This window comes from Ambystoma mexicanum, chromosome 2q, assembly GCF_040938575.1.
Source record: "Ambystoma mexicanum isolate Mex_15411 chromosome 2q, UKY_AmexF1_1, whole genome shotgun sequence".
NCBI lineage: Eukaryota > Metazoa > Chordata > Amphibia > Caudata > Ambystomatidae > Ambystoma > Ambystoma mexicanum.
In genome coordinates this window covers 1,118,614,371-1,118,686,459 of record NC_090924.1, presented here as the reverse complement: position 1 = coordinate 1,118,686,459, position 72,089 = coordinate 1,118,614,371, and positions in this window count along the sequence as shown.

Here is a 72,089-nt window from a genome sequence, read left to right as displayed (position 1 = left end):
GGGTTGTTGCGCTGCTCAAAGCCTAAAGGCTCCTTTTAATATAATAATAACATCACTGGTGGTATAATGAGCAAAGGCCATTGTGGAGGCCTTTATTTTAAAGAATATTTCCCTGGTGGTTTAGTGGAGGCTTGTCCCGGTTCGGGCCCCAGCTGACATTGTCAACTGGAGCCTTCCTTCTCTGACAGCTGGTGTATTAGGTTCTGCAGCACCCCTTGCTTTTCTGCAATCCTTTTCCACGTCCTTCTGCGTTAAGTGGCCCGTGTTGTGCAGCTTGCAGTGCCCCTTTATTTTTTTGTTGACCTCTGCTCTGCATCTTCCTCGCTGTGCTGCTTATACTGCCTGGACACAGTCATCACTGCAGCTAAGGAGGGGTTGGGAGGGGGCCTGCCTGCACTCAGGCACCTATGTTAGGCTGGGTGGGCTCCCGCCCACCCCTTTGACAGAGCCACAATGATGGCCCTTTCATGCAAATTATTGCTAAATTCTCGCCACCAATGTTTTGCTCTATGAAATGGACGTGCTCTGTCGCTCCCGAGCTAGGTAAATACTGATAACAATAATGATAATAATGTAATTGGTACATCACTCAGGGTTAATACAGTCTTTGTCTGAGGTACTATTAACATGTGAGTTTGTGCTGGTGTGCAGAACGAGTTGATTGCCTGAGTGATTGACTATCTCCTGCTGCTACTGTACTCCATCTCCTACAGACACTTTGAGAAAAAGTTGCAAGTTTGACAAGGATTTGAACACCACAGAAGCAACTGACCACAGAAGAACAGGAGAGAGAGTGCCCAGCCAAGGTAATTGTCTTGTCGTGAGTTGCGGGTCAGTGGGCCTGGAGTGGCTGGGATTAGTTAGGCTTGTGAGTTGTGGATCAGAGACTGGGAATATTTACTCTTGTGAGTTGTGGGTGAGTGGGATCGGAGTGGCTAGGATTAGTAAGGCAATTCTTATAATACATATAAAAGTTGTGAATTAACACTGTTAATAAGTAAAGAGTGACACACACTCTATCTAGATGGCAAATTATGGTTGTGGGAGGACTGCATTACACTTGAGATCTGCATTGACAAGATAAGCAAAAGAGAAATAAATAAGAAAAACAATGAACAAAGAAAAGGTCACATTTTAACTCAAATTGTAACTATTAAACTAATAGAGCAACATTGCACCTAAACAAAAAATCAGTTGTTATCTTGCAACTTCAGTGCACTCTACAGAGCCATATTAGCACATCGCACAATCAACTATCAAGCTGGAGATGGGTGAGGAGTGATTGGTATTACTAAACAAGAATATTGAGACAGATTGGAATTACTTGAATCAGTCATCCACTTGCATAGAGGAAACGACTATGAGCACAATCCTCATGTCAAATTGTACGTTAATCAATATTCTTCGCTTACCTTAAGATTTGATGATGCCTGGCCCATCATCTGTGACATCCTCCTTCTGAGGGCTAACACATAGTAGCCCACTTGCGTGGCAGGACCTGGAGGGTTCACTTCCAAACCTTCTCTTACTAAGGCAAGGGGCCCCTTACTGTCTTTCCAAAGGGGCCAAAACCAACACCCAATTGAGACACCTCCATATAGGCAAACAACATACATGGTAGGAGGAGATCCCATTTCCTCCTGTGGGGCTTTTCTAAAGTACCCAACATGCCATTGAGACTCTTGTTAAACCTCTCAACCAGAGCATTGAGCTGTGGATGGTAGGAGGTGGAGAATGAGTATGTTTCACCACATTCCATCCACATAGCTTGCATGTAAATGGACATGAAGTTGGTTCTTCTGTCAGAAATCACCTCTTTAGGGAAAACAACTCTGGTGAAAATGCACAGGAGAGCACTGGCAACTACCTTGGCTGGTTTTTATTGTCCAAAGGGGCACAGCCTCAGGGTACCTTGTGGCATGATCTACCAATACCAGAATGCACCTGTGTCCACCTGATGTTTGAGGGTGTAGGGACCAACAATGTTGATGCTCACCCTCTCAAACGGTGTGTCATTCACTGGAAAATGCTGCAGTGGAGCAACAAAACTTCCTCCAGTCTTGCCAATCAACTAACAAGTGGGGCAGGTCTTGCAGTGGGCTTTCACTTCTACTCCCATCCTGAGCCAATACAAGTGGGCGGAAAGCCTTTGCTTGGTCTTCTTAGTGCCAAGATGACCAGCTAAGTGCACCTCAGGTGCCAACTGCAAAAGGAAGGGCCCGTATAACTTGGGTGCAACCAACCTTGGAAGGCACCAAGTTCAGGCTGAGTGAGATTGTTGTTAAGGAGCTCACCATTCCACCAAATCTTAAAAGTCATAGGCACTTCACCTTGTGCCTGGGCCTGGGCCTGTTTCCTTAGAACCTCAAGAGAGTGGCACTATCTTTGACCTGTTCAGAAATCCACCTTAGAGGCCCCACCTTCAGCCAACAAGCACTGGAGGTCTGAGCAATCCTCTGGATTGAGTACCTTGAGGAGAGTCCTCTGGCTCTTCTCCCTCATGAGTCTAGGGTCACCGCTGTGACTAGTCCCTCGAGGGCTGGTACCACAATGGGTGCTGCTGAAGCAGCTGGAAGAGAAGGAGCCCTCTTCACAGAGGTGGTCTTCTTACTCTCCCTCTTTGCTGTGGGTTACCCCTTTGGCTTGGGTAACCAACTGTCATTCAGAGCATGTTTGACCTGTGACCTAGTGACTGCAGCATCAGACAGGGGTAGACCGTCAGGAATCAACCCCATCTCTACTAAATCATTCCCCAACAAAATATTGGCAGGCACATTGTCCTCAACCAGGACAGGAAGCTTTGCAGTCTTGTCACCAATCTGAATGGTCAATCCGAAAAATATGAGGCTTCTGTAAGGCAATGAAGACACAGCAGTCACGAGGAAACAAAGGTGTAAACACAGTTTATTTGCACTCGAGTACGTACCAACTTTACAAATGCACGGCATACAAGCAAGAAAGTGAGCCCCGACTTGTGGGTTAACTAATATTATATACACTTCTGCAATACCATGATGAATCAATGCTAGCTAATCACATGATAATTACTTGTGACCTAAGGCCTATGTACGTGGGTAATTATCCATGGTAATATGTGCTCCAACATTCCATGTCACCCAGCAGACTATTTACTGTCTGGGAAGCAAAGCAGAAAGGGTTTAGGAAGATATTGGGCCTCATTACGAGTCCGGCGGTAACCAAGGCGGTAAAACTGCCTGGTTACCGCTGGACTCGTATTACCATTCCACCTCCGTGACTCCCAGAAATACCAGGGCATTACGACCCTGGTGTCCCGGGAATTCCGGAGGCGGAATTCAGTAAATCCCCATTCCCATTGAGTCCCATAAGACTCAATGGGAATGGGGAAGTGGAAACACCGCCACCATCTCGTGATGGCGCTGGTGTTTCCACATCCGCCTGCAGGTGGGCGGTGTTAAACCTGCCAGGTCAGGCCTGCAGGAGTTAACAGTCGCGGCGGGTTTACCACCGCCACTGTTAACCGCCACCGGGTTTACCGCCACTATAAATTCTGGACCGCCCGAACCTGTAATGAGGCCTGTTCTTCAGTACAAGGTGACATTCTTTGCGCTACTTTATCTATGTTTTACTAAGCTAAAAGGTCAGTCTGCATGTCTACTCAGTAGTTTGTTCATTCGAGCAACAGAATAAGCTGTAATAGTCTGGATGGCACATTCACTATTAACTGCGAAAACAAGACAGTCAGGAAGGACAGGATGGCACCTTATTAACAGATTAGCTATGTTTGTGCCAGTGCTCCAAGGTTCTCTGTTGCAGGGTACAGTGTGCTCAGTAATTATTAGCATTCCTGCGTGGGGGCCGGTTTCAGGGAAGCTTCCGAAGCAGTGACTTTGTGAGCCTCCACCGTGTTCGGAATGAAAGCTCAGAAATTAGAGCAAAGCAGCCAAGATGGCGTTTCTGAACACTGTGATGGCGCGGTTCAGTGGGTATATTCAACGTGTATGTGTATGTGCTTAGGCCAACATCATAAGGCAAAATATATCGGGCCTCATTACACGGTAGGCGGTAAACATGGCGATATTAGCACCATGGTTGCCGCCGGTATTTTACCGTGTCTGCCTTGGTGGATGGCGGAATTACCGCCCTACTCCAAGGTGAGCGGGTGCGGTAATTCCCCATTCACCAAGGCACTTCCCCATTCCCATTTTTGTCCCCATAGGGCATAATGGGAATGGGGAAGGCGCTAATTACGGTACTGCAAATTGCGGTACCGTAATTAGCACCAAGGTCCCTTTGCGGCACCCTACTTTAACGGCTGGTAAAACCAGCCGTTAAGGTCGGGTCCCGCAAAGGGAACTCGTAGTAAGGTGGTAAGGGTTTACCGGTGCCCTTACCGGTACCGGTAAAGCCTTACCACCTACCATGTAATGAGGCCCATCTACTTTTACAAACCCATCTTACAAAAGATTTTCGAACCCCAGGTTTTCAACAGATTTTCAACAGATTCCAAGCCCATGTTCCTATGTCCCAATCCCCTTTAGGAATGTGAACTTCAGTACTAAGTATGTGTAGATGTTTTATCCCTTGGGACACCATGGGGGAGGAGTCAGGTACGTACACACAACACGCAGACCCTACCATTTTGCATACACCACCACGTTCAGTTAACATGACATCTAAGACCATTCTATTCTGAAGAGCCACTAATCTAATAGCTTTCTGCTCCAGTCATGTTGAACAATATGTCAGTAGTCTCATTAATAGTGTCCTCCAATACTCTCGCCAATCTCCTAATATCACGTGAATAAAGGACTTGGCCCCAAAAAGGAATCATGGCTTTTGCTACGTAACCCAGTGCCTGGAGGGGGGGCGTCAGCATCTTTTCCCCTCCTAGGCCTATGTTTCAGTATGTCTGCCGTGGATGTGACATAAACCTCAGGCAAAAATATTCCTAGATAACAAGTCCTCTTCCAATCTTTAGGTAACCATGGATAGGCTTCTCTACCATAAAGAAAATATATGGGTGCCCCAATGTACAAGGGCCTATTTTCATTCACTAAGACAGAAGTATTCACACATTTATCATATATGCCCATTTACCTGGATCCTTCTTTTCTCAAAAAGAATGGGACTGTATCTGGATCATGATTAATGGTGTAAAAGGGAGGGACTGTGTCCTGGGTTCCCTAAAGGGGCCATTTTAAATGCGATCATAGACTGGTAGGGTCTTGAATGTTTATCAGAATTCCTAGTGTAGGCGATATTTGTGGTGCTCTTATTCGCAAAGACAGAGCATCCTAGGGGAAGTAATACCAAATGGTTGAATTCATTAATGTTTGTCCCATCAAAATTACCTGTGGTGCTATCGTTCCACTTCCCAAAGAACAGGGCACTAAAGGATGCATAACATGAAGTTGACAGTGGAAAGGGATAGATATACCATCCCAACCCTTTCTCACCGTGTTGTGGGAGGTGAGAATATACCCAGCAGTTTGTTTTATTCAAAATTGAATGTATGGCATTCATGATATGTATGAGTGTGTTATTGTGGTAACCCTATCGATGTTTCAAATCATGCTGTCGAGGAGTATTAGAATGCACATAAAGGGGAGATAAAGTGGGGTTGGCAGTCGGCATCAGTATACTAAGCAGATGGGAATTTTCCAGGTACCATAATGCATGTATTAAAATCATCATCACATATGCGGTAAGCGTTATCACAATCAATTTTTCTTTCGTTGACCATAGCCCTTTAGATATGGTCTTTTCAGTGGCAATTTTGCATCTGTCCTCATTTACACGTGGCCCAAAGATAGGCTTAGTCTTTTGTTTTTAGTGTCCATTAAGAAGCCTCACTAAACAGGCTTTATAAGTTCATCCGTGGGTGGAACTTGACCATGTGGCATATCTTGCTTGTAGTCTTCTTTTGGATTGATGATTAATTGTCTCAATGTTCTTCTCCCTGCCCCGCTGTTACTCCGAAAAAAAAAACAATGTTCCTGCATCTTTGGGGGAATTGAAGAGAGAGAGAGGTTGGTTCGTTGGTTTCTTGTGGGTGCAGTATACAAACTAAACTCTCCTAATGTAGCAGAAATGTCAATCCCTATCTAGTTCCATGGTCAAAGATTGTGCCTTGTGGCTCCAAGTACAGTGTGATCAGTGAATAAAGGAGCTGATTCTGAAGAAAGCGGCGAATCCTTACGGAGGAATGGTTTAGTCTCAAAATGTAGCCTCTGCTCAGAATGGCTTTTGTCCACGGGCACATTCTTGTGGTCAACGTTGTTAACAACCCCCACCTGATCGCCTTTTTCACACAGTAAAGGCAAAGGTACTCATTTCAGGTATGCTGCATGGATCCAGTGGTGCTTTCCATCGAATCGAACAGTTGTCTGAGTAGCCAGTGCACTTGATATGGACCTTTTCAATGAGCATCAAGGCAAGACTTCCTGTTGAAGTCCTTCACCAGAACAACGTCCCCAGGGTGAATGCAGTGACCAGGTCCTTTGTAATTCTCAGGTAGGGCAGCTTGAACCTGTTGGTGAATGAAATGCAGGTTTTGAGTCAATTGTTCACAGAAGTCAGTTAATAATGGATATTCTATCTCTTTTAACTTCTTTGGTCAAGGTGCATTCCATATATTAGCAGATCTCCCCATGACGATCTCATAAGGAGAAAGTCCCTTTCTGGCTTGTGGTGTGGTTCTCATTGATAGTAAGGCTAAAGGTAAAGCATCGGGCCATTTTAATTTGCTGTTTTTACATATCTTTGCTAGTTTATTCATAAGGATACCATTGTGGCATTCCACAAAACTGGCACTATGAGGATGCCGGGCCGAGTGGAATCTCCTGTCTATCTGTAGCACTTCACATACTTGTAGCATGGTAGCCGCTATAAAATGTGGTCCATTGTCGGAACAAATCACTCTAGGTAGGCCAAACCGTGGAAAGTACTCTTTTAACATTACTTTCGTGGTTGATGTGGCAGTGTTATCCTTGAGAGGGGAGGCTTGAACCCACTTACTAAAGGCACATATCACTACAAACACATATTTGTAGTTTTGGCATCTATCCATTTCCATAAAGTCAAAATGGATTACTTAAAATGACATCTTGGGAGGTCCAAAACTGCGGTTTTCCTTTACCAATATTATGTTGTAAGCAAACCATACAGTTTTGGACTAGTTGCTCAGCAGCTTTGGCAATGTTATCATTGTACCAAACTGCATCTAAGTGTTTACAAATGCTCTTTGCATTAATGTGTGCTGGTCCATGTGCCATAGTAACTATTGAAGTTACGTATGCTTTGGGCAGCATCCATCTTTGTTCTTCCTGGTCTACACAACATCCCTCCTTGTCAGTATCCCAAGTCCCAAAGCCCAATTATCAATCTCCTCTTTCTGGGCCTCAGCCTGTATCTCTTTCACACCACTAATGCCCGCTTCCATCACTCCAGTTTCAGCAACCCATTTTGTGGAATCTAAAACATACATCCATGAGTGGGGATCAGTAGCCGTCTATTTAGCTATCTTGTTTACAAAAGCATTTCCTTTTCCAATATCGTCAGTTACCCTCTGGTGTGCTGCACATTTTAGTATAGTTAGTTGTTTGGGAAGGGCTAATCCAGACAACAGTTGAACTATCAAAGGACCATGCTGAATTTTTGTACCATGAGATGTTAAAAAGGCCCTTTCAGCCCATAATCGGCCAAAGTTGTGAGTGACTCCAAAGGCGTACTGACTATCAGTTTATATGTTAACGCTGAGTCCTTGGGATATCTCACAAGCTCTAGTCAAGACGACCATCTCCGCAACCTGGGCGGCGTTGTGTGGAATTCTTTTGCTCTCGATAATGCTGTCTAAAGTGGTAATAGCATAGGTGACAGTAGAAGTACCATCAGGTAGCTTAATACAAGAGCCATCACAGAACAGCTCTCCTTCTAGCGATAATAATGGTGTATCGCTCAGATCAATTCTGCCTTTCGTATCTTGCTCAGTAGCGTTCAAGCAATCATGGGATGCACTGTCAGTGCAATCTTTGTTTAAAGTGGGCAATAGTTGAGCCGAATTCAAAGAACAGCATCTCTTAATTTTGATATGAGGTGCAAATAAAATCAATTCATGCCTCGTATGTCTGGCAGATGTGAGATACGGAGTCTGTGTTCTAATTAACAGAACATCCACTGAGTGGGGTACCATTACAGTCAAGGAGTGACCCAAGACCATGCCCTCACATTGTTTCACTGAAGCAGCAGCGGCAGCGGCAGCGGCAGCTGCAGCCCTTAGGCATTAAGGCAAAGCGCATGCAACAGGGTCTAACGTGGAGGAGAAATAACTGCACGTTCTGCTTCTTCCCCATGTTCCTGTGTCAATACAGCCAATGCACACCCATCACTCTCATGCACCAACAAGATAAAATCCTTTCTGTAATTTGGTGTGCCCAGAACCGGCGCTGAACACGGGCCTCATTACACGGACGGCGGTGGACCAAGGTGCTATTAGCACCTTGGTCCATGCCGGTAAAATATCGGCACCGCCTTGGCGGTAAGGGGAATTACTGCCCTATTCCAAGGTTGGTGGGGCGGTAATTCCCCCTTCCCCCATTGCCCTTCCCCATTCCCATTTTTGCCCCATAGGGCATAATGGGAATGGGGAAGGTGCTAATTACGGCACCACAAATTGCGGTACCGTAATTAGCTCCCTGGTCCCTTTGCGGGTTGGTTTTTAACGCCCGCAAAGGGACCTTGTAGTAAGGCGGTAAGGTTTTACCGGTACCGGTAAAATACAGGTGCCGGTAGACCCTTACCGCCATCCGTGTAATGAGGCCCACAGTCTTGAGCAGATCAAAAGCTTTTTGACAATCCGTATCCCAAGGTAACGGCATAGTTACATCCTTCCTTGTTAATGCCAACATTGGCCTAATCAAAAGTGAAAAATTCAGAATCCATTACAGTATGAAGCCATGCCGATAAAGGTCCCAACTTTTTTCTGTGTATTTGGAATAGTCATAACAGAAATGCTTCGTATATGTTCAGGTGCAAGCCGTCAACCCTCCTTTGAAAGGCGATAGCCTAAAAGGTGTCATGCCATTCACCTGGGGGTCGGGGTCATCCTGCCAGTTCCACGCTTTCGTCTGGGGGATCCCCGGAATTCTGTGTCCTCTGGTGTTTCCAGGTTTACTGTTCGTGCTGGACTGCGCATGCGCAGGAGGCCGTGTTTCGCCCTCCGTGCATGCGCAGTTCACAGGGCGCTCGGGCTGAGGCGGACTTGCGGTCCAAGCCTCGCTTTGGGTGTTCCAAATCCTGGGAACAGCAAGGCTTGTGTTTCAAGCCTCCCAGGTGTTGGGTGCCCTTTATAAGGGTCTGGGACACTTTAATAAACCGACTCTTAACGCGGTTTCTTTCCAGATATTGTCCTCGCCGGTCCTTGAGCTCTGTTCTCCTTTTGGCCTGATTCCTGTTCCCCTCCTGTCCCGGACGTTTTCCTAGCTATCCTGTTTTGGAACTTGTGGTCTCCTTGTTCCTTGGTGCTGGGAAGGAGTTCCCCCTTGCTTCCTTAGCTCCTTGTCCTGGGGTGGTTCCCGATCTTTTCTATTCTTTTAGTGGGTTGGCCCTGTCCTTCTGTGTCCCGAGTTCCCTGCCTTTTGTTTTGCCTGCCTCTTGCCCTGCCTTGGTACTCTGCCTCCTATTGGACTCATCGGCACTACAGTCTGCATCCTTTGCCTGAAGTCCCACTGTCACCCGGTTCCTGTCTTCTTCAAAGGAACTTCTAACTACATCAGGATATGCTTCCCCTGTCAGTGCTCGCACTGTCCTGACTCCACGATAATCAGGGGAATGCGCACTCGTGGCGTTGGGAGCTGGTTCACCACCAACCCTCGTCCCATTCGGGTGGGTGTCAGACTGGTTTCCCGCATCATTTAATCTTCACTGGACCTTCTGGCAGTCTGGCAGCATCTCTAAGACCATCGCCCGGAAAAACAGGTACTCAGTACCCTCGAGACGCTTTCTTTAACAGTAGGCGACCTCATGTCGACAATATTGGAACTTTTTTAAAGAAGCTTTATGACCATGTGCAGCTAAATGTTTCAACAATAAAACAGTGCCCTCCTTGCAGGCTTCCTCAGAATCAGCAGCTATAAGTAGGTCGTCAATATACTGTGTTAATGTGCAAGTGGAAGGTAATTCAAGCATGTTGAGTTGTTCCATGAGTGCTTTACTGTAAATACTAGGACTCTCAGTGAAACCCTGTGGTATGTGTGTAAATGTAAAAGAGTGTCCTCTAGCAAGAATGCAAACAAGTATCTGCTGTCTGGATTAATGGGTATACTAAAAAATGCATTCTTCAAATCTATAACTGAAAAATGTGTACCTCTGGCATGAATCATAGTTAAAATTGTCGTGATGTCAGGGACAATGGGAAACTGTGGTGCTACTACCTTGTTAATCGCGCGTAAATCAATAACAAAATGGTGTGGTAAAGCATTATCAACTTTCTTATAGACAGGCAGAACTGGACTATTACATATACTGCCTGAATTTTCTTCAATAACGCTCAATGTATTAAATCTGAAATAATACTTTTAAGCGCTTGTTCACCTTCTACAGATATTTTATACTGTGGAATCCATGGCAATCTAATACCAGATTCCAAAACTATTTGTACAGGTTCAACATTCAGTATACCTATGTTATTGTCATTCTCTGCCCATAAATGCATAGGTACTTGCTGTAATTCACTTGGTAACGGCAAAGTCATAAATTGTGAAGTGGGATTTAGCTGGGGTGAAATAGTTAAATATACCCCATCAGGCAAAGAGTAAATCCCTGCATTCAGTTTTTTCAACAGATTTTATCCCAGAAGCTTCTCACCACAATTCGTAGTTAACAAAAATGGACATGAGTCTGTGAATGGACCCAAAGCTATTGGCACTGGTCGAGAAACCGGGCTTACTACTGGTGCACCTGAAAACCCTACAGAAACATTATTTTCCCCTGACAGTGGGATATCTGGAACTTGCAGATGGTCAATGGAACATTTCTTTGCTCCTGTTTCTACTAGAAAAACATGCTCTCTATTCACGATTTTCATTTCAACGTAGTATCCTTTCTGATCTACAGGAATAGGAATAGGTTACAGACTCTGCTTTGGGTGGCCCTAGCGACACAAAACATCATTTGATGTAAAATTGTCAGTAAAATAGGCATGCAAATTGGTGTAAAAAATGTTTGTATTGCAGGTATTATTCAGTTGTTGGCCTCCCTGATGATTTGCATTATTATCTTGTGGCAGGTTCTGTTGATTTTGGGTAAACTGACTTCTGTTCCAACAGGGCATGCCGTTGCGTGGTCTCTGTGCTCTTCTACCAATGGTTCCATTCATTGCTCTTTGCTGGAGGGTCAGACATTTTGCCCTCCGCTGACCGTCTTGCCTACAATAGGCACATTGCTTAGCATGTACTGGTCCTGTTTGTGGCATGAACTGGTTTCTAGATTGCACATTCCCATTATTCCCACCCTGCGCTCCTCTAGCAATTTGTTGCAGTAGTACCCTAGTCTTCAAATCTCCCTTCTTTTTCTCTACTTTCTCTTTCTCATTATTTACCCTATTTCCATAATACTGAGCCATATGCAGAACGTCTGACTGGGATTTTGCTTGCCATGCACTCTCAGAAGCAGTGATCTGTGATTGAATGTCCGGCAATTATCTTGACCACTAAAATATGAAAATACTTGTTCAAATCTATTAAATAACTCAGTTGCCCCTTCAATTTTGTCTTGCATACATGCATGAGTTCATTCCAAATAATTCTCTTCTCAGGTACTAACGTTTTAAGTTTAGCCACTATGTGGTTCGGTAAGATTTATATGCTCTGCAGTAGTTTTTCTCCAGCGTTCCTAGATCTATCAGCTAATATCAGGGCAACCCAAGTATCTCCCATGGCGGCTTGGTTACCAATAGTCCTAATTTGTTTCCATAAATCTGTCAGTAAAATTACAGGGAAATATAGATGAATATCACCTAAGGTGAAGACTGATGAATTCAAAATGGACTCTATTTTTTTGTTGAATCCTGTAGGAAACTTTCTAATATCATGAATCAATTGTTTTAAAGTGTTTACTTCCTGTCTTGAAAAGGGAATGTGAACAAACTGAGAAATAGAATGGGCTGATATCGTTGTGGCAGGATCTCCGCCTATCACAGGTATTTCTACCTTTGGGACAATAGTTGGAGTTACCTCTCTCATAGGTAATTGAATTGTGGGAATGTTCAAACGTTTATTAAGAAGCAAAGCCAAATCGAGTGACATTGAAGTTAGTGTGATGTCAGCAGAAAATGCACATTTATAAATTACCATGATGTCAGCAGGACAGCACAAATTATTTTTCAAACATTCATCTTGTAAATATTCTACCATTACCTGTAATACCTTTCTCTGCAGGGTTGGAGAATATCGGTTGAACGTATCATGTACCTCAATGGGCGTAATGGAGGCGTCTGAAATCCATCTAAGAACATCCCTCGTACATATGCATGTATCTTCACTGACTGTTTTTGCGGTTAGCAAAAATGTCTTCTGCACATACGATGGTAATTGTGAGCCTTCGTCTAACGCTATTTGATGTAGGCGGTCTAGTTCTCATTTATAAACATTCAACCGGAAAAAGATCCCTAATATGGGTGGTTGCGCACTACTAAGATAGTAAGAGTGAAATCTGGATTAGTCCAAGTGGTTAGCTGCAATAGTGAGGCAAAGAAGGGTAATTCTCTCGGTATCCCTTCTAAAAAAGTGTACATATGAATTAGATATGTCTCACAAGTTGCGCTCTCCCTCACGTGTATACTGGAGATGTTATTAACATAGATACATATACATCCAGTTTCTGTTTATAGGTACATGTAAGAAGAAGCAATATAAGCAGATATAGCCTCTGTCCGATAGTTTTTAGAGATTTATTAGTGAATAGTACACGTCACGCCAACACATGTTTCAACCCTCTCTGGGCCGTCCTCAGGGCGTTTAGATAGGTGATACTTAGGCTTCACTGTTAGCAAACATTGTAACAAAGTAAAGTGGCATTAAAATGATTGCCATGTAATAGATTGCAAATCAAGAAAACACCATATCAAGCTGTTAAAATGATCCTTTCATGAGATGTCTTAGTCTGCTGATTGTCTAATTTTGATTTCAAAATAAACAACAGAAACAAGTTAAATGCACACACTGTCGTTTCCGTGCTGCAATTCGATTTTCAATACAAAGTCTATAGCTGCTTCTAAATATCCGCTTCAATGCGAGTCAGAGTGCTGTTTCCAGCACGTCCGTCATATCCTGTAGCCTGTTACACCCACATTCCTTGAGGCTCAGGACATGACGGACGTGCTGGAAACAGCACTCTGACTCGCATTGAAGCGGATATTTAGAAGCAGCTATAGACTTTGTATTGAAAATCGAATTGCAGCACGGAAACGACAGTGTGTGCATTTAACCTGTTTCTGTTGTTTATTTTGAAATCAAAATTAGACAATCAGCAGACTAAGACATCTCATGAAAGGATCATTTTAACAGCTTGATATGGTGTTTTCATGATTTTCAATATATTGCATGGCAATCATGTTAATGCCACTTTACTTTGTTACAATGTTTGCTAACAGTGAAGCCTAAGTATCACCTATCTAAACGCCCTGAGGACGGCCCAGAGAGGGTTGAAACACGTGTTGGCGTGACGTGTACTATTCACTAATAAATCTCTAAAAACTATTGGACAGAGACTATATCTGCTTATATTGCTTCTTGTTACATGTACCTACAAACAGAAACTGGATATATATGTATCTATGTTAATAACATCTCCAGTATACACGTGAGGGAGAGCGCAACTTGTGAGACATATCTAATTCATAGTTCTCATTTATAGACAAATAATTTCAACACATGGTCACGCACCTTTAACGCAGCGTCTCTAGTACGGGATAAAAAATTCAAATCCCACAATTCTTGTGGTATGGTCGAATCAGACAAATCACCCCAAACTTCTGCTGAATACAACCCCATCTGTTCTATCAAAACCTTTTTCTCTGGAATACCCCCATGGTCGAATAGAAAATGCGAAGTCGCTGCCTCATAACCCCCTTCTATATACTTTTCTGCCCAATCCCATAATTCCTTCCTTCATGCAGACGATATCGTGCTACAAGTTACAATTCATGGATCGTCAACAGTATCATCATGCACCAACAGTGGAGTGCTAGAAGTGGTCGGTAATGAAAGCAAGAGTAAATCGCATGCACTGGGAGCTAAAGGAAAACTATCAGACGGTGTAGCTAGTGGAGGCAATGTTGGTTGCACTTGTCGTACTGGCAGCTGTGGTTGTGGTTATGCATATTGAGGCGGTGCAGTAGGAGACGTTCTCCTTTTTTCATGAAATAATGTATTAATTAATTCATCGGCTGCATGCAAATCTTGTGATGGATATATCTTCTGCACTTCTAAATGAAAACCCCTATCAACGTTTCTCATGGCCTCTTCCTCTTTCTGCTGGTCATGTGCTAATGCTTTGCTAGCTTGTGTAATGTTCTTGCGTTCCTGTTTCTTTCTACTTCTAAGCCGTTGCATTGCTTCCTTCCTCCAACCCCTAACAATGTCAAATGCTGCCGGCCTCGCCTTCTTCTGCAACCGTACAGTTTCTAAATACCCAATTCTCGCTTTCTCAAAACTCCCCAATTTCAACCACTGAAGTTCTGGTACATGTCTGGTTTGATGATGCCAAATAGTATTAAACACTACAGCTCCTATACTGTATTTCACAAACATATTGTATGCCAGCAACCTTTGTGGTGGCACCAGCTGCGTATGTTCCAAATCATTTGATTGTCTTCCTCTACAACAAAGCGTTGCCCAACAGGATGACAATTTACTACAGGCTGGCAAGCCTACACAAGTAGTTCCACCAGGCCTATATTTGAATGCGTTCGAATCAAAACAACATTAGACAGAGCAACTGTCGGTTTGAAACAGACTCACCTGATTTCCAAAGAAAGATCTCTCAGTCAACTCGTTGTGGCTGCCCGTCTTACCAAAAAGCCTCAGTACGAGACTCTTGCCGCCAGGACCTCTAGGCGAAGTGTGTGTCCAGAGATCATAAGCAGCAGACTGGAGGAGGAGATGTGCAGGGGGCCCAATACTCCCAATCTCAGTCCGCCCACTCCGTCCTCTTCAAGCAATGGGTCCTGGTCAAAGGAGCCCCACATTGGGCGCCATTCTGTCAATCCGAAAAATAGGAGGCTACTGTAAGGCAATGAAGACACACCGGTCACGAGGAAACAAAGGTGAAAACAACAGTTTATTCGTACTCGAGTACGGACCGACTTTACAAATGCATGGCATTCAAGCATAAAAAAGTGAGCCCTGACTTGTGGGCCCCCAAATATTATACACACTTCTGCAATACCATGACAAATTGACGCTAGCTCATCACATGATAATAACTTGTGACCTAAGGCCTGTATATGTGAGTAATTCTCCATGGTAACATGTGCTCGAACACTCCATGTCACCCTGCAGACTATTTACTGTCTGGGAAGCAAAGGAGAACGGGTTTAGGAAGATATTGTGTTCTTCAGTACAAGGTAACATTCTTTGCGCTACTTTATCTATGTTTTACTAAGCAAAAAGTGCTCCTCTTACTCCTGGCTCTCTCTGCGGCCTTTGACTTGGTTGACCACAGGATCCTGGTAAACATCTCACCGACTGTTAGGCAGACACCTGTGCAGTTCCTTCTGGGAACACTGCAAAAGATTGAGGACTACAGGTGTTTGGCAGTAAACCCACTTGGTAGCAGTCTGTACCACACAGATTCACTTGGTAGCTGTGGCTGAGCAGTCAGACTTCCCTCAAGAAGAGTTAGGCAGTATACAGAGTATTCACAATAGGTCAAGAGAACACCATAGAACAAGTAAACACTGGCCAGGGCTTGGTGTAAAAGAGATATAATTATTTATTTAAAACACATCTAGAAAAACACACAGGCACTAATAGTAAGCAATTCAAAAACACGGTCACTAAAAGATACACACTCCCTTAAAAGAATATTAGACAAGTCTTAAGTAAAGCCCCACTTATTTTCAGACAGCGGTGAGTGCTTAACGTAGATGGCACTCTAATAATTTGTTTTAAAAAGGGAGAGTAAAGCAGAGAATAAATTGAAACAGATCCCAACACTTTTACACGAACACAACAAGAGAGGAAGGCAAAGTAGCACCGTGAATTCAGAGTCAGTAGGCCGGATCCGCCTTAAGAGGATCAAAACGAAATGTGTCCAAGGTCACACGGTTGCAGTGTACAAAAGTCTTGTAACGGTTCAAAAAGGAGTTGGACCAAAGAAAGGGACCAGTTAGAGGGTCAAGGCAGCCAGCCCAGTCCAAAAGGTTAAGGGGTTATTATTACCTTGTAGCAATCTTTAGAAAGGGAGGCCTGGCGGACACGGTACCTTAAAGTGGTGAGAACACTCCAGCGGGGGCAGTTGTTCCTGGCAGCGGATGCAAGTTGGTGCTTCGTCCGGGGGAACAGAGGATCTCATCAGGGGGGAAGACAGGAGTCCGTTGCACTGCCAGGGAAGAAAACAGCCGCGGAGTTTCTCAGGTACAAGGAGCGGTCCGTTGATTCGCGGTTCAGGGTTAAGTGGCTATCCGGCTGCCGGGGTGCTTGGCACGGGCAGTTCGACCACAAACCGGTCTGGGGTGCGAAGAAAAGAAGGTAAAATGGTTGTGCCCACCAGTCAGGGGAAGAAGCCTCTCCAGCCGGGAGATCTTCTCTGTCATCGGGAAGTGGTGAGTCGGTTGCGCAGGGCTCCACCGGTGGTGTCGTCGTGGTAGGTCAGCTCAGCTTCTCCCTCGTCGGATTCGCAGGTCCTGTGGCCACTTCTGAAGTTCCAGTCCCCAAAGCCCTGCTTTTATGCAGCATACCCCCATTCACTCAGCCTAGCTGTCAATCAAACATGCTAAGTGGTGAGCCGGCCGGCTCACCACTTGGGCCAATCACACAAGAGTGCGACTTGAGTTACCAAGGTAACTCAGTCCAGGGTGCCTAAACCCCCTCCCACACCCACTGTGGTACCCAGACAGAGTGGCACCAATTTTGGAGGCTTCTGTGGAGAAGCCCGCCAAAAAGTGGAACAAAGGGCTCGACTTGGGTTGGAGTCACAGAAGAGAACACAAACGCCATTTTAGAATCGAGTCCTGGCAAAAAATACCAACCGGCGAATTAATATGAATTAAATAAACCGGCGGTATGTTCGAGGCTATGAGAATTAAATAATTAAAGTTGGTAGCCTCGAACAATGGGAAAATCCCATAGGGAAATATTCGCAGTCGAATATAAAAAGTAGTATCCACTGCCACCAGCCAAAACTCGATCAGGGGGGACGGAGACGTGCCCCCTCGACTCACAGACCCCGGGTCAATCGAATTGCCCCGACCAGTACATCCACAATATGATGGTTTGTACTGGTTTCTGTTAATAATTTGGGACTAGTAAAGCCAATGGTGACTTTACATGCCCTGGGAGACAGTAGTCAGTCCCAGGGTATGGAGTCTATGGTGGGGTGTCACTATGACACCCCTGGCAGGAGAAAAAAAACAAACTCCAGAAATCCAGCAAAGCTGCTGGGGGACTCACTAGGTTAGGAAATTCAGCCTAAAGAGAGGATTCTCCCTAACACCGACACCGCCCACTTCTCCCAAGAAGCCACAGCCTGGATCACTTCCTTCCTGGAAGGCGGATCCATGAGGGTCTTTTCTGACCAGGCTTCAGCCTCTCCTTCTCCCATTGAATGCAGAGTGCCACAAGGATCGTGCACCTCCCCAACATTATACAACTTATTCACCCTCCCACTCTTCAATGACCTAGAAGACTTCGGCATAGCCTTTACCAACTATGCCGAGGACACCCAAATTCTTCTCCCCCTAACAGGAAACTATGAACAAGACCTCAAAACACTCCAGAAGACGTATGCGCACATCAAAGCCTGGATGGCAACCAATGGTCTCTGTCTAAACGGGGAAAAAACAAAAATCTTATTGATAGGCCCCAATGAATCCCTAAACAATCTAAATGAAAAATACAGCTCCTTCACTATTAAGAACACGGTCATCACAGCCTCCACTGCAGTGAAAACCCTTGCAGTATATCTGGACTCCACCTTATCAATGGCAAGTCAGCACCATATCATCCTCAGCTGCACTTACAACAAAAATCATAAACGCAGTAAATCCCCATCTGTCCTGAACCGCCTTAACATTGCCAGCACCACTATTGGCGCAAAACTTGATTACTGCAACATTCTACTCCTAGGCATCTCCAATAAACACATGAACAGACTACAAACTGCACAGAACAGCACCCTAAGAGCTGCCCTCAGCATCCCCAGGAGAGAGCACATTTCACAGGCAAGAAAAGATGCCCACTGGCTCCCAATCAAGGAACGCATAACATTCAAGGCCCTCACAATCACACACAAATGCCTCACCCAGACTGCTCCTGCCTACCTCTCAGACAGAATACACCAGGCTCCAACTAACAGGCCAAAATGTGAGCAATACTCCATCTACTTTCAGTCCTGGCATTCAACAGAGCTAAAGCAGGTGGCTCTAGCTTCGAAGTACTTGCCCCTAAAGCCTGGAATGCTCTCCCACCCAGCCTAAGAAATGAAAACTCCTTCACTGTATTCCGAAAGGTGATAAAAACAAAACAATTCAATTAGACTATTCATCAACACAGTACATTCGCTGACACAGTTCCTCTGCAGCTCGGAACATCTATCTAACACTGTCATCTAAAACTTTCTGTAATCTGTATATGCCTAAAAAACTACCTGTATTAACTTGCATGCACCTCCTATGAAATGTCTATCATATTTGTATGCACCTCCTATGAAAGGCTATCATAGCCTGTATACTCTGTAAGAAGCAAACACTCTTTAACAGTGCCATGATGCTTCCGGGGCGCTGGGTGCTTTCTAAATCCAAATAAATAAATAAATAAAAGGTCAGTCTGCATGTCTACTCAGAAGATTGTTCTTTCGAGCAACAGTATAAGCTGTAAATTGTGCTTCACTTTAATAGTCTGGATAGCACATTCACAATTAACTGCGAAAACAAGACAGTCGGGAAAGACAGGATGGCACCAATGTACAGATCAGCTATGTTTGTGCCAGTGCTTCAAGGTTCTCTGTTGCAGGGTTCAGCGTGCTCAGTAATATTAGCATTCCTGTGTGGGGGCAGGTTTCAGGGAAGCTTCCGAAGCAGTGACTTTGCGAGCTTTGGAATGAAAGCTCAGAAATGAGAGCAAACCAGCCAAGATGGCATTTCTGAACACTGTGATGGCGAGGTTCAGTGTGTACATTCAATGTGTATTTTTATGTGCTTAGGCCAACATCATAAGACAAAATATATCTACTTTTATAACTAGGGCTAAAAGAGAAAGTTTTGGGAGCCCACCAACTAACCTTGTGGTTCTGAGAGGAGCAAAAACAAGGGGGCTTCTGGGAGTTTCTCTACAACCGGCTTATATCCCGGGTTAGAGTCTCAACCAGAGTCTTTAGCTCACCATCCTTTCACAGAAAAGAAATTTCCACTACATATCAGTCTTTGTCCTGCCCAAGGGCAGCCCAGCACCGAAATGCCTGGCAATTCTCTTCTGAACAAGAGTACCAACAGCAACCCCAGACACGTGTTTCAGTCTGGTTGGGCCTCGTCATTGAGGTGGAGCTGTGCCTCTCTAAGAACAGTGAGCAAGGGTTCCACGTCTGGATTGCCCTAGTAATCTAGGGTGAAAACCCAAATCTACTTAATATGCAAAAGCAAGGGGTGTTCTGGGAGTTTCTCTACTACCAGCCTATATCCCGGGTTAGAGTCTTCTCAACCAGAGTCTTTAGCTCACCATCCTTTCACAGAAGAGACATTTCGACTATATATCAGTATTTGTCCTGCCCATGGGCAGTCCAGCACAGAAATGTCTGGCAATGCTCTTCTGAACAAGAGTACCAATAGCAACCCCAGGCACGTGTTTCGGCCTGGTTGGGCCTCGTCAGTGAGGTGGAGCTGTGCCTCTCTAAGAACAGTGAGTAAGGGTTCCATGTCTGGATTACCCTAGTAATTTAGGGTGAAAACCCAAAGCTACTTAATATGCAAAAACAAGGGGGGTTCTTGGAGTTTCTCTACTACCGGCCTATATCCCAGGTTAGAGTGTCAACCAGAGTCTTCAGCTCACCATCCTTTCACAGAAGAGAAATGTCCACTACATATCAGTCTTTGCCCTGCTCAAGGGCAATCCAGCATCAAAATGCCTGGCAATTTTCTTCTGAACAAGAGTACCAACAGCATCCCCTGACATGTGTTTCGGCCTGGTTGGGCCTCGTCAGTGAGGTGGAGATGTGCCTCTCTAAGAACAGTGAGCAAGGGTTCCACGTCTGGATTACCCTAGTAATTTAGGGTGAAAACCCAAAGCTACTTAATATGCAAAAATGAGGGGGGTTCTGGGAGTTTCTCTACTACCGGCTTGTATCCCGGGTTAGAGTCTCAACCAGAGTCTTTAGCTCACCGTACTTTCACAGAAGAGAAATGTCCACTACATATCAGTCTTTGTCCTGCTCAAGGGCAATCCAGCACCAAAATGTCTGGCAATTTTCTTCTGAACAAGAGTACCAACAGCAACCCCAGACACATGTTTCAGCCTGGTTGGGCCTCGTCAGTGAGGTGGAGCTGTGCCTCTCTAAGAACAGGGAGCAACGGTTCCACATCTGGATTACCCTAGTAACTTAGGGTGAAAACCCAAAGCTACTTACATTTTTGGGAGCCTACCAAGTAACCTGGGGGTTCTGAGAGGAGCACCTACATAGTCCTCTGGTCTGAGCATGGTCATTTTCACCACTCTCTTGCCAGCCCCAGTGTCTCTCAAACCAGTGGAAGGCTGGCCATTTATGAGGACACTTCTCAAAATTCTGCGAGTATTCTGTGGGATTGTACCCAGTACTTCTGAGTACTGATCCAAGGCCCAAAGGGATACTGAGGAAATCTCTGCATGAGCAACAAAGGCGATTCCTATAGAGGAGGGGAGAACAGTGGCCTCCACCTCAGGGATAGGGTAAGGGTAGGTAAGGCTGACAGCCTGGATAACAAGTGCCTTATCTTTACACTTGGGGTCATCCATCCTGTGTTCCAAGGCCCTGCAGTCCCAACAGGTGCCAGGAATGCAGGGAACTGAATTGGATCCACTGATATCCGTCTTTGCAGCAGGAGCACCACTACTCTTACTCTCACCCCCATGGGACTTATCCTCGCTAGATTTTCGACCTTGGAGGGAGAATTTTTAGGTTTATCAGAATGTGGCTGCTTCTTGGACGCCTCCTCCTTCAGAGGGGTCCCTTTTTCTTTTTCCTTGTCCTTCTCACTGGGATCCGTAGACGACACCCTGTGGATGACCACTTGTCAGTCAAATTGACCAAATTAAAGGGGTCCAAAATATTCTGGTCAGCAATGTACTGACACAGCTCTTGTGAACAGGCCTCAGAAAAATGTTCAAAGAATAGGAGGTGAGACAATGCAACAAAAGACTTCACTGCTGTAATTCTGCTGATTCTGCCGATTTGTCTGTGGTGATTTGGAGGATTTACCTCCAGGATTTACCTGGAGGCAAATACTCCACTCCAGACCAAAACTCTTAATTTGGCATAGTGGTAAAGTTGGCAGTAATGGAGTTACCGCCAACTTTATCACATACCACCAGCCTCGTAGTGAGGCCGATTATCTCTCTTTTTATGATACCTGAACCTCTTCAGGTGTCTTGGCAACCAAAACAGCTTTCATACAGTCATGCTGGCCTCTTTTTTCCATATTCAGTTTCAGAATACTGTCATCACCAGTCTGAGGTACTCTACTTAATAAGCACTTTTCCCAATTTCTATGGTCAACATCATGGGCACACACACCATCTCAAATACTTCTATCCACTGGAGGATATCAGAACCTTCCCCATACACACCAACCAAATCTTTCATAAACTTGGTAGCAGGAGACCTGACACTATCAACTGGTTTGGCTGGAGTCTCCACCATAGCTTTCTCTAGTTGGAGTCTTTGACATTCAGTGTCTCTGTCTTTGAGTTCAAGATCTCTTTCTTTGAGTAGAACTTGTTTTGCCAACTCCTCTTTCTTCAACTCAGCTTCAGGCTCTACATGTTTGTATTCAAAGGCTAGTTGCATCCTCAATAACTCAGGTTCCAGGGCATTCCCCTGAGAAACAATGCTGGGTTTTGGAATCCTCATCAGAGGCAGCCCAAGTGTCATCATGAATATCACAAACTGCCTGGAAATCTACAAAGGCAGCTATGAGCTCTGCCCTAGACCTATCCTCAACATCCATTTCTCTCCTTGCACAAGCACTACCGAGAGCTTCTAAGCTCATCCCAGTCAATTTACCATTTGCAACCATTTTCATTGTTTGTAGTGCAGTTATCAGTATACCATCAAAACCCTAAATTAGGAAAGGTATGGACATTTTGTAGTAGCAAAGTGAAACACTCAGTCTTAAAACCAGTGATCCCACCACTGCCAGAGGAACCAGGTACTTACAGAAAGGCAGCAGTTTCGGTCTTTGCTGTGGTCTAACGTTGGATGGGTGTTACTCCCATTGTGGAAGTCCTGGGAAGGTTAACTTGCTTTAGACTCCGAAATGGCCAGACTGAAGAAGAGAAGACCCCTGGGACCTTGCATGCCTTTCGGTGGCGACAGGTGCAGTGTCAGAAGTAGGTGTCAGGTTCAAGGATTTCACAGTTTGACTTTTGGATCTTCGGGGCTGCAGCCAGCACAGACATCTGGATGGGTTCTGGCGACCTGGACACAACCACTGGACTGGACAATGGTCCCCTATCATGGCTGGACCCTCGGGACATCTTGTTTGGATTCTGGTAGTGGGAAACCCACCAGCAGAGTTTCCTCTGCACTAAGCAAACTGGAGTCTTCTTCACTGGGAAAAAGTGGTCAGTTGTTGTGTCAGAGATGTCCCTTGAAAGATTCTCTGATGAGGTGGAATTTGTGCAGCAGCTCCGGGTGTCAGGCAGCACTATGGCAGTATTAGGCAGAATCATATGCAGTAGCCTTTGGGAACACTACATACAATTAAGACTACAATTGTCAGTACAAATTCACCTTTGGTACAAGCCCGTACTACACAGTAAAGTGGTAGCGATGGCTGAGAAGCCAGACTTATCTCAAGAGTAAAGTGAGCAGTATCAACAGTTACACAAAGGACAGCAATTACTATCGTTCAAACAAACACTGACTCAAGGTTTCTGAGTAAAAGAATATACGTTTATTTACACATCAGTTGTAAAATAATTCACAAAAGTAATGCAGTAGAAAAATCATACTCTCAGTATAGTACACACCACCCAATAGATTCTGGACAAGTTGAGCTCTAAATGAAGTGTGAGCAAAATGGCACTCCAGCAATTTAAAAGGGAGGGAAAGACAAGGTTAGACAAAAATCAAGCAGCACCAACAAGTAAGTAAGCATGGCAATCTAGAAAAGGCGTCTATGGTGAGGAAATCAAATCAAGAGGCCAGGGACAAAGTCAATGGACCAGAGTCTTTGCAGAGGATCACACAGTTCAGAGTAGTTTGAGGTTAAGTCTTTGCCAATCAGAACAAAAGTTACTTTAAAGAATAGAGAAGGACAAGTCCTCGGATTGGCGAAAGATTTCAAACACTTTCACTGCGGTAGGACGGAACAAACAGCCGGGTTTGAACAGTACCTTAAATGAAAAAGAAGGCTGTAGCTGAGGCAGAAGTTCCTTGCAGGTCCTGCAGGCTCACGGTTCCTGAAGCGACTGTCGGACTGACACGAAGTAGGAAGACTGGAGGGTCCTGCACTGCCCAGGGATGAAACCAGCAGCAGAGCAAAGGAACGAACAAAAGGTTTGCTCCTTAAAACCAAAGAACGGTCTGGTCTTTCTGGCTATCCGGTTCACTGTAGCTGGGCACAGCAAATTCAACCAGAGGAGGGAGGACTGGCTAAAGTTTGGAAATTTGGTTGGTCCCACCAGGTCAGGTGGAGAAGATTCATTGCAGATCTCTCCCTTCGTCGAAGTTTGGAGATTTGGACACGCAGCAGGGCTTCACCGGGAGGTTCAGTTGTGGTAAAGTTTCTCTTATGTCAGCTTCTCTTCAGTTCTCTCGATCCAGTGGTCACTCTGCTTTCTCAGTCCCAGAGACCTGCTTTTTATGCAGTTTTCCCCCATTCACACAGCCTGGCTGTCAATCACACAACAGGGTGCTGTCCCGGCGGGACAGTCAACACTGCCAATCATACAGAGTGCTACATGGGTCTCCAAGGAGACCCTGTGCAGGCAGTCTCAAACCCCTCCCTCACATCATGTCCCCCTCAGACATTCAGATGCCTAAGGAAGGTTTCTGTGCAGAAGCCCGCCAAAGGACGGCGAACAAAGGAACCAAACCTGGTTTGGTGCGCAGAGTAAAACACGAGAAAGGCCTTTACAAAAAGAAATGGCAAATAAACCCAGCTGAAACCAAATAAAAGTAAATGGCGTCCAGCGGATTTAAGTTTGAGGCTATTAACTTAGCCTAAAACAGTACCAAGGCTATTTAAATAGACCGCGGTAGGAAAAATAAGGTAGATACCACTGCCACCAGCCAAATATTTAAGAAAGGGGAACGAAATAATGTTCCATGAGAAACAGACACAAAGGGATTACTATTAACACTTTCCAGAACTCTATGTAAGACAGTTTGTACTGGGTCTGTGAATTTAAAAAGACAGTAGTCAGTCCCAGAACATGGAGTTTAAAGTGGGAAGTCTGAAAAAGACAACCCTGTGTCACTGCACTAAAGGTGCTGTGTAACACACAGTAAAAAGATGATGCCTATGGAGTAGGTGAGGCTCCACAGTCTATGAACATACAAATGTTAAACATACACAGCAAAACACATGTAAGAGTGGGAAAAAAAGGCTGACACTCTTATCAGGTGAAAAAAAAAATACTAGAAATCCAGCAAAACTGCTAAGGGATTCAGTAGGTAAGGGAAATTAGCTAAGGGACAGGAGGATTGAATTCACTCCTGGAGGAATCTCCTCACTCTAGTCAGTTATAAACATCCTAGAGAGACCATCAGCATTTTGGTGGTGACATCCTGACCTGTGCTCAATGGTGAAATCAAACCCTTGCAGGCAGATTCACCATTTTAGGAGTTTTAGGTTCTCCTGTTTCATTTGCATTAACCATATCAAGGGCTGGTGGTCTGTCTGAATCACAAAACTAGATCTATGCAAGTATGGTCTAAACTTCTTCAGAGACCACACAATGGCAAAACACTCACACTCTATGGTTGGCCACCTTGTTTCTTGTTCTTTCAGTTCCTACTGATGAAGCAAATGGGGTGCCCCCTACCTTTCTCATCCAGTTGACTAAGGACTGCACCTATACCTGTATTGGATGCATCTGTCTGCACAATGAAGGGTTGGTGGCAATCAGGAGGTCTTAGGACCAGAGCTTGACAAAGGGCTTTCTTCAGGTTTTCAAAGGCTTGAGTGCACTCCTCATTCCATCTAACCTTTTTAGGGAATTTTGGAGCGGAGATTACATTCAAAGGAGAAGCTATAGACCCATAGTTCTCAATGAAATTCCTGTAGTACCCAGTGAGACCTAGGAAGGCTCTCACTTGGTTTCAGTAGTAGGGGTGGCCCAGTTTTGTACAGCTTGTACTTCACCTCCTCCTACTCCATGACCGAGGTAGACCACTTTGACCTGACCAATTTGACATTTGCTTGCCTTTATGGTCAGATGGGCCTGCTCAAGAGCCTGCAAAACATATCCTAAGTGATCAATAGATTATTTCAAAGTAGGGCTGAACACTGCAATGTCATCCATGTATGCCATGCAGAAGCCCTCCATCCCATTCAGAACTTGATTGACCATCCTTTGGAATGTATCAGATGCATGCTTTAATCTAAGAGGCATGACCTTAAACTGGTAGAGGCCTGCTGGGGTTGAGAATGCAGTTTTCTCCTTGGCATGGTCTGTCAGGGATATTTGCCAATAGCCTTACTTCAGATCAAATGTACTGAGGTACTTAACTGCACCAAGTTTATCCCACAGTTCACCTGTCCTTGGCAAAGGATGGGCATCAGTCTTAGTGACTGCATTTAGAGCTCTATAATCCACACAGAATCTCAACTCCTTGGATCCTTCCTTTGGTACTAGAACAACTGGACTAGACCATTGAATTGTAGATGGCTCTATAACCCCAAGATCAAGCATCTTGTTGACCTTTCCTTTGATGTGGGATCTCACATATTCTGACATTCTGTAACCTCTGCTTTTCACATGTAAACAGTCACCAGTGAGAATGTCATGCTGGACCCAAGGGGTCAAGCCTGGAAAAGGTGAAAACCGGAGGCAGACTGATTTAACAGAACCTTGCACTCCTCCTGTTGTTCAGATGTCAGTTTAGAAGAGATATTGACTCCTTCTATGTATTCATCCAAAGGTTGACCTCTGAGGAGGTCAGGTAGAGGTTCACTCTCCTCCTCCTCTTGAGCTGAAGCTAGAAGCAAAGCTCCCGCTTCTGGGCTCGAGAAATATGCCTTCAAAAAGTTAGTTTGAAAGAATCTGGGAGCCTCCTTAGGTCTGCCTAAGTCCACCAAATAGTTCACCTCTCCAGGTTTGCCCACAACCTTGAAGGGTCCTATCCATTTGTCCTGCAAGGCCCTCTGCCTTGTTGGCACCATAACTAGTACAAGCTGCTCTTGAGTAAACTCAACCATGCTTGCGTTCTGGTCATGTCAATGTTTGACCAGAGCCTGACCTGCTTTAAAGTTATCACTAGCTTCTGCCATCATGTGTGACATTCTCCTCTGGAGACCTATCACATAGGCAGCCACTCTGACTGGCTAGGGGGAAGGAGCACTCTCCAACCCCTCCTTAATTCGGGCCAATGGACCTCTGACTGGATGGCCATAGAGAAGTTCAAAGGGACTGTAACCAACTCCCTCCTGAGGGACTTCTCTATAAGCAAAGAGAAGGCATGGCAGTAAAAGGTCCCACTTTCTTGTAATGGGTTCCTCTGAAGCACCTATCATGCTCTTCATAGTACGATTAAACCTCTCTACCAGTCTATTTGTCTGTGGGTGGTAGGCAATAGAGAACGTGTAAGTGCCATCACAGTTTTTGCACATGGCTTGCATGTAATGGGACATACAATTGGATGCCCTGTTGGATATCACTTCCTTAGGAAACCCTACTCTGGTAAAAAATACCAAGTAGAGCCTTAGCCACAGCCTGAGCTGTAACATTCGTTATAGGTGTTGCGTCAAGTGACCTAGTAGCATGGTCTACTACAACCAGGATAAAACTGTTCCCTGAAGATGTGGGAGGGTCAGGGGGACCAACAATGCCAATGGCACCCTCTCAAAAGGAACTCCCACCACTGGGAGAGGCATCAGGTGTGCCACATTCTTGGCCCCACTCTTGCCAGAGGTTTGGCAAGTGTGACAGCTCCTACAGAATTTGTCAACTTCTGAACCCATCTTAGGCCAGTAGAGGTATAAAGAGAACCTTTCCTTGGTCTTTTTGAAACTCAAATGACCAGCCAAAGGTATCTAATGGGCCACCTGTAGGAACTGTAGTCTGTTTTCTAGGGGCACTACAAGTCTTTTGCAGTCCCCAGGGATAGACTCAGTCGGTTCACTGTAGAAGAGGCCATCTTCCCAGTGCAACCTATGCTTCCCAGGCTCTTGCCCATCGAGCTGAGAAGCTGCCTGTAGGCAAAGACCTTCAAGAGTAGGACACTCTCGTTGTCCTCTGCTGAAGTCTGCCCTGTTGGGTCCACCTTCTGCCAGTAAATATTACAGCTCATGATGGTCAACAGGGTCCGGATATGCAACTTAAACAATGTCTTCTTCTAGATCTGACTCTTCAGAAACTGGATCAACCACACGGGGTTGTACCTCACACTCCGCCTAAGCAGGTGGAGGAGTCACAGGTGTGACTTTGGACAATCTTGGGGATGTCCTTGTTGGTAGCACAGGGGTGCTATCTGTCTTTTTCTAGGAAGACTTGGGTTTCCCCTTTGCCTCTTTCTTTCCAGAAATAGCAGTGAGCAACACCTATGGACTGGGAGTGATAGTTTCCTATACCAATTCCTCTGCAGAGTCTCTCAAGGTCCTCTCCCTTGCAGGCCTAGTGAGCTCCTGTTTACTTTTACTGGGAGGCCTGGGGGTGATAGACACAACTCCATGAGTTTTCAGGTCATTACCCAACAGGACTCTCCCAGGCACTTCACTCTGCACACTAACAGGCATTTTGACAGTCATATCATTACACTGGATGAGAGCTGGTAACTGGGGAAGCATTTGCACAGGGCCTCCAGCTAACTTGGTTAGGCATTTGGTTGCCTTAGCAACATCCTCCAACTTGAAAAATGTTTAATCAACCACAGTTATGTTGGCTCCAGTGTCTCTGATGGCAGGGGTCTCCTGGCCATTCACAAGAACACTATCTTTATAATACTCTTTAGTATTATCTGGGGTGGAATTATAGACATCTAAATTCTGTTGTTCCCACAAGCCCAGGGACCCTAAAGAAACACTAGTTGAGAATCTTGTGGGTTCATCAGCCAGTAGAGAAAGTTTCCACCGGCCATAGACACTTCTTCCTCTGGGGAGAAGGCTAAGGAGAAAGTGTGGACCCCTGAAGGTTTACCCTTACACCTGGGATCCCCTTTCACATGGTCAGTTGACCCACAAACATAACATTTCCCAAATGTTTTGATGAATGGGGGCTTGTTCTAACCTCCATCTGGTTTGGGTCCAGATGGTACACTAGCCTGATTCGGTTTCCCTTGTGGTTTACCCTTATGTTGCTGTTTGGGGGCCTCATTTGGATTGGAGGTATTAAAAATCTCCTTGTTATCTTACTTTGGCTGCTTTCCCTTAACCTTCTTCTGAGTTGACCCAGAACCCTTGTAAGTAGCCCTGTTGGCAACCCACAAGTCAGAAGTCTTAGCTAACTTCTTTGGATCTATTTCCTTAGAATCAGCCAAGTGCTGTCTGAGCTCAGGAGGGCAGGCATCATAAATTGACTCCATCATAACAAGTTTTCTCCTACCTTCATAAGAGTTTACTCTGTAACCCTTAACCCAACCATCTAAGTTTTTCAAACATTCACATACCCGGGTAGCCCAAGGAGTACCATCATGCTTTTTGAGGGTCCTAAACCTCTTAAGGTACTGGGAAGGGGTCTTCCCAAATCTAGCAATTACAGCTAGCTTCACACACTCATAATCCATCCTATCCACCTCCCCCAACTCCATCACAACATCAGATGCAATAGTGGGTAGCCTAGAGAAGAGCCAAGGAAGCAACTGATTCCCTGTAATGTCTCGAATCCTATAGTTATATTCAAACATTGCCAACCAATCCAAAATACCAAGCTTAGGCTCATACATACCAACAATATCTTTAGGCATACAGGGTCTCTTAGGGCTGGAAGCATTTTCCAAAGAAAACTTTTTCATTTCTAAGGCATGATTCAACTCCATTTCTCTGAGGTTCAGTTCTTGATGTTTTTGTTCAGTTTGAGCATGAATACATTTAAATTCCAATTCAAGCCTCATCTTTTCTAGAGCAAAGAATTCAGGACTGAGTTTAGGACCTGATGGAGTCCTAGTGAACACAGGTTGAGGTTGCTGAGCAGGTAGATGAGCAGCAAGGCCTAAATTGTGGGACACCTGCATCATATAACTCATCCATAATAACAGACACATTATCATCCTCATCATTTTCCACATTTGCTGAGGGGTTAGGTATTTCAGACCCAATCCAGAGACTTTGTTTCTCTAACAACCTTTCAATCAATTCTGACTTTTTGTCTTTAACAGATAGATTCCTATCTCTACATAGATTTTTCAGATAATCCACAGTGTAACTATGGAGGGTCGCCTGACTGTAGCTTTCCATATCAGACATGATTAATTTTTCTTTTTAGTGATGTTTAGCCTTGTGGTTAGTTGATCCAAGGTAATACCAGCACTCTAAGTGTAATCATTATACTTGATCCTCACCTCTGTACACCAGTGTTAGGAAGAATCATATGCAGTACCCTTTGGGAACACCACATACAATTAAGACTACAAGTGTCAGTACAAATTCACCTTTGGTACATGCCCGTACTACACAGTAAAGTGGTAGTGATGACTGAGCAGCCAGACTTATCTCAAGAGTAAAGTGAGCAGTATCAATAGTTACACAAAGGACAGCAATTACTATGGTTCAAACAAACAGTGACTCAAGGTTTCTGAGTAAAATAATAAACATTTATTTACACATCAGTTGTAAAACAATTCACTAAAGTAAAGCAGTAGAAACATCACACTGTCAATATACTACACACCACCCAATAGATTCTGGACAAGTTGAGCTCAAAATGAAGTGTGAGCAAAATGGCACTCCAGCAATTTAAAAGGGAGGGAAAGACAAGCTTAGACAACAATCAAGCAGCACCAACAAGTAAGTAAGAAGGGCAATCTAGAAAAGGCTACTACGGTGAGGAAATCAAATCAAGAGGCCTTAGCCAAAGTCAATGGACCAGAGTCTTTGCAGAGGATCACACAGTTCAGAGTAGTTTGCTGTTAAGTTTTTGCCAAGAGTTCGGAACGAAGCTGGTCGGAAGAAAAGTAACTTTAAAGAATAGAGAAGGACAAGCCCTCGGATTGGCAGAAGATTTCAAACACTTTCATCACGGTCGGACGGAACGAACAACCGGGTTTGAACAGTACCTTAAATGAAGAAGAAGGCTGTAGCTGAGGCAGAAGTTCCTGGCAGGTCCTGCAGGTTTACGGTTCCTGAAGCAACTGTCGGACTGACACGAAATAGGAAGACTGGAGGGTGCTGTACTGCCCAGGGAAGAAACCAGCAGCAGAACAAAGCAACAAATAAAAGGTGTGCTCGTTAAAACCCAAGCAGGGTCCGGTCCTTCTGGCTATCCGGTTCACTGTAGATGGGCACAGCAAAATTGACCAGAGGAGGGAGGCCTGACTTGCAGTTTGGTGAACTGGTTGGTCCCACCAGCTCAAGGGGAGAAGATTCCTTGCAGATCTTCCCTGTCGTCGAAGTTTGGAGATTCGGACCCGCAGCAGGGCTTCACCGGGAGGTTCAGTCGTGGTAGAGGCCCTCTTCTGTCAGCTTCTCTTTGGTTCTCTCAATCCAGTGGTGACTCTGCCTTCTCAGTCCCAGAGACCTACTTTTTATGCAGTTTTCCCCCATTCACACAGCCTGGCTGTCAATCACACAACAGGGTGACTGTCCGGGCGGGACAGTCACCACATCCAATCATACAGAGTATGACATGGGTCTCCAAGGAGACCTTGTGCAGGAAGTCTCAAACCCCTCCCTCACATCCTGTCCCCTCAGACATTCAGTCACCTAAGGAGGGCTTCTGTGCAGAAGCCCGCCAAAGGACGGCGAACAAAGGAACCAAACCTGGTTTGGCGCGCAGAGTAAAATACGAGAAAGACCTTTACAAAAAGAAATGGCGAATAAACCCAGCCGGAACCAAATGAAAGTAAATGGCGTCCAGCGGATTTAAGTTTGAGGCTACTAACTTAGCCTAAAACTGTACCAAGGCTATTTAAATAGACCGCGGTAGGAAAAATAGGGTAGTTACACTGCCACCAGCCAATTCTTAAAGAAAGGGGAACAAAATAATGTTCCATGAAAAACAGACAAAAAGAGATAACTATTTACCCTTTCCAGAACTCTATCTAAGATAGTTTGTACTGGGTCTGTGAATTTAAAAAGACTAATAAAGTCGATGGCAACTTTACATGTTCTGGGAGACAGTAGTCAGTCCCAGGAAATTGAGTTTAAAGTGGGACGTCTGAAAAAGACAACCCTGTGTCACTGCACTAAAGGTGCTGTGTAAAACACAGTTAAAAGATGATGGCTTTGGAGTAGGTGAGGCTCACTTAGGGCAGAAATGGAGAGAGGTACAGAGACACTAAGGGCACAAATGGAGAGTAGCACCGAGAGCCTGGGAGTCCAAATGGAGAGAAGCACCGAGAGCCTGAGGGGGGAACTGCATGCGACGTCCAAGGACGTATGTGCCGAACTTGCCGCAGTGCGCCGTGTGCTCACTGAGCTCTCGCAAACCCTTAGGGACATGCATGGACGTGAGCAGGCAGAGACATCATCCGTTGCAAGTTCCGTCCAGGGCAGCCCCCAACGTAGATCTGGGAGGAACCTGCGCTCCACAGGCAGGGGTGCCCCTGATACCCGCAGAGGGGGCTTGCAATAGCGACTGCCCACTGACAATGAGCATCTTTGGACACTGGTGTTCGGGGGGGAGGTAGGAGGGTGGAGGGGGTGTGTTGGGCTCACTTGGGTGGCGGGTCGATAGGGTGTACAACATGATATCACATATGCCATAAACAGTGCACGATCAACCAATGAGATGTGTGGACATTGATCTTTGTGTACTAGGCCATCATAGGCGTACAGTCCATATCCCAGACACACACAGTGCCACGAGTCCCGTGTCCATGTATCAGCCACCAGGCGTGAGTGCTAGAAGCATACATCAATGAGATGCTGAGGAATGTCACGGCCCTCCGGTGCCTCGCAGACTCCTTGAGGTGCTGCCACATCCCCACCCTCATCATGACCATCATCAGGTGCTTGCAGTTCTGCGTCAGGGGGCATGGGCACATTTCTACGTACGCACATGTTGTGGAGCATGACACATGCCATCACCATCTTTGCAACCTTCTCATGGCGGTACAGGAGTGCCCCGCCAGACCTGCTGAGGCAGCGGAAACGACCCTTCAGTAGGCCGAATGCCTGTTCAATGACTACACGGGTACGTGAGTGGGCATGGTTGTAGTCCTCCTCATGCTGGTCCCGTGGGTTCCGGACTGGTGTGAGGAGCCATCTCTTCAGTGGATATCCAGCATCACCTGTATGTGGACGATAAACGTATGATGTGGAATGCCATTGCTACGTACGCACACCCCCCCCCCTTCCTGCCAGGTCATTGCCGAATCACATACCCCACATTATCATGCATGTAATGAGACTCACCGAGTAGCCAGGATCTGTTCCCTGCGTGTCGCTCCATGTAGCGTGGTATTGTAGAGTTCCTCAAGACCATAGAATCATGGGTTGATCCAGGGAATCGGGCACAACAATGTGTAATGATCCTGTTGGAGTCACACACCATTTGTACATTCAGAGAATGAAATTGTTTTCGGTTGCGGTACTGGGCCTCCATGGCATGTGGGACGACCAATTCCACATGGGTGCAGTCGATGGCACCAATGCAACCCGGTATGCCGGCAAGTGCATGGAATCCCACTTTTGTGTTGGTAATTTCCTGCTCCGAGCGTGGTAGGGAGATGTAGTCGTCTGCGTGCTGCAGGAGGGCATCGAGCACTTGCAATAGTGTCCGTGAGAACAGTGGCTGAGAAATGCCATGCAACTGTCCGACTGTGTGCTGGTAGGTGCCTGTGGCCAGGAAGTGGAGTACAGACACCACCTTCAGTAGGGGTGGGATGGCGGTTGGGCTATCTATCATGCTGACAAGGTCAGCCTGTGTCATGTCCACAATGGCGGCTATGGTGTCCCGGTCCAGACGGTAGAGGGTGTGGATCTGCTCATCAGTGAGGTTGAACGGATGTGCTCGGAGGCGTGGGATTGCGGGCTGCCTGCGTGGTGGTAGTGGCTGTGCTGGCAGCCCTTGCTGGCCCTGCCTTGCCCTCCTCCTCCTCCTGCGTCTCCTCCGTGCGGCCGGTTGTAGTTGGTGTTCATCTTCTTCTTGGAGTTGGAGTACTTGCAGTGCTATCATGTCCCCCAGGGCCAACATCGCGAGTCCTGCCGGTAGCATTTCGGTGTGGTTGTGGGAGGAGACTGGCTGTGCAATTTATGTGTTTTCAGGCTGTATGGCCTCCACCTGTGGTGATTCATTCCACCTGTGCAAACTGCTCTCCCCTTTGGCCGAGCACGTCCCGCGCACAACGCTGCAATTCGGGGAATGGCATCTTGCTATTGCAATCATGTATTTGTACCCGATGGCCGTGTAACATTGGTTGATATGTTCATTCTGCTGTGGTCCCATTGTTTCACATACTATCTGTGCAGTCGCGAACAGACTTGTGAAGGGTCAGTGGAACGTAGTACTCGAGTAACGGTGGGCCCTCATGCATCACTGTACCGAGTTGCAGCGACGGGCGGGGCGTCCCATTTGTGGGTGAAGGCAGTTGCCATTTTCACACACAGCCGCACTCGATGGATTAATTAGTGATTTCAAACGGCCACAGATGCCTCTTCGACGTGATGTTGCAAATGAGGAATTCGAAGGGCGGCGCTTTCGGTTTTCAGCTAGCGGCGAGGAAATGCCCACAGGTCTGACTGCAAATATAGCGTACTATTGTTCAATGTCCTTGGGACAGGGGCCATGGCGAGGATGCAATGATTGATATGAATGGTTTGGGATGCGCAATGGCGACGTGGGCGATGAGGCCGGACGTTCCCAAATACATGTTACTTCACTACACTGGAATTACGGGCTGGGGCACTGTGGATTTTGCAGGCTGCATAACGCACAGACTCAATGGATATTTCTAATGTTATGTGAGTAAATATTCAGGCGTTTTAATCCCGGGATGAGGGAATGATGAATGGATGCATGGGCAGGTGATTTGATACAGAGTTTGCCATGTACAGGGCTTCTTGGGATCTATCCGCCTCCCCTACGCTATGTGATGCAGGGCTTCCATAGTGGGACCATCGTCTATCTGGCCTTGTTGAGCCCTCCCTGTCTCGACGCACCCTCAGACACTTGTGTCCATGCACGTTACCAATCCCATCTGATGGATTCTGTTTTGACAGACGCATGCACAGGTACACTCGTTTGTGATGGTGTTTACACCTCGATATAGATAGTTATGAGTCGCAAGTGGTTTTTGGGTGGTGATGGACCTTTGGAGTGGGCTAGCATGCATATGGCTGTGGATTTAGTGTGATCATTGAAGTGAGTTGTTGGAATGTAGTTCTGATGGCCATTCTGTTCTTTTTCTTTTCTTTTGGTTGACAGGTATCTCCTCCCCTTTTGCCACTGCCATCTGTATGCCACTCCTGCAGATGGGTTTTACTCCCGACACCTGCTGCTTCGTGTTAATCAGTGGAGCAGCATTACGATCTTATGGGACGATCGCCAATGGGCCACATGCCCTTACGCAGTACTGGTGGCTCGGAGCAACATTTCGGCCTTTCAGCTGGACTAGTGCCTCCCCATTGGGACGGCCCTGCGGTTCTGTGCGCTTCCATGTTGCCTTTTCGTACGTGAATGTGGCTCTGTGTACCATGATGGAACAGGGCGTCACACAAGTAGTGGCTGGTCATTTCTTGCAGATGCAGCCCACAATGGTGAAATGTGTTTTGGAGTTCATGGCCTGATGGCTTTATGGGCTTGGTGATTTTGTTGTGCATTAAATTTCTATTCTGATTTGGCCCGTGTAGCGTTCTTCTTTGCAAGTGATGTGGCATATGCCTATTTGGGGAGCGATGTATTGTGAGGAGATCTGCATTGGGTTCCAGCTTCTGAGTTTAGTTGCGTGGTACTGTACTGGGCGCGTTTGCCTACGAAGCCCGTGAGGTCAGGGATGGGGGCTGCCAATATGACTGTTTGAATGTTGTCATGCTCAGGGGCGGGGGATTGGGTTTTGTGTAACAGATGCCGGTCAGCCAGGTGGACTGGTGGAATGATGTGATTTTCGGAATATTGCTGGTCACAGGTGCCTGTGTTTGCGTGCGTTTCTTGGTGGGGGACTGTGGTCATGTCCATTGGGATGGCTTCTGTATTCGTGCCATCTGTGCCCTGCAGCTCCCATTGGCCCCTGTTGTGTTTCTTTTGTTCGTTGGCATGCATGGGTGACTTGTACATTTCACTGGTTGCATTGTGACTTCATTGCACCTACGGGGAGTTGTACTTTGTGGGCAGGGAGCGGTGTACAGGCACTCAGTGGGGCCGTTTACGGTTGATTCGCGATGCCGTACTTCTCACCATGGCGGAATGGTACATTCCGCCATGCTTGATGGCGTTAGGTACATGTCCGCTAGGGTCGGAATTGGCGTACCCTTGCGCCATGGTGGTGTTTACGGTTTGGCATGGCGCGCGCGCGCGTGCTTGGTGCAGTTGGCGTTGGCGTTCACTACGGTGTCGCTAGTGGCTTCGTACTTTGCAGTGACGGGTCATAGTCGCACCGAGCGCTATTCGATGGCGGTATTGCATTTCCGCCATCGTTTTCCGAATTCCGCCAGGGTCGTAATGAGGGCCATTGTGTCATACAGCCAAAACCAGACATCCACAACACAGAATGTGAGTTTACTTGAGACTCCATTCATACAGGCCCCACCCTAAGGTTCTACTCACAACACACAGACCCTGGGAAGGTTGCAGTCAGTCTGACAGGAGGCAGCCCCAGAGCCATATATGGTATTCCCACCCAACAGCCAGTAAAGTGGAAGGCACAGAGTTGGGCTTCCCAGGACTTTGGGAAACAAGGTGTAAAGGCAATAGAAACCAAGAGGCTACAATGGCCATTTTGCCTTTCTCCAGGCATCCATTCATTCCTATCGCAGGGCATGGGTGTCCCAAAAATTGAGGGCACTGAGCCACTGCCAAGTCAGCATGTAGCCACCAGCCAATACCCTGCTCTCTGGGCAACATACAGGTGCTCAGAAACACACATAAGGGGTACAAGAGTGTAGCCCCACCCAAGGGTGCCATATGGGTATCCCATGGGTGTTGTTCATCCAGAAGGAAAACATGAAGAGCTGCACTGCCAGAGGCCCAGGCTGGACCACAGTGGCAGAGAACACAAAGAAAACACACACAGAGAAGTGGTAGGACAAGGAGTAGGAGTTCCAGTCCCTTCAAAAGGCATTTCCAGCATCACAGCATTGCATTACAAACATTGTATATTGCTGAGGGTCTCCATAGTATCCCTCTGGGGGTGCTAGTGGTATTGGGTGTTCAGTGGTAACCTGTACCTCTACTGGAGTTGTGGCAGGTAGTCTTGGAGGCAAGGGCGTGGCCTGGGCTGCGGTCTGTGCAGAATGCGTATGATCATGGGCTTCTAAGGTTGCATAATCCTGGTGTGTAACTTTCAACTGATGTAATTATTTTACTGTATCTTCCATAATAAGGACTTCAGGCCACGTGGGTGTGTGACCACACATTGGCTCGCGCTTCTGTCACAATCCTGTGGTTCTTGCGAGCAGGTAGCACACACTCCTGCCTCCCTGTGAAGTAAGAAAGTTAGTGTCAGCAGGATTGGATGGGTAAGGAGAGTTAGGGAAACCGGAAAGAGGTTCAGGAAGAGGTTATGGATGGGTTTGGGGGAAATCAGGGTAATACTTCTCGACTCCTTGTCATATGCACACTCTCACATGCATATCGTGGTTGAACACAGGCATTCACTGTTCCTTGTTTGCCCTCTGTGGAAAGCTTTAGCTCCCATGCAAGAGACATTGGTGTAATCTGCATTAAGTCATGCAAGATACATTGCTATAATTTGCATTTCCTCATGCAGGTTATATTGGTGTATTCAGTTGTATTACCTCATACAAAATCAATGGTGTAGTGGTTGCATTACCTCATGCGTGAATTCCCTGCATTACCTCATGTAGGAAACATCAGTGCACTGATGACCCTCAGTGCAATTCAGATTACATATCAGTGTAATTCAGATTACATAGCATGCAAAAACAGCTTTTAGAATCAACTTCTACTTAGCTCTGAATGTGCGTTCGCTTTCACTGGTGCTCTGATATTGCCTGTTTCCCATCACTGTTTGCACTCCGGTGAACAGGAGAATGAGAACAAGAAATACTGTCAGATAAGCTACAGGGCTATGCGTTACTTTGATGAGCTTGGATGTGGGTCTGTGAATCGCTGGGTTAATGGTTAGTCAGGGGATCTGCAATGTCAATCCTGTTCAGCACGGTTAAGGCGCTGCAGTAAACGTGCTGATCTGCGTGGTTGATGCATTCCTAAGGCCACTCTCACCGCTTTACTAGAAACACTTTTCCTGTGATTGCATAAATGCTGGACCCATATGCATGCGAATGCCATAACCGACCCACCCACCCCGCATAAGTGAGTTAGGACACACAGTTTGCAAGGGTTGGCAATAAAAGGCTGTAGGATTTTATTGTTACAGATATGGTTATGGAAACAATAATCACATATCCATATGATATCATACTTTTGGGCACCGGGTCCAGAGGTAGCCCCCTCTGGCCCGTGCCGCCTTTCTTGTCCCACGACTTGTTGTGGACACTGTACAGTGCCCTGTACCTATTTTCCTTTGTTCTTCTCCCTTCTTTTCTAGGGTGGGAGGGTTTTGCGGAAATGGAGGACACTGAGTTCACAGTGTACCCCCAGCCTGTTTCACTCCCCGTTCAGGGTCTACAAACAGATTATATTTTTCTGTTGAGCCCTGGGTCTTTGAAGTGTATCTGTTGGGGGCTGACCCAGCCCCCAGGCCGGCAGAGCCAACTGTCTGGCCCCCCAGGCAGGGGGGTGTGTTTCTGCTCTCTCTGCCTGCCTTATTAGTTCCTTAGGGCGCTTAGCACCCTGCTGCTTAGTGGAAGGGTGAGGTGATTTTCTCACCTCACCCTTCCTTTGCTTTGTACTGGAGGGAGACTGCTGTCTCCTGTCTAAGTGGTGGAGTGGAGAGGGCCCAGGTCCGGATAGTGGGGGGAGCTGGCCCTCTCCCAGGCTTGCTGGATGGTACCAGCCGTTACCCTGCCTCGCTTTGGGAGGCCCTACAGCATTGCCCAAAGCACCAAAAGCTGTTACTTATCTTTGATCTGAGCGGGGCCTGTGGCGAAGGCAGGTGTGGGCGCGGCCCTGCTGTAGGCTTGCCAGTCACAGCTGCCGCTATGTGTGTCCGTTCAGCTAAGCGTAATCAGCTTTCCGAAATTGCCACTTGCGCATGCACAGTAGCTTGATTGTGTCCTGGGCATTTCTGAAGTCCATGCTGAGGATGTCCATACCTGCCTGTGTGGGGCTTGCTGATGAAGGGTTTTACAACTGGAGCACCGGTAAGGCAGACATGGCATCTGCATTTGTTGGAGGCTTGCTTTCTGGAGTATACTGGTGCAACAACTGTGTTAGCAACACTTTTACCCCTTTCATCCCTGACACCATCCTTCTCCGCCTGCCAAGCCATTACAGAAAGGGGAAAGGTCAAATTTAAATCAGGCCTGCCCCCCAAAAGGGGCAGTGTGCCCAAACTGTTCGGTCAAACCCCTTCTACAGGAGACCACAAGCAACCCCAAACATGTTTTGGCCTCATTGAACATTATCAGTGAGGTGTAGCTTTGGTCTCTCGGCCAGCAGGCACTGGACCGATATCTGGGCATACCCTCCCCACTCAGGGTAACTTAGGGAAAACAAAGGAGGTGATGGCTGGAAGGTTTAGAATTAATCTGACCCTCTGGCATCACTCTGGGCAATCCTCCAGACCATCGTTCTTTGCCTGCCAAGCCATTACAGAAAGGGGAATGCCTTGTGTAAATCAGGCTTGGTCCCAATGTAATGGTCAGAAATATGACCAACACACTTGCAAACATGTACTCCGCCAATCCAACCACCAGCCTGCCACAATGAATGAAGCATCACCCACACAAGTCAGCAGTATGGACTACTTCACTGTAGACAAAGCAATGAGAAACATAGCAGTTTTTGCCTTTTACAAGAAGCAGGTGTAAGAGGATTCAACTCAACACTACAGCTAAGTCAATGCCTAGTCTGGGATACTGAATGGAAACCCTTATTGATATATCTTGATGTCCAGTTCATGCGTTCTGGATGACTACCCCTATATAACACCCCTCTCTTGGAATCCCCCTGACCCCACTGAGCCAAGAAGTAGTTCTGTTTTACAAGTTTAAAGGTTTATTTGATAATTTAAACAATATATATATATCACGCTTTATCATAAATTAATAATTGAATATCACACTGAATCTGAGCAGTAATCAATAATGGATAGTCTGGCACTAGCACACTTGTGAATAGGAACAGAAGAATAAGGTGGTAGAGAATGCTTTATATAAGTTCAGATGGATGTAATGTTGAATGAAAATGCAATACAGAAAATACTCAATATGATTTCAACAAAACAATGTAATCACTTTTCTCTGGCAATCCACTCCCCCCCTTTATGCAATGCAAGGAAATGGAAGGAAAGCACACAGTTCTCAGAAATGCAATCAAATGTAATTCCGTTCACCCCAGCAAGCTTAGACTACAGACGTTTGAAACACAGGCCCAAAATGCTTTTATAGGTGATAGCAATGAAGTGAAAAATATGCTAAAATGCTTTTAATTCCCTCTAGAGGTTCAGGGTGAGTGAAATATACTTGGGATGAGTTCAGGCTCACTTTAGCAAGGTTCTAGGATGGTTCTTAAGAGGCAAACAAATTTTTAGCAAGGAAAGCAAGGAAGCTGTTGTTTTCACACGTGGAGAAATTTGCAAATCGCGGTAAAATTCGCGAGTGCGTTTTTCGCGATTGCGGCAAAAGTACAGGGGGTAGGAATGCGGTTCTAGGTTCGTTGGAAAGCCAAGATTCCCAGCTTTCAGAGGAACTAAGACAAACGGTCACGGAGATATGAGCGATATGGTAAATGTCGTTTTTCAGATTTGAAATTTTAAAGTTCAAAAAGACAAGTGACAGCTAGCAACTAGAAAATGACAGGTGACAGCTTTGCAAATGACAGGTGACAGTTAGGAGGCAGTTCTGGTTAGATTAAAATAGATTGAATTATATTATTTTAACTAAGAGATTGGTTCTGCACCGTTCTGCTAGGTACTCACAATATATTTAGAAATAGGCCTCGCCACGGATCTGGTCAGGTTTTCGGAAAGTACTCCGGTCTGGTCTCGGCACTTCACAGTGATCTGGGTCAGCTCTCTGGTTCTGCTAACAGCGGTCTGGGTCAGCTCTGCTCTGCCTCTGGTTCTGGATATTGATAGATTTGAAGTCTGGATCTCTGGATGTGGTATGGTCCGGCAGAGCGCATTGCAGCAAATGGAATTGAATGTCCCTATCTGTCCTGACTGTCTGCTTTTATGTGTTTTGAAAATGGGTGTGTGTGCAGCATCACTAGGCTCTACCCCTCTCCACTTGTCATTGGCCACTTCATCCTCTTCCCCTTGATTGGGGGAATGAAATGAAGTGTCATCATGATGAGGTCTGTTTATGGTACAGAGAACCCACCCCTGTCAAATTACACACAATCTATATTTTGACCCAAAAGACATATTTGCACAGGTACACATTTGTTTAAAATTACATGCACCCATCACATATCACAGGAGGTATACCCTGTCCAAATCTGCTCTTCCTGGGAGCTTGCATTCAGAAATGGCAACATTTGCACTTTTTAACTGCTTTCGTAATATCGGACATCACCCCAAATTTATACACATGTGAGCAAGGAGTATGGACATTACTTGATGAAGTGTCAGATTTTTAACATGCATACATTTTAAGTAATACCCTCTTAACTGCTAGTTTGCCCCCAGATCATACCACCGGTTCTAAAAACCTCTTAAAATGTGGGCAGAAAAATCACAAGAATTATGGTATCATTTAAATAATTTTCACAAGTCCGCTCTATGAATGATCCATCTTTTTAGAGTTATGTTCTGGCCCCAAAGGGGTGTGGTTTCCCCCCAGCACAAGGTTGAATTTCTGGTTTTTCCAGTTCTGCCAAGCCAGCTTGCTCTCACAGGCAGTGCTCCTCCCCTTTCCTTCCAGGAGGAAGCTACTTTTACGGCCCCCGTAATAAAACATTTGCCTGAGTCAGGACAGGGCTTTGTTCAATTTCCTGCAGAGCCCAGGTAATTCAATCAGAGAAGTGTCATATCCCTTTTGGTGGGAGCAGCAAAAGGGCAGCTAGGCCTGGGAACACAGCTGTTGTGCAAGTCTCAACTCCTGTCGGGGGTAGCTGGTGGGCAGAATTCAGTTCCTTAAGCCAGGCCTCAGCTAATGTCACTTTTAGTTATCCAGTTTTCTGCATTCAAATAAAATTAACCATTTTTACATATGCAGCTAGAATGCTGATTCTAAGTTTAAAACTATGACATTTAAACAATTGCAACCTATGTGACACTCAAAAGTAGGTCACTCATTTCTTTTAAACATTTAGTTTTTTAGTGTCTTTCAGTCCAAATTTACTTAAACTGCTGAAATCCACAGCTCAGCCAGTCTTGTTATAAACCTTCAAGTCACTTCAGAATATAACTTTACATTGTATCCACCTCTCAGTAAGTCTTTCTTTGGCATGTTTTGGGTTCATTTATTCAGTTTTACACACAAAAAAAAAAAGTCTGGTGTTGTTTTAAAAAGCCGGCTGTCTGATAGTGGTGAGTACTGGTACTGCAACCATTTTTGGGATTTAAGAAAATGAATTCCCCACAATTCTAGGTTGCTTTTGGCAATCAGCATTGCCATTCCCAATGGTTTCAGACTACTGTGTGGGTGGTCCAATGGTGGTTTTAGGCAGTGCCCTTCTGTGCCCATAACATCGGCAAAAATGTGTGGCAGCCTATTCTTCGTGCATTTCCCTGTGCATTTTCTGGGAAGCTCTGGCCATCATGATGTTTTCCATGTCAGTACTGCACAGTTTTGAGCTAGGGCTTGGATGCATGGATAAAAACATCCCACAAGCCCCCCTCTTGCGATGGCCATTCTGTTTCACTGATGGGATCGCAAGACCTGGGATGTTTCCTCATCTTCTTCCAATAGATGGCACAGTTCAGCATCTTTTCCTCCATCCGGTCGGATCGATCGGTTCTCCTCGCCGGTCCTGATGGGAATATTGGGCGGTACCCCGGGCCCCTCGCGTTTCTGCTCCCAGTCTCCGGATCATCCTCCTTGGCCAGTCTACAGGTTTTCTTTCTCCTAGGACACAAAGGAAGAGCGGCAATACCTATTCATAGACATTTTTCCCCCACCATTGATATAGTGGGGTGGCATATAAATTTATAGTCAAAACATATGAACATGCACATTTCTTTTTGCATTCAAAAATGAAAACACCCACATTGAGAAACTCAGAATTTGATAGGCGATATGTAGGATCTTTTAAGTTAGAACTGAATTAATCTGAGACAGTACCCTCTAGGATTCCAGAGGATTCCTCCATTATTTGCAGAGTGTGCCTGGGATGGCAACACTTCAACTGGTTAATGTGGACCCACTTGTCTTCCCCCTCTGCCAAACCGCCTTTGGGGATGCGGATCTTGTAGGCCACAGGGGAGATTTTGTCTATAATCTCAAAGGGTCCCTTCCATGTAGGCAAAAATGTTCGCTGTTTGTCCTGGTTCCTTTGGAAATTGTATAGATAGACCCGGTCCCCCACCTGATATTCCTTCCTGGAAGTCTTCAGGTCATAGTGGGTCTTCATGCTATCCGCTAATCTTTCTAGATTCCGCTGAGCATAAGCAAAAGCATGTTGAAGGTGCTTCCTTAAATTCTCCACATACTCATGAGTTGTGGAGGCATTTATCAGTGTCTGCTCTTGGGTCCTGTAGAGCAAATGCTGAGGAAGCACCATCTTGCTTCCAGTCATCAACTCGAATGGTGACATTTTGGTTGCAGATGAAGGGGTAGATCTGATGGCCATTAGGACCAGAGGTAATCGGATATCCCAACTTGGCCCACAATCTGCCACAAACTTCTTTAATATGCTCACAATGGTTCGGTTATATCTCTCTACTGCCCCAGAAGAAGCTGGCCGGTAAGCAATATGCAACTTCCTTTTGACCCCCAGTATCTCCCACATCTTTGTCATTACTTCACTGGTGAAGTGGCTACCCCTGTCTGACTCAATCCTTTGAGGTAGACCGAAACGGGAAAAGATGTGGTTAATCATCAGGGCAGCTGCAGTTTCTGCCTTGCAATTTGGGGCTGGGAGACATTCCACCCACTTGGTAAACAAGCATGTCACAGTCAACATGTACTTATTCCTCCTAGCAGAGCGAATCACGGGGCCTACAAAGTCGATTTGTAAATCTGACCATGGCAGTGTCATCCCCCTCTTTTGGAGAGGCGCACGGTGCGTGAGGGATGATGGCTGAAATTGTGCACACACAAGACACCCCTTCAAGTATTGGTCGAGGACCTGCCCCATGTGTGGCCAGTATGCAACCTCTCTTAAGAGTTCCAATGTTGTGTGAAACCCCCTATGAACGGCGGTGGCCGCATCCTGGGCGTGACTTAACATCAGGCTTCGGAATGAGGTAGGAACCACCCACTGATCGTGGCCAGCTTTGGATTTCCTTACCAGCAAACCGTCTTGGATCAGGAACATTTTTGGACGTTTCATCAACACTCTTAGGTCCTCTTTCCTAGTGTAATCGGTATCCGTCAGGGGAAAGTTCTCAGGGTCCTCAAGGTGCTGGTAAAATTTACCAATTATTGGATCCCCCTTCTGAGCGGTAATCAAATCAGCATCAGGGGTCTCCTTACTCCATTGTGCAATTGAAAGGTCGTTGTGAGCATTTGTCTGGGACCTAGTGATAGCAGTGACCTGGATTTCCCCCAACAGGGACTCAATCTCAATTAGATCCCCTTGGATGGCCCCGGTTTTGGCCAACTGATCAGCTAAGTCATTTCCAGTTTTGTCTGGTCTCTCTACTTTGGAATGACCCTTGATCTTTTTCCAATGGATGGTCATCTCATTCGAGGTGACCAGATCGTCAATGTTTTGGATCAACTTCCCATGTTTCAAGGGTTTGTTATTAGCACATAACATGCCTCTGGTTTTCCAATTAACCAGGTGCTCCACGAACCCGTTCCGTACATAATCCGAATCTGTGATTATGACCAGTTCGTGGAGTTGATGCTGGACAGCAGTGAGGATGGCCTGATGCACAGCCATCAATTCTGCCACCTGACTACTTCGGGGACCAATTTTGTACCCAGCGAAGGGTTCTGGGAACTCCTTCACCCATGCATTCCCTACGCCGGCCACCAGTTCTTTTTCCCTGTTGTTGTCAACATGGTAAGAGTATCCATCCACATAGACAGTGGGCATTCCCTCACACTTGTCCTCTTCAAAGACTTTGTGTGGGGAATTAAGGTATGCCTCCATGTTGTCCTTGATTTTTAGACTTTCGTCCTCGAGACAGTTTTATCTGGCACAATCATGCAAGTCAGCCAGACCTTGCGCGAGGGGACTCTTCTTGTTTTGGCCATATCTGACCTCCACAGGAAAGCCTTGCATTGACAGAATCCAGGAAGTAATTCGGGAATTACTCACATTCCCGGCTCGGATTCTGTCACTTTGGAGATATTGCAGAGGCTGGTGTGGAGTCTCCACTATGATGTGTTCCCCCTGGATAAACGGGCGGTAATTCTTCAATGCCCACACCGTTGCCAGGAGTGCCTTCTCACAATCGTTGAATTTTTCCTCCACAGAGGATAAAGTTTTGCTCGCATAGGAGATTACTTTATTGACCTTGTCATGCTTTTGGTATAATACTGCCGTCAAGCACGTATTAGAGAACCCCGTCTCCAGGAAGAACTCCTTGTTTCTGACAGGGTAAGCTAGGCAGGGCGCTTGTGAGAGGCTTCTTTTGAGTTGTTTTACTGCCTCGGCTTGTTCTGGACCCCATTCCCACTTGACCTCCCCCTTCAAGAGATGAATCAGGGGTCTGGTGATCTCTGCGTAGCCCTCAATGAACTTTCTGCTGTAATTAGTCAGTCCAAGGAGGCTCCTTAGTTCCCGCAGAGTTGTGGGGTCTTTCAATTTTTGGAGGGCTTCCACTTTCTTTTCCTGGGGACAGAGACCCTGAGGAGTAATCTCATGCCCCAAGAAATTAACACGGGTTCTACACCACTGTGCTTTCTGAAAGGAAAGTTTTGCTCCGGCGGCCCTCAACTGCGTCAGAACATAACGGATCTCCGCTATGTGTTCCTCCACAGATGAACTTTTGATGAGGACATCATCTACATAAGCCAGGTTACCCCTCGCACCCAGGTCGGGCATGGCCTTATGTAGGAAAATATTGAACTCATTACCGGAGTTGAGATATCCGAAGGGAGTCCGGGTCCATGTGTACTGCTGGCCCCCAAAGGTAAAAGCCAGTTTGTATTGGTCCTCCCTACTGACCGGCACGGTCCAGTATCCATTGGTCAGGTCTATTGCAGTGAATACCTGTGACCCCTGGATCTGGGCCAGCCCTTGGTCAATGTAGGGCAGAGGCCATCGGGAAGTATGGACCCGTTTGTTGAGCTCCCTAAGGTCAGCGCAGAGTCTCCACTGGCCGTTTGGCTTTAATATTCCCAGCACCGGATTATTGAAGGTGCTGTGGAAGGGACGGATTATTCCCCTTGACTCAAGGTTCTTAATTATTTCAGTAAGGGACTTCATGGATGCGAGAGGCAAACGATATTGCTTCACAAACACTGGAGTCATGCCAGGGTCCGTGGGGATTGTTGTTGTGTGGATGTCGGTGCGGCCACAGTCATATGAGTCTACCGCAAAGAGATCTTGGAAATCCAAGAAAACTTGTTTCAACTTTTGCTTTTGTTCCAGAGTCACACAGGCATCAGCTAGGTTGACTCTCTCTTCCACCATCTGCCTGAAGCCTGGAAAGACTTCTGGTTTGGCTATTTCAGCGGCCTCCTCCAGCTGGGTGGAGAAGTCCCTGGTCAGAGTGCTGATTTGGACTGGAGGCTTCAGGTGGGAAAGGCAGCCCTCATGGACCTGGAAAATCACCTCATCCCTCCTGAAGTCACAAGTCACATCTTCCTTACCATAAGGGCAAGAAGTGTACACCAGGAAGTTCCCCCCATGCCGGGTAAAAATCCTGTCTGGTGTTGTATTGTCATCACTGTCACTGTCAAAGCAGTCCTTGGGGATTGGCCCTAACAGTTCATTACCTAAATCTATGGAAAAATGTCGGTCATCAACCGCCATTCCAATAATGGTGCCTGCGGCTAGAGTAATACTCTTTAAGTCGCTGTTATCCACCTCTATTGGAATGGTGTCATGTTCTATGTTGACTAATGGAGTTGGGTTTACCCCCAACCCTTGCTGTTGGAGAGAAGCGTTTAGATGTATGTAAGCATCAGGGTTTTTAAAATGTTGTCCTCTTTTAACTTTCACTTCCAGGGAGAATTGTCGGGTCCTTTCTGGGATGGTGACTTCCTCTTTAATCTGAATTTCAACTGCATAAGGTAGCAATTGAGCTGACCTAAATGCTTTTTCCGGATCATCAAAGCCCATGGGATTATCCGCTAATCGGGACCAAGCTTTGAAGTTTATTAGGTCCAAACTAATGGCAAAGCGATTGAGAATGTCACTGCCTAAGTAAAAGGCGGCAGGGACGTCTCGCACGACCCAACAATTGTGGACTATGCTCTTGTTGCCAATGGAGATTTTGAGCATACACCTGCCTGGCAGGAGATGTTTGGAATTAGGTGCTTCCAGGTCCATTTCCCATTTGTCTATCAGTTTGAATGTGGGAATGGCTGGATCTTTTGGGAGTTGGCGGAACATGGCTTCGCTGATGAAGCTCTTACCGTTGTTCACACACACTCGAGCGAGAACAGAGTCCTTCCCATCATTTAATTGGACAGGGATGAACAACTGCTCTCCAATTTGCTGAATATCAGCCAGGCTCTGAGCTGATTTCACATCTTTCTGGACTATAGGAGTGGGAGTTTCTGATTGTGGATTAGTATAGAATCTCAGAGTGTTTCCTTCCAGCGTGGAGTACCACTTTAGACTGGAAGGAAGGTTGATTTTCAGAAATAGAGAGGACCCTCCATCACCAGTCTGTTGTCCTACTGCTATTACTGTCACGTCTGGAATTTGGCTATTCTGGAAGTGAAATTCTACTTGGTCAGATTTTTGTTCAAACATGTGGCAGGTGCCGTTTAAACTAACATGGTTGACACTCTGTTTTAATTTTATTGGTCGGCTAGTCTGGGTCCAGAGGACCTTGTTTACACAATCTATTAGGGGTGACAACCTTCTCAGGAGGTCATTCCCTAGTAAACAAGGGGTGCCCTCTGGAGTCACAACTATGACCGGGTGTTTCAACTTGTGTCGCCCAATTTTAATGTCCAAATCTGCCGTCCCCTCGACGGGAATTTCCTTCCCGTCAAAGTTCTGGAGTTGTCCAGGAAGTGACGTGAGAGGAATTTGGTAATTCCCTCCCCTTCCTGCATTCAGTTCATCAAAGGCCCTTCTGGACAGAAGGGTAGCTTGAGATCCCGTGTCCACCAGCGCTGAAATCGTACCCTGCCCCTGTACTTGTACCGGGGCATAATATCTTCCCTCCTTCTCCTCAAGGGGGCACAGATAATGCACATTTTTGGACAACTGGTGGGCTAACTTTCTGGTTTTGGACATTGCAAGAGAAGAAATGTTGGCAGAATTCTGTGGAGAGCCTTGGGAATCTGAAAGAAAAAGTTGGCAACTGGAGATCAGAGCCATTGTGGGTTCCCCTGGCTCCGGTTCTGGGCCGCCCCCCCCTTTTTGGAGGCAGTCATCAGGATGGGTTTGAACCAGGGGATTTTGGTATTGTGGGTTCTGGGATGAGATGATGGGCGGCGGTAGCTCAGTCTCCATATCTCCCCAGTCTGGATTGGAATCCCTTGGGGGCCATTTTTCCTTGGGAGGAGTTCCCCCATCTCTGAAGGAGAAGATCCTTTTCCCAGGATCTTCTGAGGATCCCTCTCCCTCAAATTGGAAGATCTGTACCTCCTCCTCAAACTGAGTCTGTTTGGGTCTTTTGTTTCTCCTACCCCCCCTCTGCTCCTTAGGAGGCAGACTTTCAGGGGCAAGAGATTTTGTTTCCGGTTCCTGGGTTTCCAGGGGCTGTTTACAAGTGAGGAAGGAAGCTTCCTCCAAGGCTTTACACCCCCCTTCCCTTTGTGCCTCCTCCCTGGGAACCGGTAAGTTATCGGGGTGCTGCCCCCGTCATTGTTCTGGGGCACCAGGTCCAGAGTTGGGTGCGTTCTGCGCCGGCATGCCGATCTGAGGGTTCTGCTGAGCCCTCAGTATGTGACCCAGATCCCGCGCCATGTTTTGAACCTGGCGCTCTAACTGGGAAACCCGCTCAGGCTGATACGGGGCCCTGTTTTCTCCCCTGGGCTGATCCCGGGAAGGGTAGCTATCCCTTCTTTGGTAGTACCCCTGGTTGGGAAGATTTGGATACCCCTCCACCCTTGGCCTCCCCTCTCCCGGATTCGGTTGTCTGGGCTCAGGGAATTGGGGAAAGAAGGGTGGAGGATTTTGGGGCTGGAAGTTGGGTGGATACCTGGGGAAGAAGTTCTGCCCAGGGTTTGGTGAGTTTCTGCCCTCCTGTGAGAAGTTGGGAGGGAAGTTCTCTGGGTTAGGTGCTTGGCTGGATCCCCCCCCTTGGGCTGGAGGAGTCCACACATAACCCAGGATGGGTCTGTTTCCCTTGTACCGGGGGCTTATATAATCAGGAGAGCGAGGGACCCCATTTGTGGGGCTGCCTCCCTGGCCCCCTGTCTGTGACTGGCCCGAGGACCTTCTGGGCCTAGCATTATTAGGTGCAGGTAGGTTTTCAGGCCCCCCCATCTCCAACTCTAAAACGGGGGTGACCTTTACCTCTGCCACCTTGGCAGCAGCAGGGGTGTTGTTGGCTTTGGGGTTTTTGGGCGCATTATTTTTATTTTCTATTGGCTTCTGCACCTCATAGATCCGGGTCGCCTGTTCAATGACCCAGTCTAAAGATCTTTTCTCGTGAAAATCCCTCACGAGCTGGGTCATTATGTATTTGGGCAAGGCATGGAAAAACGTATTAATAAATTCTCTGCTATCCGTGCGCACCCTTCTTGTGGTCTGTGCAAAAGCACGCTTTAACTCCTGCACAAATTCTTGTGGGGCCTGATCCTCCCCACATTGTAAATTGTAGGCTGCCTTGCGAGCCTCTTGAGGATTTCTATGAGTAGAAAAATGTTTCAAGATGGCCGCCTTATAGGCGGACCATCTTAAATGATTTTGGTCCTCCAGCCCCGCAAAGAAACTGGAGTATTCCGGTGAGAAGGTCCACTTTACATATTGAATACAGCTTTGGCTGCCTTCAAATGGAAAGTCTCCATCATTTGCTCAAACAACTCTAAGTGCTCCCAAACAGAATACTTGGCGTTCTTATGATAAGGCGTGATGATGCTCCTGATTGCCTTGATCTGCTTTAAGGGGTCCTTAAGCAAGGCCCTTTTTGTCTTATTGGCCCTTTTGGTCCGGGTAACCCTGGTCCATTCATCTTCTGACTCAGAGGCACTGCTCCCAGAGGTTCCCGTCTGTTCTTCCAGGTTTTCCCGGATTCTGCGAGCCTGGGCATGGCTGGCAGAATGTGGGGACCTGGTCTCCTGTGTCCTGTACCGCTCAGAGGAGTCTTCAGATCCCTCCTTGCTGCCAGGATTTGATGGGTACCCCCCCACTGACCTAACTGGGCAGAGGTTTTCAGGATGCCCTTAATGGGCCTACTCTCCTGGGGTTACCCATCAAATTGCACTGTGCTTGGGTGCCCATACCCGGATGCCCGCCCATCCATTCCTGGGAGGTACTGGCCTATGAGCCCCATGCTTCTGGCTGGATAGTAATCTGCCATCCCTGTGGCCCGGTGCTCATGTGCGCCAGGGGACATGGGGGTGGCAGAGTCCAGGGACTGAGAGAGATAAAGGCCTCTGGTACTAGGGCTCCTGAGGTTATGCTCATGAGTCTCCCTCTCCCAGCGAACCTCATCTCTATCCGCCCCTGCTCCCTGTTGCAATGCAAGAGCCTGCGCCTTCAGTTCCTCAGTTAAGGCCTTACTAGACTCTATCAGTCTCTCCTGAATCGCTACCTGTTGTTGGAGTCTATCATTGTGCTGGCAGAGAGCCTCATTTTCTCTCTGTGCCTCCTGATTGGTCCTGGAGCACTGGGCCAGTCTTTGCTGCAGGAGGGTTAACTCCTGAGCTGTGTCCCTATTGGCCTGCTCCTTTCTTGCCAGAGCATCCTCCACCCTCCTGGTGTGTTGTAACAAGTTCTGTTTTTCTTTTTAAATGGCAGACTTCCTGGCCTAGGGCGTCTCTTTCCTGGCTAAGAGCCTGCATTTGTGACGCCAGGTCGTCCCTTTGCCTTTCGAAGGCACCAGCTTTCTGGCGCTCCTGATCAAACTCTGCCTGGGTATCCAGGTCTTTCAAAATCAGCTTGTTGCTCTCTGCCTTCACTCTATCTAGATGACTTTGCAGGGTGGCTACCTGCTCCGTGCATGCCCTGTTAAAGTCTAATTGTTGCTCCAGCTTTTTCTGGCTCTGCAGTAAGGAGTCCAAACTGTCTTGGTGCTCCTTCTGCAGGGCCAGAAATCTAGTATCCTGGTCAGCCTTTTCCTGTTGCAGTATATCCATGTCCTCTTTTATTTTAATGATATACTGCCTACTATCATTTTCTGACTCCTGGCTCCTCTGCAGCCTCTGCTCAGAAGAGTCCAGATCAGATTGGGCCTTCTGTAATGCCAGCAGTTGCCTACTCGCCAGATCTTGGCCTTCAGCACATTTGTCCTGCATGGCTCCCATATGTAAATATAAATATGCCGCTACCCTGGCAATCTTGTTGTGCTCATCCTTGGCCTTAGAGGACATATATAGTTCACTCAGGGCCACATGTAAGGGACCCTGGTCTCTCCATGTATCTGACCCTGTTTCCGTGATCTGGGGTGCGATTGCTTGCAACCAGACCGTCTGGTCCTGATGACTCCACTCACCTCTCACAAATAACTTATGTAAGAAGTGCTCTCTGGCTATTTTCATGTCGACTAAGGTCGTCATTCTGGAATTTGAGTTCCTTCCTGACTTACAGAAGTTTGTATTTTATTTTTGCAAAACAGACCTTTTCCTTAGAGCGTTCCTTTGAGGAGTGCTTTACAGCGTAACACAGCGTGGTGATCCGACCGGATATGTGTATCTGGTCAGCTGGCACGCTGTATTAATCTGCACAAATGGTAGATCTAACCCAAACGTCCCGCTCGAGCCCCCAATTTGTAAGAGGATTCAATTCAACACTACAGCTAAATCAATGCCTAGTCTGGGATACTGAATGGAAACCCTTATTGATATATCTTTATGTCCAGTTCATGCGTTCTGGATGACTACCCCTATATAACACCCCTCTCTTGGAATCCCCCTGACCCCACTGAGCCAAGAAGTAGTTCTGTTTTACAAGTTTAAAGGTTTATTTGATAATTTAAACAATATATATATATATATCACGCTTTATCATAAATTAATAATTGAATATTACACTGAATCTGAGCAGTAATCTATAATGGATAGTCTGGCACTAGCACACTTGTGAATAGGAACAGAAGAATAAGGTGGTAGAGAATGCTTTATATAAGTTCAGATGGATGTAATGTTGAATGAAAATGCAATACAGAAAATACTCAATATGATTTCAACAAAACAATGTAATCACTTTTCTCTGGCAATCCACTCCCCCCCTTTATACAATGCAAGGAAATGGAAGGGAAGCACACAGTTCTCAGAAATGCAATCAAATGTAATTCAGTTCACCCCAGCAAGCTTAGACTACAGACGTTTGAAACACAGGCCCAAAATGCTTTTATAGGTGATAGCAATGAAGTGAAAAATATGCTAAAATGCTTTTAATTCCCTCTAGAGGTTCAGGGTGAGTGAAATATACTTGGGATGAGTTCAGGCTCACTTTAGCAAGGATCTAGGATGGTTCTTAAGAGGCAAACGAATTTTTAGCAAGGAAAGCAAGGAAGCTGTTGTTTTCACACGTGGAGAAATTTGCAAATCGCGGTAAAATTCGCGAGTGCGTTTTTTGCGATTGCGGCAAAAGTACAGGGGCTAGGAATGCGGTTCTAGGTTCGTCTAGGTACGTCCAAATCTGCTCTTCCTGGGAGCTTGCATTCAGAAATGGCAACATTTGCACTTTTTAACTGGTTTCGTAATATCGGACATTACCCCAAATTTATACACATGTGCGCAAGGAGTATGGACATTACTTGATGAAGTGTCAGATTTTTAACATGCATACATTTTAAGTAATACCCTCTTAACTGCTAGTTTGCCCCCAGATCATACCACCGGTTCTAAAAACCTCTTAAAATGTGGGCAGAAAAATCACAAGAATTATGGTATCATTTAAATAATTTTCACAAGTCCGCTCTATGAATGATCCATCTTTTTAGAGTTATGTTCTGGCCCCAAAGGGGTGTGGTTTCCCCCCAGCACAAGGTTGAATTTCTGGTTTTTCCAGTTCTGCCAAGCCAGCTTGCTCTCACAGGCAGTGCTCCTCCCCTTTCCTTCCAGGAGGAAGCTACTTTTACGGCCCCCGTAATAAAACATTTGCCTGAGTCAGGACAGGGCTTTGTTCAATTTCCTGCAGAGCCCAGGTAATTCAATCAGAGAAGTGTCATATCCCTTTTGGTGGGAGCAGCAAAAGGGCAGCTAGGCCTGGGAACACAGCTGTTGTGCAAGTCTCAACTCCTGTCGGGGGTAGCTGGTGGGCAGAATTCAGTTCCTTAAGCCAGGCCCCAGCTAATGTCACTTTTAGTTACCCAGTTTTCTGCATTCAAATAAAATTAACCATTTTTACATATGCAGCTAGAATGCTGATTCTAAGTTTAAAACTATGACATTTAAACAATTGCAACCTATGTGACACTCAAAAGTAGGTCACTCATTTCTTTTAAACATTTAGTTTTTTAGTGTCTTTCAGTCCAAATTTACTTAAACTGCTGAAATCCACAGCTCAGCCAGTCTTGTTATAAACCTTCAAGTCACTTCAGAATATAACTTTACATTGTATCCACCTCTCAGTAAGTCTTTCTTTGGCATGCTTTGGGTTCATTTATTCAGTTTTACACAAAACAAAAAAAAAAGTCTGGTGTTGTTTTAAAACGCCGGCTTTCTGATAGTGGTGAGTACTGGTACTGCAACCATTTTTGGGATATAAGAAAATGAATTCCCCACAATTCTAGGTTGCTTTTGGCAATCAGCATTGCCATTCCCAATGGTTTCAGACTACTGTGTGGGTGGTCCAATGGTGGTTTTAGGCAGTGCCCTTCTGTGCCCATAACATCGGCAAAAATGAGTGGCAGCCTATTCTTCATGCATTTCCCTGTGCATTTTCTGGGAAGCTCTGGCCATCATGATGTTTTCCATGTCAGTACTGCACAATTTTGAGGTAGGACTTGGATGCATGGATAAAAACATCCCACACAGGTGACATTGTAAGGTTAGGGTTCCTTCGGGGTACCAGCATGAAATGACTGCTAGTGCAGAAGGAGACATTGCCACCATAAACAACAAGGAAGAGTCAGAAACATGCATCAATAGACACTGATGCAGGCTTTGGAATCCAAAGCCCATACATATGCAAACACACCAATAGACATCTACTCAAAGTAAAAACAGTGAAGATGCTTTCAGTGGCTATGCTGCCATTCTACTGTGTGGAAAATCCTGGCTTCATAGAAATCATAGTGTCCATTCCATTCATGGCATAAAATAATTAACATTTAAATGTAAAGGTTTCTATAAACTTTGTATATCCTATTTTTACTATACATTTTGTGTATCAATTGTTTGTAATTTTTATTCATATATTTTACACATATGTATTCTGTTGTTATTATTCATGAATCATATGTATTACTCATATAATGTATATGTAATAGTAATATGTGTAATATATATACTATATAATATATCTCCATACACTTACACGCACTGTGGTCAATCGGACTCTGGGGACAGACAAGAGGTATTTTTCATACAGTACTTTATAAAACAGAAGATAGAAAGGCCTACCCTATCCATACCTCTGAGGTGTTTTCAACCTAGCCTATGAAGAAAATATGAAAGTGTGCTTGTCAGGATGTCTTAGAAACATGGCAGTCCTCTTTCCAAAGCCTAACCTACACTTAGTTCTGTCCCTATCACTAGCATATTTATTAGCGCAAAATCAACCAAGAAAGGTCTGTTAAGGAGGGTTCTTCTCAAAATAGGAAGTGGGGGCTGGCTTCTGAACTCACCCACATGTCTCTCTTGTTTCTCCAGGGCCACTTGCTTATGTGTACAGTTCAAAGTTCTGTTTTGCACAATCTCTTTTTATTCTTCCTCTCCTCCCTTTAAAATAGTCTCTGACTTTTGCTGTCGGACCGTAGTTAGTCAGTCCTGGAATATGGTGTTTGTGTGTCTCTCTCGCTACCTTGGGGGTCTTGTTTGTTCCACCCCACTTTGGGGACCTGCTTCTCTTGCATCTGACCCCACATTGGGGTCTGTTGTCTCTCACCCCCATTAGTATATATTGTCTCTCATCCTGCCTTGGGGTATCTTGTCTTGCAACCAGCCATGGGATAGCTTGTTTCTCGCTACACCTTGGGGTATCTTGTCTTTCACCCCACTTTGGGGCATTTTGTTTCTTACCCCCGCTTGAGGTATCTTGTCTTTTACCCCGTTGTGGGCTACCTTGTTCCTCACCCTGACTTGCGGTTTGGCAGGACACCTCTACCCTCCTCCCGACTCCATGGAACCACCACTTACCTTGTTCATTACAACAGCTTTCCTTGGGTATGGCCATCTCCTCTGCCGGTGCAGAATTCCAAGTTTAGTTTCCCTCCAGTCTTCCATGTTGGTTTGGCTGCATCGTTTCTTCCCGTCAGGCTCAGCAAGACTTCAGCATTGGTTCCAGCAGGTGCTGGTCGACCACTTCCTGTGTGGTGTGGATTCTTTGTTGTTTGGTGGGCCTGAGCCTCCCTTGCTCCTGACCTCATAGGAAGAGGCAGCAGTGCTTTGTGGGTTCTCTGGCTCTTCTCTCCATGCCGTGTGTGTGGTGCTGCTTTCCAATTCTGCCTGCAAGGAGAACATCTCTTCTTGTCCACAACTCCACAGGCTATCTTCTCTCTTCTGTATCAGTCTTGCTGGTACTATATTTTCTGCCCTGCAATGAGATTGGGAAATCCATTGGTCCTGAGCTTCATACAAACATGGCAGCATGAAAGAGACACAAATGACACCAGTCACTTCTATAGACGAATTCACAAACATGTGGTATTAGCAGGTTGGTTCCCGTTGTCTGTGCTTTCCCTGGTAATAATTGTGATTCCAGTGATCATATGAGTTATTCAACAAAACAGTTCAATTTGTTGTTTATTCTGAACGGATTGGTATGAAGATGAACAAGAGTTATTGGAATACACGGGCCATATCCTCACAGGATAACGCTTTCTATCAGGAGAATACTTAACTGTGAATTTCCACCATGGACAAAACCTCGCAACTTTGCTGCACCTTGTATCTCCAGAACTTCCATTTGAGGATTACTCTTGTTCATCTTCATACCAACCCATTCGGAATCATTCCCACAACCCATGTGGGCATTGCCATATACCTTCATTACCTTGACAAAGACCTAGTGTTGAAATACATGTTGGCTGAACTATACTACTTATTGAACAACAATAAGTCAAACTGTTTTGTTGAATAACTCATATGATCCTTGGAATCACAATTATTGCCAGGGAAAGCGTGGACAATGGGAACCCACCACTTATCTGTTATAAGTTCAGAGTAGAACCTCAAGGTCCCATTTGCGCAGCTTCCCAAACTATCTGTTAGGACTGATGCACATGAAGAGTCGGTCTTACTCACTCTCTCATTCTGCATTCACAAACATATTGTGATCTCGATACAATGGAGATAACTGATACACCTCTCAGGGGATTTCCTGCTCTCTCAGGCGGTGAGGGGTCAGCCTCAGTGGGATCCTGGTTGCCCTCTAGGAGATGTTAAGCTTAGTGGGATCACTTGCCTGGTCCCAAGGGTCACATACACGGTCACCATTCATTGGTTTTGACCCTCCTCTATTCGGGGTTGCCACCCAGGTCAAGACCCATTCCTGCCAAACCCCTGGGGATTCCTTACTTTCCTCTGGAAATTCCTCCCACAATGACACAGGGGAGTATGTCTCCGTGGACACTTGCTCAGGGGGCTGCTGGAGTAGATCTGGAAATGTTGGAAAATCTGTCTGAATAATTTCTCCTCTTGGAGTCCGGGGACCACTACTATTTTTAGTTATGTTGGGTCTCCCCTGACCACTTAGCTGAGCCGGACTTTAGGATAGACTCAGTGCAGGTTATCTTTACAGCCTCTTCCAAATCTTGACTGTTTGGACAGACGAGATCAGAGCGAATAGCTGTTTGCCTGTTGCCAGAATCAACCAAGGTATTGGCCCAGGAATTATTTACTCTGACCTGTTAATGGGCCTTGAATGGACTGGTAATACATAGTAAACTATCAGTTTCATTTATTGTTTTGCCCAGGTTTTCCTACCATTCTCTCCACTCCTCTGTCGATAACCACACCATTTCCATAGGTTCCTCGGTATGGATCGTTTTACAGGCACAATGAAAATGTTTTTTTTCTGTACATGAGAAACAGGTGGAGGTTATAGGAATAGTTTTTTCTCTAGCAATAGCCTCATCTGTTATCCCATGGGTATTTGAAAAGGTTAGGGCTAACCGTCTTCTTACAATGTCATCTTTCTAAGGGGCAAAGGGGGTTGGAATTTCTCGACCCTTGACAAGGGACAGGGAAATGTTATTACACATTGGTTTAAGGTCTCTGCTAGGTTTGGATGGCTTTTCAGGGTGATTCTTTAAAAACATTTGAATGACTCAGAGTTGACCTGGGCTTCTGGATGGTCATCTCCAGAGACGATTAATGGTGTTGTAAGACAGCTCTCTGGAAGGGGTGGGGAAGAAATTAATAAACTGCTTCAGATTTAATGCGTCCTGGACCTCATGTAAGCTTTTCCTCCCCAAACATTGGTTTAGTAAATGTTATATTCTCCTGGCCAATTCCATATGGGACTCTACGGGGAGCAAGTGGGTGTTCCAGAGTTTCCTTGGGAAGAAAAAATCTGTCTGTCCTACCTGTCCCAGCAGAGATTTCTTTATCTTGTTGAAAGAGGTAGTCCCTTGGGGTATATTGTCTCTCACCCCGTCTTGGGGTATCTTGTTTCTCACTCCTCCATGAGGTTTGACGGGCCTCTTCACCCCCTCCCACTTCCATGAAAACCCACGTACCTTGTTTGTTGTGGAAGAATTTCTCAGATGAGGCAGTCTCCTTGGCCAGTTTTCTGCATCAGTTGGGCTAGTTTTTCCCAGTTTATAGTGACTTTTTCGAACATCACATTTTCGAAATTCCATTTTGTTTGACACCAAAATGCTGAAAAAAATAAATTCTAATCTTTTTTTTATTTTATTTTTTAAATGGGGGGAGTTCCCCCCAACCTCCTGTTTTTTTTTTATTGACACTTTTTTGGAAATAATGAAACAAAAATAAAACATAAAATAAAAATAAAAACATTCAGATTTTTTTTTTTTGGCATTTCTTTTTCGACAAAATGGCATTTCGAAAATGTGTTTTCGAAAATTTGACTGGATACTGTTTTTCCCATCAGGACTTAACAGGACTTTGGCATCGGCTCCAGCAGGATCCGGTCAACCAGGTGATGTGCAGCCTGGATTCTTCATTGTTCATCGGACCTGACCTTCACTGGCTCTAAGACTTGTAGGAGCCAGCAGTGCCCCAGGGCCTATCACGCTCCTCCCTTCTTCATGCTGTGCATTGTGCTTTTTTGCCGCTCTGCCTCCAAGGGAGGGGGTGTTTCTTCCAGTCCGCTATTCCACAGAGTTTCATACAAGGATGGCAGCACAAAAGGGTGATAACCACATAAGCCACGTCTATAGGGACATTCACTTAGTTGACTATTGTAATTCCCATATAGCCAACACCGATATTGTGATCTTGATACAAGAGAGGATAACTCATATCCCTCTCACAGGCTTTCCTGGGCATTTAATACTACCAGCAAAATCTCTAAATCATCACATCTATCTATCTATCTATCTATCTATCTATCTATCTATCTATCTATCTATCTATCTATCTATCTTTCTTTCTATCTATCTATATCTATCTATCTATCTATCTATCTATCTATCTATCTATCTATCTATCTATCTATCTATCTATCTATTTTTGCTTATAAAACGCCAAAGCCCTAAGGTATCCAGGTGCTGAACAGAAAGACAGAACTACAGAACTGGGATTTCATATTTATTCGAACAAATAACCTGGTCTTCAGCAACTTCCTAAAGGCAAGGTAATGTTCTTCCTTCCAGAGTGATTCTAGTAGCTCATTCCAGGCCTGAACCACCCGGACCGGGAAAGAGCAGCCATTGTCCCAGGCTCTTTTGAATTGATTGACCTTCAAAAGGCATGCCTTAGCTGAACAAAGGTTCCTAGTGGGTTAGTAGATCAACACTTTCTCTTTAAGATATTGAGGGCATTCCCAAAAATACACTTATGTCCCAAAGTTAACAACTTAAAGAGGACTCTGGCTGACACCGGGAGCCATTGTCGCTCCCTCTGGGATGCTGTCACTGGTTCTCTCTGTGTCATATGATGAACTATGTGCACTGCTTAATTTTGTATTTTCTGCAGTTTCTGTATGGCATCCTTACTGGCACCCCCTAGCAGTGAGTTACAGTAATCAAAAGCCGGTAATATAATAGCCCGTGCTAGTTTTGCTCGGTTATCCCTTGTGACCATAGGGACAACATACACTGAGATAATAGTTGGTGGTCCTCACAATGTAGTCCACATGGGCGTCGCATTTAGATTAACCTCCATGTAAGTACTGAGAGTCTTAACCTCTGTATCCACTGGGATCAGGCTACCCACGACAAGGAATCTAGAAAAATCCTGAACTAGACTCTCCTGGGAGTGCTTGGATTCATAAATCAGCTCGGTTTTCCCGGCATTTAAGCATAACCACTTAAGGGACATCTAGTTTTTAGTAACTATATAGATGTTGTTTAACCTCTCCTGGTCCTCTTCATAATTTCTGCTAAGCTCCATAGATAGCTGAAAATCGTCTGCATAATGTGTGAAGAAAAACCCCAATCTCTCCAATTCCATGCACAAAGGCTGGATATTAATGTTAAAAAGTGACAGAGACACCCATGTCCCCTGCGGAACTTCACAAACAGTGGGCTCCGAATCAGACGAGACATCTCCTCAATGGGCCCTAGACCTGTATCTCTCCAAAAACGACTTCATCCACCTGACTACCTCCCCTGACAATCCCCCTGTGACAGCCAATCTCTCTAACAGTATTTTATGGTCCAGTAGATCGAAGGCTGCTGATAAGTCAAGCAAAATCAACAGGCCAGATCCACTCCTCTCCAACACTCTCTGTGCCATAGGTGCATCGAAAACCAGATTGTTTTTTGTGTAGTATACCTACGGCCTCCATATATCGTTGGAGCTGCATGGTAGCCAACTTGTCAACCAATTTAAGAAAGAAGAAGGTGTTGGATATGGGCCTCAAGTTTGCTGCATCATTTAGGTCCAAACCCTGTTTTTTCAAGAGAGGTGTCACCACAACATCTTTAATAATGTGAGGTATGACACAGTGATTTAAGGATGCATTAACAAATCTGCACAAGAATGGTGCAAAAACACCACAATGTTCCAGGATGACCTTAGATGGCAGAAGGTCCCCTAAACTTTATCACAGCTAAGCTTAGTAATGAGTTAATCCAGCCATTTATGTGATGAACTATGGCTCTGAGGGGCTCCTTGTACATTGTCATTGCTGCAAAACATGGTTTAATTATTTGTTGCTGCTGCCTTTAATTATTCCCAGACAGCATTTGAGAATCTCTCTTTTCTTTGTTCCATGGTAAGTCTATAATCCTTTGTATTTGCTATATTCTGTCTATACAAAGAGGTATTTCCTTGAGTTAGGTTAGTAAGTGATTTTTCATGGCCCTAAACCTTGACTTTTAACATGTAATTTAACATAAAGCCGATAACATTTCAGCAGCGACCTGATTCATCCTCTCAAATGCCAATAATGTATCATTAGCACTCATATTCAGATGTATGGTTTGAATGTCATTTTGGGCCTACTTTATGGTTTTTACATGAAACAAGTCTGAACCAATTTGTGACAATTTAGGTGTGTGCTTGTTGTTCCAATTTTTTATAGAATTGTGTGCAATCCTATTCCAGTGTTTGTCTTCGCATAAGACATCTGTCATTCATATAAACAGTTACAAATTGCTCTGGGCGTGTTCACTCAAACCTGTAATAACTTGATGTGACACCAGGTGTCCACTCCCACAACAGTGAAAGTTGCTACGCTCCCTCCTGTTATTATTAAAGGTATTATTATCTGTCAAATGAAGACATCTCTTCCATTGACCATATTTAATCCAGCTTCAGTGATATATGTTGATAGTTGTAAGCCATTAAAAGTCTACTAATTCATCCTGCATTATTGGATTATCAGCATCATGGGCAATATCTCGTCTACATCAAAGCCATCATCCATTGGTCCATCTTGATGTTTAACTATACCCAACTAAGTATATATATTCCAACATGTGCCAAGCATCTCTAAATCACTCTTGTCTTCTCTAAAGAGGACTACTGTTCCATCACACTCTTTGGTCTCCCCAACTATGTTTTCTTTCTGTCCGACAAGATCCTTAACCTCGCTACAAGGAATCTAACCTCCTTTCTCATACAGTCACCAGGCTCGATGGTTGACATGGCAAAACAGGGCCTGATTTAAATATATTCTTCTGATTACAAATCTATCCACAGTAAGGCACCACTGTATCACCTCAACTACCCAACTCTACAAACCGTTGGTAATCTCCACTCTGGCCCTCCCTGTTCATCGTCTCACTTTCGGTTTTTCTCTCTTCTTGATCCACATGCATGGAATTTTCTTCTCCTGGACATCCGAGAAACAGTCCACACTGATTTGTTCAAAATCAAACTAACAGCCAAACTCCTCACCTCTGAGTTACCGTCTTACCCTACCTCTTATCTGTCTTCTACCTAAAAATGTTCCTTTGCCGCTAACCTGCTTCTGTCCTCACGTTCTCTGCCTCCACTGTAGCACTTCATCCATCATGGTCTTGTCCCTAACAAATCTGGCCATACCAACTACCTACAATTGAAAATGTCTAATGTTGATCTACCTCAATCTATGTATTCTGCCCGGTGATTGTTCCATTTACTCCCCTCCATAACCTGGTCAGAATGTCACTGAAACTCACTCCATTGTAAGAAGCTCACTGCTTCTTGTCAAATCTGATTTCTTATCCATTGTACATTCATTTGTGATAAAATAACATTGCTGCTTCCTGTATATAAATAACAAATATATTGTAGGACGGCGGTCCCCGCCATATAGTTAATGTGAGTCGGAGACACATAAGAACCCCTCAACATTCGATTATTAATAACTTTTGATTCGAGTAACAGATTTGGCCGAAATTTCTAAAGTGATTACAAGTCTGGCCCCTCCCCCCAAAACTGCAAAGTTTCGTAAAGGTTTGTAAAAAAAATGTAAAAATTATTGAGCGTCGCAACATTTTTTTTCTCCAAAAGTGCAACCTACTTTCCATTCATTTTCCCATAGACAAAAAAGGTCAATTTTTGGCAAAGCGCAGTCTAAACCACTGAACAGATTTGGACCAGGTCGGAAATAACTTGGGCACAAAGCATTGACTCGCGAGCCATGCATGGTTTGGGGTTATTTCATGCCGTAGTTATTTTAAAATTTGAAGGAGAAGAGGGTGTCCACTTCTTCAAAAATTATAGTTATATCTCCCATAGTGCATTGCAGGATCATGGTTTTCGAAAATAAAACGACCAGCATTTTGTTTTTCTCTTGATGCGAGAGATATTCATGCCTACAGCCGAGGTTATGGGAGAATGAAATGCAGTAAAAAGCTATTTGCAGGTCAGAAAACATACAAATGCCATCAGGGTGGAGGAGGGGGGATGGCTAGAAAGCACTGAGTGAAATTTGGGAGTTGGAGGGGGTTCATGGACCGAGTTTTTAACACAAAGCTTTCTGTGGACTAGGCCATATCTGCGAATAGCTGACATCTGAAGGCAAACTGCATCACAGAAGCAGCATGTGTTCTGGGTGAATGGGAAAGTGAAGGAAGGAGGTGAGGAGGCCATCTGGGAAGTGGGGGAACAGGCACAGATGAGGGGGGGCACTTGCTGATGGTCTGGGGGGCATTTTTCCCCAGGCTGTCCTGCACATATTCCCAGCTAAATCCCAGGTTACAAAGGAGTACAGATAAAAGCTGTTATGTCTGGAATGTGTAGTTTGATATTGTATATTGTAGTTGGATATTGTTGTTACATTATCACTGGCTATGGCAGAAGGCCTTGTCTTTGAGTTTAAGAGTTGAGTTCAAGATCCCTATTCTTGCTTTCCACTGGCTGTGCCAGCTCCTCTTTCTTAAGCTCAGCTTCTATTTCCAACTTGCGGTATTCAAAGGCCAATTTCATTCTTAGTAACTCAAGTTCCATGGAATTGCTGGGGGTTGGAACTGAATGTCAGAGAATCCAGCTACATAAAGCTAGAGTGGAAACTTCAGCTAAACCCGTTCAGAGTGTCACCAAGTTCATGAAAGATTTGGTTGGTGTGTTTGTGGAGGGTTCAGATATACTCCAATAGATTGAGGCGTTTGAAATGGCTTGTACAATTCATGATGTTGATAAGAGAGATTGGGCTAAGTGTTTGTTAAGCAGAGTGCCTCAGACTGGATATGACTGTGTTCTGAAACTGAGTGTGGAAGAAAGGGGTCAGTATGAGTGCATGAAGTCTGTTTTCACTGCCAAGTTTGGCAAGACACCTACTTAATACCTTAAAAGGTTCAGGGTTTTTAAGATAAGAGAGAATGTGTCTTGGGTTGACTGGATTAGTGCTGCGCACATGAACATGATGGGGGGATTGATGGATACAAGGTGAAAACGTTTGTTGAATTGTCTCACCTTTGTTTTTTGAGCATATTTCTGAAGCCTGTTCACCAGAGCTGCGTCAGTATGTTGCTGACAAGAACATTTTGGAACCCTATAAGCTGGCTGCCAAGTGGGTCTCCCACCGGGTGTCGCCTAAGGACTCCAGTGGGAAGGACAAGGACAAAAAAAGGGGACCTCTCAGAAAGCTGAGGAATCCCAAAAGCAATCATAGTCGGTTAAACCAAAACCTTCCTCTAACTAAGACCCAAAAATCTAGTGGGGATAAGTCATCTGTGGGTGGGAATAAGAGTAGTGGCCCACCTGCTGCAAAGCAGGCTCCCACTGGTTCCAGTAATGTACCTGCCTTCCTGGCACTTGTTGGGACTGTGGGGCTCTGGATTACAAGAAGGGTGACCCCCCAAGTGTAAAGGTAAGGCACTTGGAGTACAGGCTGTCAGCCTGAGCTACCCTTACCCCATGTCTGAGGTGGAGGCCACTGTCCTCCCCTCCTCTACAGGGATCACATTCGGTGCTCCTGCAGAGAATTTCTTAGTGTCCCTTGGGGCCTGGGACCAGTACACAGAAGTACTGGCGACTATCCCACAGAACACCCGTAGGTTTTTGAGAAGTGTACTCTTGAATGGCCAGCCTTCTACTGGTTTGAGAGACACTGGGGCAAGCATGACAGTGGTGGACAGGACCCTCCTCAAGCCAGAGGACTATGTAGGTGCTCCTCTGAGAACCACCAGGTTAGCTGGTGGGCCTCCCAAATTATCGCCTGTAGCCTTAGTCACGCTCATGATTGGAGACAAGACAGCAAAGCTTCCTGTCCCGGTTCAGGACAATGTCCCTGCTAACATTCTGTTAGGAAATGATCTAGTAGAGATGGGGTTCATCTCGGATGGTCTACCCATGACTGCTGCTGCAGTCACTAGGTCACAGGTGACACAGGGTCTGGGTGTGAGTCAGGTACCCGAGCCAAAGGCGAGGCCTAAGGCAAGAAGAAGGAAGAACAAGAAGGTCACCTCTGTGAAGGGGGCTCATTCTCTTCCTGCTGTTCCTACAGCACCCATTGGGATCCATGCTCCGCACGGGATGGGTCCAGTGGAAAACCCCAAATCAACTCCTGAGGGAGAGGAGGCAGAAGACCCTCCAGCAGGAGAGGTTCTTAACCTTGAGGACCACCCCGACCTTCAATGCCTGCTGGCTGAAGGGGGACCCTCCGGGCGGACTTCTGTAAGGGACAGAGAGAGTGCCACACTCTCGAGGGCCTGAGGAAACAAGCCCTGTCCCAGGCACAGGGAGAAGTGCCTAGGACATTCTGGATCTATTGGGAGGGTAAGCTCCTGGTTAGTGAGCCCACTAAACCTGAACCTGGTGCCCTCAAGAGGTTGGTGGTACCCCAGGTTTACAGGTCCTTTCTGCTGCAGTTGGCTCATGAGGTGCCCTTAGCTGGTCATCTTGGTACCAAGAAGACTAAGCAGAGGCTCTCTGCCCATTTCTACTGGCCCCGGATGGGAGTGGAAGTGGAGTCCCACTGCAGGACCTGCCCAACTTGTCAGTTATCTGGCAAGACTGGAGGCAGTGTCATTGCCTCACTGCAACCATTGCCAGTGTTTGGCTCACCATTTCAGAGGGTGGGCATCGACATTGTTGGTCCCCTTGACCTCCCATTTCAGGTGGACATCGGTTCATTCTGGTCTTGGTTGATCATGCCACCAGGTACCATGAGGCTATATCCCTTCGGACTGTTACTGCCAAGGTGGTTGACAGGGCTCTCCTGGGCATTTTCACCCATGTCGGATTCCCTAAGGAGGTTGCCTCAGACAGAGGATCCAACTTCATGTCAAGTTACATGAAAACCATGTGGAAAGAGTGTGGGGTGTTAGGCAGAATCCTGTGCAGTTCACTTAGGGAGCAGAACAGAAGATTAAGACTACAGGTATGAGCAATAAATCCCCTTTGGTATCAGTCCGTGCCACAAAGATTTAGTTGGTAGCTGTGGCTAAGAAGTCAGACTTATCTCAAGAGGGAGATGAGCAGTATTCAGGGTTTACACAATAAGACTACAAATACTAGGGTACAAGGAAACACTGACCAAACCTTTGTATTAAAAAGAATATATATATATATTTATTACACACTTCTAGTTCAACACATTAATCACAGTTATAAAAGCGAGTTAAAATCCATCAAGAAAAGTATAGACAACTCCCTAGTTAAATTGTAGACAAGTTTGAGCAAGAGTGAAAACTGAGCAAAACGGCACAGTGAAAACCAAACACAAATGGCACTCTATCAATTTCTCACACGGGAGGGAAACACAAGTTATACAGAAATATCTTCTTACACACCCTAACAACACTTCCCCTAAGTTTGTGAACAAGTTTTGGCGAGGCAGTACTTTAGCATGTATAATACTTAAATGAAAACCGAGCATAATGGCACTTCACAAGTTTTAAAAGTGGGAAGAAGAAGGTGGTTATAATAAGTGGGCGGCACCAACACAGTTCTAGTTCAGAAGCAATCTAGAGAAGGTAGTTCTAAGATATTCAACCAGAGTCAATAGGCCTGTGCCAGAGTCAGTGGTAAAGGGTAAAGGGCCCAGGAGTAAAATGTTCTTGTAGCTACCGACAAGTCTTGGTTAAACGATTCGAAAAGGTGGATGCAGAAAGTGAAAAACAATGTTAGAAGATAGGGGCGGCCAAACAAACAGGTTGGTAAAGTATTTTAAACACCTTTAGGGCTACCAACGAAAAAGGGCGGCCTGGCGGAACAAAGTACCTTAAAATGAAGAAGAGGCTCCTGCGGTGGCGGTTGTTCCTGGCAGTTCCTGCAGTTCCGCTAATCCAGCAGAGGAAGAGAAGCTCTTGTCGTGGAGGAAGGTTTGAGTTACTGCACTGCCCAGGGATGAAACCAGCCGCGGTGCTGCCCAACGAATAAAAGGTATGCTCCTTTAAATCGCGGTCCGGGTGGACGGGTGCCTGGCTATCCGGTCTCCGAGTACAGGGTATGGGCGATTTGACCAAGGCAGGTCCAGGAAGGAGATTGGCAAACTAGTTGGCCCCACCAGACCAAGGGAAGAAGGCTCTTGCAGATGAAGATCATCTCTTGTCGTGTGGAGAAAAGTGGTGAGACGCTGCAGCAGGGCTTCACCGGTGGTTCAGTTGTTGCAGATGTCTTTGGCTTCTCTCCTCTTCTGCTTCTTAATTCCAGTGGCAACGTCTTGCTCTTCCAGTTCTCAGGACCCTGCTTTTATGCAAAAAGATCCCCATTCATACAGCCTAGCTGTCACTCACACAGTGGAGTGGTCATCCTGGCGGGAGACCCTCCAGCCTATCAGGGCACAGTGCGACATGGGTTGCTGAGGCAACCCTGTCCAAGGGTCCTACTCCCCCTCCCACACAATGGACCCACCCCAGACTCAGTGGTGCCGAAAGGAGGGCTTCTTAACAGAAGCCTGCCAAATGGATGAATAAAGGATCCCCGATCTGGGTTAGGAGTTTAGAGAAAGACACGAGGAAGAATTTATATAAAAGTTCTGGCAAATAAAACCTACCGGAGTATAGTTAATATAAAAATTAACCAGTGGTATGTTAGAGGCTGTCAGTAAATGTGGTAATCTCGAACAATGGGAAAATCCCATAGGGAAATTTTGCGGTCGTATATTTTTGGTAGTAACCACTGCCACCAGCCAGAAACTTTTGAGAGAGGGACTGTACGGTACCCTCTTGAAAATGAACATAAGGGATAAACTTTTAACCCTTCCAGTACCTCCATAGTAAGATGGGTTGTACTGCTTTTGTTCATAAAGATTGACTAGTAAAGTCAATGGGGACTTTACAGGCCCTGGGAGACAGTAGTCAGTTCCAGGGTATGGAGTCTATGTTTGGGGGTCGCTACGACACCCCTGTGTCACTGCACTGAGGGTGCTGTGTAACACATGTGGATAAAGATGGTTACTATGGGGGTGAGATAAACCCCATACACATTAAAGACACAAAAATAGCCTAGAACACACATAGCAAAGAGTGGGAAAAAGAGTCACACTCTTAGCAGGAGAAAAAACGAAAAAAAAACATTCAAATCCAGCAAAGCTGCTGGGGGACTCTAAAGGTAAGGGAAATTAGCCATAGAATGAGAATTCTCCCTAACTCTCTTGCCTCCGCCCCCCCCAGACTAAGGGACAGGAGGATCTAATCCACTCCTGGATGAGTCTCTTACCTCTAGTCGGTTATAAACATCCTAGAGAGACCATCAGCATTTCGGTGGTGACATCCTGACCTGTGCTCAATGGTAACATCAAACCCTTGGAGGCAGATTGACCATCTTACCAGTTTTGGGTTTTCTCCTTTCATTTGCATCAACCATCTCAGGGGCTGGTGGTCTCTTTGAATAATGAAAGTAGATCCATACAAGTATGGTCTAAACTTCTTCAAAGACCACCCAATGGCAAAACATTCTCTCTCAATAGTTGGCCACCTTGTTTCAGGTTCCTTCATTTTTCTACTGATGAAGCAAATGGGGTGCTCCCTACCTTTCTCATCCAGTTGACTGAGGACTGCACCTATACCGATATTGGAAGCATCTGCACAATGAAGGGTTGGTGCTAGTCAGGAGCTCTGAGAACTGGAGCTTGACAACGGGCTTTCTTCAGGCTTTCAAAGGCCTGATTGCACTCTTCATTCCATTTGACCTTTTTAGGGAATTTTGGAGGGGAGATTACATTCATAGGAGAAGCTATAGACCCATACGTCTCAATGAACTTCCTGTAATACCCAGTGAGGCTTAGGAAGGCTCTCACCTGGGTTTGAGTAGAAGGGGTTGTTCAATTTTGCACAGCTTCAATCTTGCTGAGCAAAGGCCTTATTTCACCTCCTCATTCCCAAGGGAGACCACTTTACTCTGACCAATTTGACATTTTCTTGCCTTTATGGTCAGATGGGCCTGTTCAAGAGCCTGCAAAACATATCCTAAGTGGTCAACATGTTCTTTCCAATTAGGGCTGAACACTGCAATCTCATCGAAGTATGTCATGCAGAAGTCCTCCGTCCCATTCAGAACCTGATTAACCATCCTTTGGAATGTAGCAGGTGCATTCTTTAGTCCAAAAGGCATAACCTTAAATTGGTATAAACCAACTGGGGTTGAGAATGCAATTTTCTCCTTGGCATGGTCAGTCATGGCTATTTGCCAATAGCCTGACGTGAGATCAAAGGTGCTGAGGAACTTGGCTGAACCAAGTCTATCGAACAACTCATCTGTCCTTGGCATAGGATGGGCATCAGTCTTAGTGACTGCATTTAGGGCTCTATAGTCCACACAAAATCTCAACTCCTTGGATCCTGCCTTTGGTACTAACACAATTGGGCAAGATCATGAACTAGTAGAGGGCTCTATTACCCCATAGATCAAACATCTTGTTGACCTCTCCTTTGATGTGGGTTCTTACATTTTCTACATCCTGTAACACCTGCTTTTGCAAAACGTTGCACTCCTCCTGTTGCTCAGGTGTCAGATTAGAAGAGAGATGAACTCCTTGTACTTTCTCATGTAAAGGTTTGCTTCTGAGGAGGTGAGGTAGAGGTTCACTCTCCTCCTCCTCCTGAGCTGAAGCTAGAAGCAGATCTCCCAGCTCTGGTCTCGAGACATAAGCTTTTAGACGGTTGGTGTGAAAGACTCTAGGTGCCTACTTAGGATTGGCCAAGTCCACCAAATAGTTCACCTCTCCAAGTTTTCCCACAATCTTGAAGGGTCCCATCCATTTGTCGTGCAAGGACCTCTGCCTTGTTTGTACCATAACAAGAACTAGCTGGTCTTGAGCAAACTCAACCATGTTGGCCTTCTGGTCATGCCAATGCTTCACCAGAGCCTGACCTGCTTTCAAGTTATTACTTGCTTCAGCCATCATGTGAGACATTCTCCTCCAGAGTCCTTTCACATAGTCAGTAACTCTGACTGGCGTGGGGGAAGGAGCACTCTCCAACCCCTCCTTGATCAGGGCCAATGGACCTCTGACCAGATGGCCATAGCGAAGTTCAAAGGGACTGTAACCCACTCCCTCCTGAGGGACTTCTCTATATGCAAAGAGAAGGCATGGCAGTAGGAGATCCCACTTTTTCTTAAGGGGGTCCTCTAAAGCCCCCATCATGCTCTTCATGGTTCTGTTAAACCTTTCTACCAATCCATTTGTCTGAGGGTGGTATGCTGTTGAGAACTTGTAGGTAACTCCACAGTTTTTCCACATGGCCTTCATGTAGTGGGACATACAATTTGACCCCCTGTCGGATATTGCCTCCTTAGGAAACCCAACCCTGGTAAAAATACCAAGGAGGGCCTTAGCCACAGCCTGAGCTGTAACAGTCCTCATAGGAATTGCTTCAGGGTATCTAGTAGCATGGTCTACTACAACAAGTATAAACCTGTTGCCGGAAGATGTTGGAGGGTCAAGAAGACCAACAATGTCAATCCCTACCCTTTCAAATGGTACTCCCACCACAGGGAGGGGCACTAATGGTGCCATGTTCTTGGAGCCACTTTTACCAGAAGTTTGGCAAGTGTGGCAACTCTTGCAATACTTATCTACCTCAGCCCCCATTTTAGGCCAATAAAAGTAGAGAGAGAGCCTTTCCTTGGTCTTCTTGAAACTCAAGTGACCAGCCAAAGGTATCTCATTGGCTAGTTGCAAGAATTGGAGTCTGTTTTCTTGGGGCACTACAAGTCTCTTGTAGTCTCCAAGGCTTGAATCTGTCGGTTCACTATAGAAGAGGCCATCTTCCCAGTGTAACCTATACTTCCCAGGCTCTTGCCCTTCAAGCTGAGAAGCCGCCTGGTGGCGAAGACCTTCCAGAGTTGGGCATTATCTCTGTCCCCTACTGAAGTCTGCCCTGTTGGGGCCACCTTCTACCAGTAAAGACTGCAACTCAGGAAGGTACACAGGGTCAAGATCTCCAATGAGTTCCTGGCCTTATATTAGATCTGAGTAGTCAGGCTCTAGTTCAACCACACAGGGTTGTGCCTCACTCTCAGCCTCAGCTGGAGGAGGAATCACAGGTGTGATTTTTGACAACCTAGGAGATTTCCTGGTTGGAAGCACTGGAGTGCTTTCTGCTGGTTTCTTCTTTGAAGTCTTGGGTTTCCCCTTTGCTTCTGGTTGCTTTGAAATAGCAGTTAGTAACTCCATTGGAGTAGGAGTGATTTCTTTTTCTATCATCTCCTCCGGAGAGCCCCTCAAGGTGCTCTCACTTGCAGGTCTGGTGAGCTCATGCGATCATTTCCTGGGAGGTCTCGGAGTACTTGACACCACTCCCAGTTCTTTAAGGTCATTCCCTAAAAGAACCCTTCCAGGCACTTCAGATTGCACAATAACAGGTATCCTCACAGTCATTTCATTGCACTGGATGAGAGCTGGTAATTGGGGAAGCATCTGCACAGGCCCTCCAGCTAACTTGGTGAGGTGTTTGGGTGCCTTAGCAACATCCTGCACCTTGAAAAAAGCTTCATCCACCACAGTTATGCTGGCCCCAGTGTCTCTAATGTCAAGGATCTCCTGACCATTTACTAGGACACTGGGCCTCATTACACGGTAGGCAGTAGGGGTTTACCGCTACCGGTAAGGGCACCGCAACCGGTAAACCCCTACCACCTTACTACGAGTTCCCTTCGCGGGACCCGACTTTAATGGCTGGTTTTACCAGCCGTTAAAGTAGGGTGCCGCAAAGGGACCTCTGAGCTAATTACGGTACCGCAATTTGCGGTACCGTAATTAGCACCTTCCCCATTCCCATTATGCCCTATGGGGGCAGAAATGGGAATGGGGAAGAGCCTGGGTGAATGGGGAATTACCGCCCCCGCTCACCTTGGAGTAGGGCGGTAATTCCGCCATCCACCAAGGTGGACACAGTAAAATACCGGCGGCAACCATGGCGCTATTAGCACCATGGTTACCGCCTACCGTGTAATGAGGCCCACTGTCTTTATAATACTCTTTAGTATTAGGAGGGATAGAATTATACACATCTAAATTAAGTTGTTCCTACAACCCTAGGGATAATAAAGATACACTAGCTGAGACTCTGATGGGGTCTTCAGCTAGTAGTTGAAAGTTTCCACTGGCCATATGTAC